General features: G+C 32.9%; 2 protein-coding genes across 2 annotated transcripts; one reads left to right on the top strand and one right to left on the bottom strand.

Moving 5' to 3' along the window:
• Nucleotides 1-27,783: 27,783 nt before the first annotated feature.
• On the top strand, nucleotides 27,784-28,719 carry LOC131857316 (MYB-like transcription factor EOBII). The gene is made up of 2 exons (XM_059209639.1): nucleotides 27,784-28,061; nucleotides 28,182-28,719. Exons 1-2 carry the CDS (start codon nucleotides 27,784-27,786, stop codon nucleotides 28,717-28,719), a joined length of 816 nt encoding a protein of 271 aa, XP_059065622.1.
• Nucleotides 28,720-52,201: 23,482 nt separating this feature from the next.
• On the bottom strand, nucleotides 52,202-53,135 carry LOC131050233 (MYB-like transcription factor EOBII). Its single transcript, XM_057984418.2, has 2 exons — nucleotides 52,858-53,135; nucleotides 52,202-52,742 (listed from the first exon to the last, which is right to left on the bottom strand). The coding sequence occupies exons 1-2, from the start codon at nucleotides 53,133-53,135 to the stop codon at nucleotides 52,202-52,204; spliced, it is 819 nt and encodes a 272-aa protein (XP_057840401.2).
• Between the last annotated feature and the right edge of the window lie 18,954 nt (nucleotides 53,136-72,089).

Below are 72,089 nucleotides of genomic sequence, written 5' to 3'. Positions count from 1 at the left end.
TCATATATGTGTGTGTGTGTGTGTGTGTACGGACGTACCTGTACCCATAGCCAAGGATTTTTTTTTTGTCAATTTCATGAATTCGTACTCGATTCTATATCTATATGCGTACTCGAATGAGTAACTTAGTTGTTAAATTATCGAAAATCCATCTTGTCTCATGTATGACCTCTGAGGGGCTTCTAACTGATGGAGAACTGATGAAAAAAATCCACCTTTTTAGGCCTCAAACTAATGATGAACTTATAAATCCACATTTTTGCTAAAAACTAATGATACTAAGAACTTGCATTCTAACTTGAATTTCACTTAACTGAAACTCCCACCCTTTAATCATTTCTATGTGCATGTTTATGGTAGTCCAATCTACTAAAAAATACAATCATGACTGCAGTTTCATTTCTCATAGAAGGTGATCTTATCTCCATGTTGCATTGTCTAAACTCAAACAACTGTCATGCACCTCTATATTTAGAACCTAATTTCTATCACAATCCTTATTCTTCACTCCTCATTACTGGTCTGCAACACTATATCACCATTGCATTGAGCCTTTGTGCGTGCCTTATGACTATTACATCTTTGAATGCCTTTGAGTTATTTTTTTTGTTTGATAGACTTGATCTTCTTATCTCTCTATGACTATACTTTGTCTTTGATTTTCTTTGCGACAAGGCTTTTATGGACTACAATTGGCATTGATGAAATCTCCTTGTATTGCCCTTGAGTTTGGGGCCTTAAAATGGAGTGTATACCTTATGATGGCACTATATAATTTGTTTTCATGTTGGTCTAGTGATGTTTTTGATTTCTCCATGATGATCATGATTATACTAATTTATTGGGATGCATGCTTACTGCTGTGTATGGTTGTGCAGAACATTGCTCTATTTATTTATTGCATATCTATTTCTATACTAGATTAATTGGAGGTTGTTATCATATTTATAATGTTTTAATATTAATATTGATTCAATTAATGATTGGAATGTGACGAGTGATATTAATCTGGTTGGTTGATTTAAAAGTAATAAAGAAGATTTTATGTTATTGTATTTCTTTTGAGAGATTAAATGCTTAATAGTGCATTCAGTTAATGGTGCTTTATTGATTTGATAAAATATTACGTTAGTGTGTGTGTGTGTGTGTGCGCGTGCACGCATACGTGTTTGTATATTTTGTTTGGTGAAAGTATAGAGCATTGACTCCACCTGGCTCCACAGGTCCGAGCATGCTCATATCTCTGATGGTGATTATAGGAGATAGCACACTAATCATTTATGTTATCCATCCATAAGCCATCGTTCCTAATTTTGTCAATTTTCCTTAATTTTATTTATTTATACCTCTGGTTACCACTTTGGTAATGTTTGGTTACCCCAATGCATTATTGTGAATGACTAATGAAGACTGTTTGGGCATAGTCGGTCATATGTGAACCATCGCTATTATAGTACATATATTAATAATATTTAAATAATATAGTGGTAATATAATATTTAATTGTGAAATGTGTTATATATGTATTCAATTTAATGTGGATTGTATGATTTTACCTTTGGGGGTATTTTGGGGAGAAATTGGATTTATTTATTCAATTTGATTTTTTATATTTTTATATTTGAACTCTAAAAGTGGGTTCATATTGTATTTTTTATGTTAACTTTTGAACAGTTAGTTTTATTTTTCAAATTTGGAGCTCTCAAACCCCTATAATGGGAAATTCGATTGGTTCATTTGGAGGGAATTTCTTGGATAAATTTTATGTGTAGAAACTCATTGGATTCATGTGGGCAAACACTTGATGCTACTCGATTTTTGTGAGCTCTTTCAAACTATTGGGCTCCATGTTTAATTTTTTATTTTTTCACCTTGAGGGTGAGTTTTTATTGATATATCTCTTGTTTCTAAATAAAATTGTGTGAATCTCATTTCAACTAGATAGAAAATGTATTTAGAACTTTTCTCAAATTTCAATTTTAATTTTTAGTAAAGAATTGAATTTGTTATGATTTAAAGTTTGAAAACATAGTTTTACAAAAGGAAATGCTACCCAATTTTTATTGGAAACCTGGATTACTGATTTTATTGCATAGATGAGTTTTTTTTCACCTACGGACCAATGGATATTTTTGAATTTTTAATTGGGCATGTTTGAAAATATAAGCCTTTTGGAGGTCCATCAATGGTGGATGGCCTCCATGAGTAGTTTTTAGTCAATTTGACCTTTTTATAAAAATGTGAATTTGGTGTTTTTAATGTGATATTATTATTTGGATTAATAGTACTATATATGTAATTTTAATTGTTGGATCAATTTGGATCTTGGCAATTAGGGCCAATCGAGTATGTTTAGATGCATGTGAAAATATCAATGCATATCATGTTTATTTGATGGATTTTGGAAATATTGAGCTCAATTTTGGTTATTTATGGTCTTGGATATTGTAATCTTGTTATAAGTATCATATTTAATTTATTTGAGCCTAAGGTAGGTAATACAACCAATGATGGGAGTGTTTCAAGGTGTGCACCCTTGGTCTCCTTGTGTTGTGCAGCACAACACTCATGTTTGTGACATGGCTTAACCACCTCCTGTGGATTATATAAGTTTAGTGGTTTTATCGGGCATTAACAAGTCTATATTTTGGTGCAACGACAACCACACTTGTAACAAGTGGTATTAGACCTTGGTCACAGGTTCAAACCACTCACTTAAACTAGGGAGATTGTTGCAAGATGTGCGCCCTTGGTCTCCTTTTGTTGTGTAGTGTAGTGCTCGAGTTTGTGACATGGCTTAACCACCTCCTGTGGATTCCATAATTCTAGTGGTTGTATCGGGCATTAACAGGTCAATCTTTTAGTACAACAACAACCACACTTGTAACAGGGAGTGGTGTCCAATCGGGGTTGAGTTACATGGATTGCTAGGATAACCCATTGAACATTTTATAATCAAGTGAAAACTAATGACACATTAATAAAATGAACCAAGATAAAGTGAATGTCTCTCTCATAGCCTTGAGTGCTCGTATAGACTAAGTATGAGTCGGGAAGGTTTGGTCATCTATGGGGAGTTGATCTTCCATGATTGAGTCTCCTCATCCATATGAGATGACTACTTGATTTTGCATGATCCATCCCTTTTAGCTACCTGATGACACTATTTTCTCTTGTATCATATGTATCTAGTCGTGTAGTTATGAGTAGCGCCTAAAAGAGGATTTTACCTCCATGTGATTGTGCTTCCTGATGTATTATAGAGGTATCCATATTTGATGGCATGTAAACCTTGTGATCTCTTTGGTGATTAGATTTCAAGATTGGTTTATACTTTATGGTCTTGTTGTTGATGCTCCTTATGGAGTGCTTTCATAGTTGTGTTGCATATGATTTTCATTGAGGTTATGCCTCTCTTTCTATTACATATTCTAGACACCTAAAATTATCCTGGCCTAATTAAATAAATATTTTATTATGTAACTATTTTATCCTGAGCCTTCTATTAGTTAAATAGATTTTTATTTATTTAATTAATTCATTTATCCTCTTCTAGCATTTCCTCATTTAAATTAATATTTTTATTTATTTAAATTATCCTTTCCCTAAATTTAATAAATATTTTATTTATTTAATTGGTCCCACTTATTCTATTAATTAAATAGATCTTTATTTATTTAATTAATTTATTAACATTTTCCCTGTATGACACTAATTATTCATCTCTTAATTTATCTTTAACCACATTTCTAATATTTTATTATGTTCTCCACCTACCCTTTAATCCTATCCAACCATTTCCTTTCACCTCTTAATCTCATCCCTCTATTTCTAAGGTATTTTCTATATAAGAGGTTTCCTTTGTTCTTTCATAACACTACCTAGATAACTAATACAATCAATCGACATTCAAGCAATCAAGCAATCAAGCATCTAGACAACCAAAATCCATTCTTTGTTGAGCTCTTGTGCACAATACATAATTTGAGAGCAACTATATCAATCAAGATCAATGGAGATAGGAAATTATAGAGATCGAACCCTACTAAGCATGTGAATGGTATGATCTTTCATGTTTTTGATATTTTGCATGATTTAGGTTCTTGATTCATGTATGGTGGATTTTTTAATTATGGAACCCAGGTTTTATGTGGTTGGGTCTTTGATAGTTTTACAATAGTTTAATCATTCCATTTTCACTGTATACACATATTGATGTGGCATTAGGTTATGTGCAGGATCATGAGGGGCCAAAAAGTGGCGATATCTTGACTAAACTCCTGATTGATAGGTTGATTCAAAAATATCTATAACTTTCAAATAATATCACATTTTTTGAATCTGAAACACACGTCACATTCTATTCTTCGTATACTATAGGATTTAAAAAATAAAAATAATATTTCATAAAGTTTTGACCAAGATATGGTAGTCAGACATATGATTTTTTAATATTTTTAAAAAGTTGTTATAAAAAAATCATAATTAATTAATATTTTAAAAAAATACAAAAAAATATGTCTCACATTTGTACATCAGTCCTCTACTTATATCTAAAATCTTATAAAAAAATATTATGATTTAACTATGGTTAGGGTGGTCAGATAAACACTTGCTTCTTATCATTTTCCTGAAATTTATGTACTACTGCATTGAATGTTTTTAAGAAAGCAATTAGTATCTTAGAAACAACATTAAATTTTCTACATATTCTATTCTTACATATTTTTAAAATAATGTTGGTAACTTATTCGAATTTTTATGTCAAGTTGTCTAACTCTACTTTTCTAATTTTCATTGCCACTTAAGGACCTGCTTGGCCCAGCATGATCCTGCACATACCCATTATATATATATATATTTTGATGTCATAGTCGAAGCAGTATTTTTAGATTTTTTCTAGAGCTAAGAATGATTCAAGTAGACTCAAACCCAAGACCTCCCATGTAGGAGGTTCACAGCTAACCGCTGCATTGTGGGGTCATCCCCATTGATGTGGAATTATATGGTTAGATGATTACTATGTTCATGTTGAATGTTACTCCATGTTTCTCTTGTGTGAGCCTAATTCTCTCCCTTGTTTGAGTGTATAAATGTTTGGCCCATGTGACTATCTCCACAAGCATGATGGGGTTGGAAATTTTAGACTCCATCTGTTTAGGTGAAACTGCCAACCACTATTGGGGATCAAAAGACATAGATCATGTTTGGTTGAAGAGTTCCTTCTTGCTCAAGACTAGTTCTTCTCTTTCTCTCATTTCTTGCAATTTTAAGATATTTATTTGGATGTAAGAATTGTAACCAGGTATGATTTGTATATTGGGCTCTCCTTGTGGAGAAGGATGTAATTGTAATATATATTGTAAGGATGAATGTATCAATAATTCAATCTATGTTGGAAAAAGCCACCAAACATGATCTTGTATGATTTTCATGTGATGAGTTATTATGATGATATCATAGGAACACTTGGTTTGGTCCTTAAAATGAATGTAAATGTGTTTCTTATTATATAGGAGATTGAATTAATTATTTCCCATAGTGGCCATGAGATGTTGGCTAAGCCCTTGTTGGATTGATCTCTCGGAAGCCAAACCAAGCTTAGTTGGAACCACCTAGTGTATGTTTCTTATTGTCAATTGTAGACTTTAGTTATGTTGGACACTTATATGTCACTTTGAGCCAATTGAGGGTAAATTGGATTGATTGGTAGTAAACTAAGCCTCAATGATATGTGTTTTGTACCCTCTAGTGGTGAGTAGAGACTTGTAATTTGATCTTACGACCCAATTGGTGAAGTCATAACCAATCCACCTAGCCTTGTGAATAAAGATTCTAGATCAGCATCTATGGCTACCCTTTGGCATCTTCACCTGTAAATTGGCATATTTTTTTGTAAATTGAGGTCTCTGCCTCTTTGGTTGGAGATAGTTTAGCCATCAATTTGGGCCTAACTACAATCCAAAATCTCCATCAATAGTTTGGTGTATCCACCTCTATATTGGAAACTGAACTTGTAGAATGTAATTTGTATTCTTCTATGTCTTTGGCTACCCATCAGCATCTCAACCTAACTTGGTCATGTGTTTGGTTGGTTGACCCATTTGGATGTTGAATGGCATGCCATTGATCTTAGGATTTTATTTAGCTACATGACCATGATCTGTGTATGGTTTAGCATCAAAGGTTTATTTAGACATCTCCTAGTTGGTCTTGAGTAGGCAATCCAATTTTGGTTGTGTTGCTAAGGTAATGATATAAGGGAACCCTTAGAGATGTCATGGGATATCTCGTTGGAGTTTTCAAGAGTGTAGTCATTTGCATGTGCCTACTTTGTTATCAATAAATTGGCATTATCTTAAGGATGAGAGCATGGCACTTGAATATGTTATGCATGACAACACTTTGTTACTTTAAAAAATATATTTTTGTGCATTCCTTGTGTATTTTTCTCTTTTCCTATAGGGTTCTTTAGTAGGGCATTACAGTTCACATGTTATTGTCAATGAAAAAATAATTAAGGGCGAAAGAAATTATAGATGATTCTCATATTTTATCTTTGAGGTGAATTTGGAAATTAAATATATTAAAAGACACGTGGTAGCAAGTGCCTAGGTTTTATTATTGTAGATAGGAATTTGGAATGCATCAAAAGCAACTTTAAACTAGCTCAACCACAAAAACTAGATTGCAATGACAAATCCTAATTACACTCAATAGAGATATGAAGACAAGATAATCAAACCAAATGCAAACCATTACAAATGCGAATATCTCCTCCATAATTCTCCATTGTCCTTCTTTCTCCTTCAAATTACTTTGTTTGTGGATCTCACCTACAAGTACAAAAGCATAGTATGAAAGCAAGATTGACAAGATGAAATGACAGCGTAAGGATACTAGAAGCGTGATTGATTTTTTTTTAATTGAAGAAACTCATCCATCTTATAGACAAATTGGAGAGAGGACAAGATTAGCATGAAATTTATTTGAATGGAAATTCAAATCATGAATGGCAAAATTATGACAAATTATGACAAAATTGACATGCAAGATTGATTGATTGACAAATTATGACAAAATTGACATGCAAAATTGATTGATTGACAAATTATGATAAATTATGACAAAATTGAAATGCCACTCCCATGAAATTAGGGGAAATATTAGAAAAATTGAAGAAAATAGGAGAAATAGAAAATTAGGAATTAGGAGAAATTAGTAAATTGGAAAATTAAGGAAAAAGATGAAATAGAAATTAGGTGAATTAATAAATAGGTTTTCATCCATTAATTAATTCATGAAAGAGACCTAGGACTAAATAAATAGATTTATTTAACCCACCAAGAAGAAGAAAAGGATTTAATGATCAAATCATAAAACCCTAGAAATAAGAGGACAAGGAATTAGGTCAAGACACCAAGAAATTAATGTTGATTCGATCATGATTTTGATTGACAAAGGACCAATGCTGATAAATGATTGAGACTAGTTGACAAAAATCAATGACAAGCTGACCAAGATTGATAAGGAGATCAAATTGATAGGCACCAATTGATGAGGAACAATAACTACTTGATCCAAATTGACACGATTTGAAAAGGACAAGGATCGATGACAAATCGATCGCAAAAATGACAAGATTGACTAGGACAAGAATCGATGACGAATCGATCGTAAAATGACAAGATTGACAAGAGGACAAGGATTGATGACGAATCAATCGCAAAATGACAAGATTGACAAGAGGACAAGGATTAATGATGAATCGATCGCAAAATGACAAGACTGACAAGAGGACAAGGATCAATGACAAATCTATCGCAAAATGACAAGATTGACAAGAGGACAAGGATCAATGACCAATCGATCACAAAATGACAAGATTGACAAGAGGACAAAACCCTAATTCTATCATCGATTAGGATTGATGATGTCCAAAATGATGATAAATGAGCACGCATCATGATGCGATAGGATAAGATCGACCAAAATCATGACTAAAAATTGCTATTGAGAAGACCAAATTCAAAAGCGATAAACATGAGGAATGCAGAAGAAGGACCTGATGCTCACAAATGATAAAGACCAAGTGCGCAACATAGAAGAAATGTTAATGTGACGCAAGAACCCTAAAAAAAGGCAATGCGCAAATGTTAAAGTATGACTCCACAAGCATTGACCATTTTTAGACATCTACAATTATTAAAAGATACAACCAATACATATTTTCATATTTTTACAAATACAACATCAAATAAATAAATGTGGTGTGGTTTCTAGTGTTGGACCTAGTGAGGCTTCTTTGGATAATTGAAGAAAGAGTCAAAGCCTTTTAGAGATTCTTACAATAGTGAAAATTGATCAACATACTTGTATCATATTTAAAATAGATTAGAAATAAGAAAGCTTATGCACACCTTTATCAAACACATTAAATCCTCCATTGTGTATATTTTAATGATTAATAGGAAATAATAATACCGTGGAAAAAATTATAATTATAATTAAATATATAGTAACCAAAAAATATAATTGAAGTATTACATGAATTATTTGGATACCATATTTGGAAAATTTAATTTGAGTATAGGACTCAACCCTTCTTTGGCCCTAGATTCTCTTTCCCTTGACTAACAGGTTCCCATCTGAGGCTTCATGGCTCCTCTCTTAGACATTACAGTAGCTTCACTTATCTTAGAGAGTATTGTACTTTTTCTTCTCCTATCACATATTATTCATGTACTATTAATTGTAGAAAGTAAATAGGCCACTCTCTTCCTTTGGAAACATCCTAGAATTTTTCTCCAAGATCATTTCATGGTCCCATGTCTACTTTGTATAGTTTTGTTATAATTTAGTTGTGATGTTTTGTTGTTCACATTTCCTTGCTCTAACCTTGTTGTTTTCTCTTATTTTTTGTTGTATAATATTTGACTTGTTATGGGTTGGGTCCCATCCTCACTTACCTAAATAAAAAATAATAAAGCTTCTTGAATTAAGTACTCTAGCAGTGGATTTCTATATAGTGGCAATATATACAATATGTTATTGTCATTGATGTGAATTTGAGGTCAACTTGATGACCTATCACACTTGTATATAGATGGATTATTATAGTTGAAGAGGTTGAGAAATGATGTGAGATTAGCATGTTTGAAAGATATATTTGAATTAGGTGGTTTAACATAGTTATAGACATGGGACCAACATGATTGAAAACAACCAAGTTGGTCCAAAAGACCAATATATGTGTGCATGGCAGTCCAAAAGATGATAAGTACTTTGTTAAGATAGTTATACATTGTTTATTCTTTGGATGAGGAATGAAAACACTTTGATTGGTCTCTTCACATTTCAAGGAGTTAGATGAAGGTTAGTTATGTTTCTTCTTTTACCTGTATTTTTTATGAAAGTTATCTAAGGGATGACCAATGTATCTTTCTATGACTATGTCTCTATATTTTGATCTGTGTTCCTCTATATTGTATGTTCTAGTTATGAATTTTTTTAGTTAAGTCTGGTAGTCTAAAAGGAGTTTATTTCCAATATTTCATATCTTAACATTATCTACAATAATTGTTTAAAGTGGATTGTTCTCTAGAGTCCACTACAACAGAGTTTTGTGCCTCAGATGCTCACTAATATACTCTACACTTCTTTAGATGGATATATATGCTTATGTGAACATGGGGATACAATAATAGAGATAGAATTGTCCATCTATATAAATTTTATATGCTTTTGTGTATTGTTGTGCAATATCAAAAGTGTTAATGTGTCATAGTCAATTCAAGATTCTTTGTTCTCATAAGCTCAGTGGGTTTTGTACTTCCACCAACACTTAGTGATCAATTACTTTAGGAGATGGTGTTAGAGATGTTGTGGATAGTCCATATTTAGCATATCTTGACATAAATGATTATTTTGGTCTCGCCTTGGTGACATAAAGGTGTACATGTAGTAGTTTTTTTAGCATTGATGTTAACTGGGTTGATAATCTTGGATCCTTCAATTGAGGTTTAACCCTAGCCTATTATAATTAGATTTGAGGATGTGTTGTAATGTTTTCAATCCCAAATATGCCTTGGGTTTATCTACAACTTATTTTACTTCATGATTCATATGTTTGAAGCCAACCTATGTTGTATCAAATGTTTTAATTAAAATACCATTTTGGATTCAACCTAATTGGTATTTTGGGATGTTGCAGAGGATATATATAATGAAAGCCAAATAATTTGAAATGAGCATCAAGTCACTCCAATGGAGTAAGTGTATGAAAATCAGACTACCACATGGTCCAGATGTGTTAGATGCATCTTTTAAGAAGTTCATGCTCATTTTTTCATTGTAATATTCACATGTCCTACTATCAAATAGTGAATCTACTCCTACTCAACAACTCTATGTATAATTTGTATGTTTCTCGTCAATTCTATTAGGGAGAAAAGAGATTCCTTAGGCAATAAGCCTTAAAACAAACATTGTAATACTTTCATTTATATTATTAGATAGCTCTTACTGTGGTTTTTTCCTCATTGGGTTTTCCATGTAAGAATATTATTTTCCTCATGTTGATTATTGTGATGCATGCTTTACTTTATGTACTTCATTTTACAAATCTAATTTAATGTTAAATCTAAAAATTAAATGGTTTAAGATTTTATAAATATTAATTCACCACCCCCCCTCTTAGCATTCCAATGTATTCCAACACTATACTCTTTGATTGAACTCTTGCATATTTTATATGCTTCCTTAAAATTGATATATTCCTAATATAAATATTTTATGCCATTAAATCCAACTATATCAACCTTATACTTCCCTATTGAATTCTCCACTTTTATATTTTAAAATAAATTAACAACTCTATATAAATGGAATTGACTTCATATTTTTATAATTCAACATACCTTGGCTATATATGTGTTCTAGTGCCCAATTATCTGTATATAATAAAAACTCTTTTGTCAACTAGAAGTATCTTCACTTTGTTTGTACTTGCACTATAGCATAAAACTCTTGATTGTAAAATACAAAGTTTCTTTTATCTCCATTCAAATATCAACAAATTAATCGATGAGTTTCCCTTCTTAACTTAAAAACCATCCAATTTACATCCACTTGCATCATAATCAACCTAAAACACTTTACAGAAATCTATCACATATAGTACTATTTATCCTATCACCTTTATTTTAACCAATTATAAGCTTTTCTCATTGCATAATTTATCCCCTAAAATTATCTTCTACAGACTCTCATTATCTTTATTTTTATAGAAGAAATCCTATTTAAATTGTTTATGAACTTCCTACAAAACCTCACCAAGTCATGAAAACTTCTAGCTTCAAACATAATGTCATCCAAGTATACAATTATGATTTTTTTTAGGAAATGTTTCAATACCTCATTCATTAATTTCGTGAAATTACTTAATTCATTTTTCAACTAAAATAGAATGACCAATTACTCATGCAAATAAACCTTTATTTTGAATCTAGTGTTTTATTTATCTCCTTTAGGAATTCTTATCTGGCGGTACCCACTTTTCAAGTGTAACTTTGGAAGTTACATGTATCCACTAAAGCTATCATATCATCCATTTGGGGCAATAAAAAATTATACTTAACAATTCTTTTATTTATTGCACTACAACTTGTACATAACTATCATTCTACATTATTCTTCGGTGTGAGTCCTATTGGTATAGGACATGGAATAATTTTTATTTATTTTAGACCCTTGTCCAACAAATATTTCAATTGTCTATTTATCTCCTCATTCTCCATTGTAGTCATTTTGTAGGGTGATTTTTTTTTGTAAAATATCCCCTTATATAATATCCATAGAATGACTGATACTTCTCGTTGACTGAAATTCATTATGATATTTCATCAAAATTATTCTTAAATTTCTTGTACCTCCATGTGAACTTATTTTTATTATTTGTTGTCCTAAACTTTTACAAGATTGGGAATGAAATCATAACACAGTTTCTTGTTCTTTTAGCTAATTCAAAAATTATTTCCTAGTCTCCAAAAAAACATTGGGATTCTTCTCTTCCTCTTCATTTATACTTTTCAGATGATTAAAAGTGTACTCCTCTCTATTCTTCTTTATCATAAAACTTTTTTATCCATCTCAACTTTATTTTTTATCATATTTATAAGGTATTTTTAATAAAGTATATCATGCATCCATTCTCATATCATCACATTATATCTCATTCCTATAACTACCAATATAAAAATTTGCTCAATATTGCGCGCACACCAATAGTTTGTGTTCCATTTATAACTAAGAAAGTTTTTAGGGACTATGATGTAGGAAATATGATGATTCATCCTTTTAAATCACAACTATTCAACCATCTCTTTGAACACTAGATTGCTAGTGATACTACTATCTGTGATGACTTTTAAACACCTTTCTTTGGACTTATATTTGGTTCTAAAAAAAAGTATCCTTTATATTGGTTTTTTCTTCTACTTTCATTATTTAATAATTCTTCATTTTTTCAACCTTAATGACTATCCATCTTTGGGGTCTTCTCCAAACTTACAAAAAGATAAATTTTCCTCCCCATCTTGAGCTACATGAAATTTGACATATTTTCTTTTATCATGATTTTGTTGTATTTGAAGAAATTCAAATTTCATGGCCTTATTTTTCTAGATTCGTAACACATATCAATTACTCCTCTTCCTCCTAAATAATCACCTATGCCTCTAGAATAAATTTCTACTCCTCTAATTTATTAAGTATACAAACTCATATAAGAGGCGATAACTTATTTTCATTGTACAAGATAACCTCTCTCACACCTAGACTATCCTTTATCAAGAAAGATTCTTCCACTTCCTCTTAAATTAATTTAGTTTTTCTATTCAAGTTCTCTTCTATGTTTAAGGAATACTAGTACACTTTTTTTATAATTATTTTTTAAAAAACTTGTTTAATCTTAAATGCACAAGCATAAGCTATGTACATACAATGATACTTTCTGAATATAATATCCTACATGTCCCACTCTAATACTTTATCAATATAATTTTTAATAAAATATTTTACACTAGATTTTCTTTACTTGACAATCTGTAAATGTCTTAATGGACTCAAGTGATAATGTACTAGCGAGAATTTAGCCTCCATTCTTTTTATCATTCAATCCCAAGATTTTATCTTTTCCTTTTGTCTTCTTTTTGAATCTTTCAAGAATTTTTTCTACAATAGGGACACATGTCAATTTACTTTGGTATGGAAATACTTCACCTTTTTGTTTCATTTCATTATTTCAAAATCAAAAGACTTCTCCATTTCCAATATTTAGTCAACTAGTTCTTTTGATATTTAAAGTTTTAGTATAACTATGAAGATCAATCCTCGGTTTGGAATTAATTTTTCACGTCCTTGAGAAATATTTCTTTTTCTTGGTTTACTTCACTCTTGCTCCATTTTCTCTCTCTACAACTTCTTCTTTATCCTCACTATCATCTAAAATATGTAACTTCTACTTTCTACTACTTCTATTACTTCTTTTTGTTTGTTAGGGTTGTGAGATTCCCCAAGAATCCAATCAACTTAAGCCTCACTTATTGACAATTATATCTAGAATTCAAATTATTAATAAATTCAATAGTTCCAAGAACTCTATCATGCTTTAACTTTCAAAATATATATGAGTTTTTTTTTAAATTTTCACTTCAAATAGAAACTATAGGTATGTTTTGATAGTTTGAGGAACTACCCTAGGCTCCAATTAATTATAGATGAGGTTTAAACTTTCAATCAACCATACCCTAGTATGTTTTTCTCAAAAACTTACCAAATTTAAATAGTTGGTAGCTATTAAGAACCTTAATAGGATGGACTCTAGCTTGCTCAAATTTCAATAAAAATATTCCTACAAAACTCACAAAATTTAGTAACAAATAAAAGTAAATTGAACTAAAAAATAGGAAATACTTTTAGGTGATATAGGATTATTTGTACACCTAGATTGTTCTACACTGGGATCATATTTAATTAGTTTTTTATGAGAAGGAAATGATTGAGGTTAATAACTTTTTTGGGTAAGTTATCTCTCCACTAACATAATTCTATATAAACATTTGGTAACATATTTACTTCAATATTTATTATCCTACTATTATTGGATTTGAAAGTTATGTGATCCTTCTTAAAACCCATTGTTAAGATTAAGGGAGCCTAGTAAAAACCGTTTGTTCTTGATTCTCTATAGATAGGTGTGATGGCTTCGACCTTTATTTTTTTTACATCATATTCTTTAATGTTTCTATCTGGTGAGGTTAGTGGTGGGTTGGCTACTAGTTTCCTTTTCTTCATCTTGTAGTAGTGTTCTATTAGTCAATTCACATTCCCTATGAAAAGTAAGAGTTTGAAGTGCCTTTAAATGCTATTGTTTGGAGTTTTGGGACCCCTCAAAACATGTTTTTCACTTAGTAAAAAAAATATTAACTTTAGGAATACATTCTCTCACAAACAAGGGAGTGATAATCAAGAAAGATGAAATATCATTCTACAAGGGTTCTATTGGAAATTTATTTTATTTTATTTGTAATTCAATATATTAAATTTTAATGGATACCTATAGTGTTACAATACATATTAGTTAAATAACTAATAGAATGTACAAATGCTATACTCGCTTATAGTAAAATTAGAGCACACCCAATTATAGCTATTTATTAATGAAGATACAAAATAAAAGGGTTGGGTTGGAGAAGCATATTTTAGTGATCCAAAAACAGTTGGTAGTGTTCCAAAATAATAAGGAATTGATTAAGCGAGGTTCTTACTAATATAAAACCTAAATAAAATAACAAGTGGTGATATTTTTAAATGGGCTTATGATCTCATGATGTCAACAACATCACACACAATTAACATGTGCACTATGAATGCCCAAACCTTATTAACTAATAAGATTTATATTTGTTGTATTGATGAAAAATATATATTTTTATAGTTTTCCATAGATGGTTTCAATGAAATATCAAGGATTTAATAATTATGTATTCTAAAATTGAATAAATTAGATATTTAAAACTATATCTATCTCTTACATTATATCCTCTCCTCTAGTCCCTATTCCAATACTAATGAGCAACTATTCATTTTACCTTCTAGGAACAATTGGTTGTTATTAAATATATCATATTGTAAGAATACCTATAGAAATAAAAGGGAACTGATGGGCTATCCTAAGTTTTATAAACCAATAATTAGGTCGATATGTTTATTTCAATATTATAAGCCACTAAGTTTGTTTGAGTAAACCTTCGATAGTTCAAGCATGTTGCTAAAATCTTGAGACTCAAAATTTGAACATACCTTTCTTACCATATTTTCTATTTGTTATAAGACAACCTAGCACATTTTATGACACAAAATGTTTTGGCCATACAATTAAAACCTTCATTGTGAATTTATTTGTATAAGGTTGGACTATTATAGAGCACAATAATAATACAATTTGTAAAGGAATTATATATCCAATATACTCATAACGAGCACATATATGTCTATGAATGTCATATTTAGTCCCTCACATATTTATTTAGTCTACAAATTCATTTGACCTAGGAGATATATTCAATGATCAAGTTAGCAAACTCCTCAATGATGTCTCTAAATATTCCCTTGGCTTTCTAGATAGTATGTATTTTCTATTAGATTATTTTCCTTTATGCTAGGCTCATTAGAGTCAAGTTTGTGACGGCAACAATTGATCACATAAGTAGAATGCTGATTTGTTTTGTTTTTCTTATTACATTTGAAACTTTGAAATATTCATCATTGATCTATTGTTTTTTAAAGTGCTAGTTTCAATTATATGATATTCATCAAATTAAAATAAACTACTTAATAACAATAACTAATCGTCCCATAATAACATCAATATCATTTATCTAAACATTATTCTATAATGAAACTCACTTTGTTTATCTAAATCTACTATCTAGAAATTAATTATATTTATGAAATTGATGTTATCGGGACCATTACAATATGAACATATAGTAATTTATGACTTGTAAGTTTACAAATTTTTATGAGCAATTATAAAGAGCATTATTTCTGAATCAAAGTTATGTCAAGGAAACCTAAGCCGATAATTTATTTGTTTTATATAATCTAATCGGATAAACGGCAATTACTTATATTCACAATAAATCCTTGAAGCGTTCCAGTAGGGAAATCTGTCATTCTATAATCAATCGATTGTCTTCGTTTGGTTTATATATTTCAATGCTCTTTTTTAATAATTTTAGTGTATCCCTGCTATGTTATGGCAGCTACAGATTGGTAAATTCGTAGTTCAATTGTGGATAAAGCAAACATCGAATTCAACATGTCCATGAAAGCAAAATGAGAATAATTACGGCGTTGAAGGACATAGATTCTCGAGAATAGTAGAAAAGAAATGTCGCTACTATCTTTCAATCGATCTGTGTCGAAGGAAAATGAGATTGAATGAGGCGTTAAGGACATATATTTCACAAGTGGTATTATCACGTTGCTAAATTATGTGATTTTTTTCGTGCAATATTTTAAACATAGGAATAATCTACAATCTCCTCTCTTCTAGTCTCAAAGCTTTTTAGGTATATGATGCAACATGTTGCTCACTCATGGTTGAAGAGGGTCGGCTGGATTTGGTGGCACAGGAGGAGATTCTAAAAAAAATCCCGTCAGGTTTATCCGAGGCGATAAATAAGGAGCTGACCAAAATTCCATTTATGGAAGAAGTCAAGGAGGCTATTTTCTTGTCTGAAGGAAATAAAGTTACCGAGCCAAATAGGTTTCCTATTTTCTTGTTGCAGTTGCTTTGGAACATTGTTGGAGGAGATATTGTGGATGTGGTTAAGGAATTCTTTGGCTTCTGCTCTCTTCTTTAAGAGCTCAATGCCACCTTCATTGTGTTGACTCCCAAGAAACCTGATGCTAGTTGTTTTCATGAATTCAGACCTATCAGTTTATGTAACTGTATTTAGAAGGTGCTCAGCAAAATTTTTTATTTTCAGATTGAAAAAGGTCCTTCCGCTTTTGATTTCGAAGCAGCATAATGGCTTTGTCCTCTGACCCCAAATAATAAACTCCATAATTTTTGTTCGTGAGAATATTCACTCCCTTTGAGTAAAAAGAAGCCTGGCTTTCTGTTGAAGTTGGATTTGGTAAAGGCTTATGACAGGGTGAATTGGCGATTCCTCTTCAAAATGCTTCAAGCTTTTGGATTCTGTGACTATTTTATCCAATTGGTGAACCAATGCATTTCTAAACCCAAATTTTTTGTGTTGATCACTGGTTCTTTGTCAGTTTTTTTCTCTATTTCCAGAGGTCTCAGGCAGGGGGACCCTCTATCTCGGTTTCTTTTCATTCTAATGGGAGAAGCTCTCAATAAAATCATTTAAAGGGAGATCGCGATTGGAAGGCTTAAAGGGCTCCACCCTTCCTCTCATAGCCAAGTTTGTTCTCATCAACAATTTTGTTGGGATAGGTTTGGTGGCAAAAGCTAATTCCTTGAAGCTAATTCTTAATCTTTATGAAAAAGGATCTGGACAGAGGATTAGTCTACCAAAAAGTTCTATTCTCTTCCTTAATACCCCTAATCATCGGCAGATCAAGATTGCTAAAATTTTCGGGTGCAAACTGGCTTCCTTACCAGATACCTACTTGGGGCTTTCGTTGTGTTCTGGGCTTGCTCCTTATTTTTTCTAGTCCAGTTTGTATTCTGGGCTTGCTACTGCATAACTTATCAATTTATGCCATGAGCTTATTTAAGGTTACTTTAAAATTTACAGATCAAATGGAGAAAATTCAAAAGAATATTTGTGGACAGGAACAAAATCTAAAAATTGTCTCCATTTGGTGGCCTAGGATAAAGTGTGTCTCCCAAAGAAACTTGGGAGCCTTACCATTAGACACATTTGTGACTTCAACAAAGCCCTCATGGCTAAATAATTGTGGAGATGTTTGACGGACTCTAATTAATGGATCTCTATCATTTGTAATGAGTAGCTTGGCCATGGCCACTCTATCCAAAATGTGTTAGAAGACCACAATGTTCCTATCACTACTTCGGCCCAATGGATGAATATCCTAAACACGAAAGTTGCCATTTCAAAGGATATGAAATGGATTCTTGGTAATGGAAGGAAAATTCATTTCTAGGAAGATTGGTGGGCTGGTGATGGACCTCCAATTGACTATCACTAGGCTACTCAGTTAGAGATTTGTGTGTGGAATGGTTTGGTTGCTGGATGGCTGAATATATCAAAGAGGGAAAGTGGATTAATCTAATCAGTGTGGATCCTCTTTGGAAACCTCTCCAAATGCGGCTTGCTAACATTCATATTCCCTCCTTTCATGTTGAGGACTCTTTGGTGTGGTGTGGCTCCTCCTCTAGAAGTTTCTATGTATCTCACACCTTTAATTTGCTGAACAGATCTTTTGCCCTTGTACCTTTCTAGTCTTGTATCTGGAATAATTTGTTGGTGCCCAAAATTAATATCTTCTTCTATCTCTTCATGCAGAATAATATTCTATCCATCGATAAATTGTGCAAAAGAGGAATGTCAATTCCTAATAGATTCCTTTTGTGTAAGGAGACTGTTGTAGATGTCACACATTTGTTGCATCATTGTTCCTTCACTCGGGATATTTGGGATTTTTTTACCTTTGGGTAATTATGTGGTGTTTTCCCTTGAGTTTGTTAGATTGTTGGTTTTAGTGGAGATGTCCCTCAGATAATCCCTCTCTTAAAGTGTTATGGAGCTTTGTGTTACCCCATGTGGCATGGGGTATCTAGAAAGAAACAAATAATTGGATTTTTAGGGACAAAGAGTTTTCTTATTTTTCTATGGCTCGCTAGATCCAAAATTTGATTAAGGAGAATTTGTGTCTTGTTGTCCTTCCTACTGGCTTGATCCTGTTATCCCTACCCTTGATCAAGATTGGGACATTATTAACTGATGGCATGTCATTTGGGATATCTCTAAACCTATTGTCCAGTTAAAGCAAAAAAAACCTAATGTTACTTGGGTTGCACCCCCCAAAGGGTGGATCAAAATCAATGTTGATGGGGTGGCTAAAGGTAATCCTAGGCTGGTTGGTTGTGGGGGAGTTGCCCGTGATCAAAATGGTAGGCTTGTTTTGGTAGTGACACTCTCGTTGGGCACCTAAACAAACCATTTGGCCAAGGCAAATGCAACCTACATTGGGTTACAACTTGCTATCCGAGGTGGGCATAAAAAGGTCTGGTTAGAGAGTGATTCTCAAAACATTATTAGATATTTCAATAAATTGTCTGCCACCAACTGGATGATCAAGCAATTAATACATGTAAGGACCTGCTAGTCCTAACCTTAGAAAAACTAACATAATTGATTCCTAATTAAATCTAAGTAAATTTCTAGTTACATAAATGTAAGTCTTAACTTAACTATTATGCAATTAAACAAACAAATACAAATTATCATTTAATATGAGTTCAAAATACTACATTTAATATAAAGTAAGATCCATAAGTTTAAAAAAAGATTAACAAAATGGATAAATGTTCTATCCAATTAGTTAGAGAATATATGAATGAGTTAAATTATAGATATCATAGTTAGTGTGTATGAAAAACTATGAACACTGTGTCAATTTCACAACTTTTACTAAGGATAACTTAGCATCAATGTAACCATCCAATCTGAGCGTGAAGCATTTAAAGAAATTGCATACATAATGGTTCATGTGTATGGTTAGGGTAAACTTAGAAAAACTTAACCTAGCATCAACTTAAGCCAAACATTCATGAAAAGAAGGAAAACTAAGCATGAAGGCACACATTCCACAATCATGCACAAGTAGGACACATGTTAATAGGTTAGTGGTTAGTAGTTTTCCTTCCTTTTCGGTTAGTTACATATTTCATGGTGACCCCCTGTCGCATTCACATCATTAGACCTCATAGGTCATTTACATGGCTTACACAACTTATATCATGAGACCATATTTGGTATTATTTCAATGATTTAATAATACAACATGCTTTTAATACACAAGATATTACAATGAAATACATGAATCTCTGTCTTTGGATGTAGCCCCTGCCTTGCCATCGGACTCGCCTCCATCTGCAATCTGGAAGTCGATGGACATATGACCCAGACATTTGATCCACCCAATCAATCGAAGCTTTCGCTTCATGGTGCTCATGACAAGCTCTCGTCCCTCACGATGGAGTATCCTAGCAAATCGACATCAACCTCCGGGAATGGACCTGTGCATGTATGTAGTATCTAACAACCAACCTTTTGAACTTAGCTACATGTGTTATGGCAAAGAGAAAACTTATTAATGTATTCGCCAATTTAACCCTTTTGGGGTAGGTGGAAACACCCTTCCTTGTTTAACGCATAATCAAGCATCTTTCCATTATACATTCATCATAGACCAACGATAAAATTACCCCTCCCGGATAATTTTTATTATTATATTTAACATTTAATATATTGTTTAGACAGTGTATTGTGTTTCATATTTCTCTTTTAGTTATACCCATTTATAGAATTTAAGAAATAAACACATTCTTTATGAGTATAATTGACTAGAAGATGTAAAAATTGATAATTGGTGATTATTGGTTATTGAACACGAATTCAGAAGGATTGGAAATCAAATCAACTATAAAATATGCAATTATCAAGAACAAAAAGCTCTCAATAGAGGGTAGTTTAAGAAACTTTTAGCAATAATCTTAAATGTCTTTGGAATTCTTTTCATCTTGATGATGAATCATGGAGTGTGATTCGAAACATTGATGGAAAAAAATTACACACAATCGAATCCGGAAAAATAAACTAGTATACAAAATGGATTGTGGAAATCTCATAGCTTTAATATTCAAGAACTCAAAAATCTCAGCAAAAAACAAGTACGCTATGGTTTCAAACACATACTTTGAGGAGGAAGTGGTATTATAACCCACAATCTCACTTGGAAATTCAACTGGCAACCCGGACCAAACAAATCGATTTTTACCAGCCAAGAAGAATGAGGAAACAATTTATGGGCAACCCAAATCGACATTATCATAGTCCCAAAAGAATTCAACTGGCTCAAAAAGATCTATTAATCCCTACATAAACAAGTCAATCCGGCCAATCGATTATGGAAGAAATCAAACTAGTTAAATTGAGTAAAGTAATCTACAGGAAACTAAGGTATTTGACAAACATATTTAGCAGGAAATCGACTTAATCTAAGAAAGAAATATTAGATGAGTGTGCGGCAATAAGCATGCAATATACAAAATTTTACCTTGTAGGGCAGAATGGTGGCAATTCACTCCATACAATAGATGATTTACGACAGACAAAGCCAACCATATCGACTTGACTTGGTATGCATAGTAATGTCGCTTTGTAAGGGGGGAATAATCCAAATATTGTAAAACCATTAAAGGAAAGAAGAACCTGGTGGCATGTTATCTCTTTTGCTAGCAAGGTGATCAAAATGTTGCCCAAACATATACCACGATATTCTAGAAAGAAATAAAAAAGAAACTGCAGGGAGAACAAATGAATAAGAACAACACTTACCAATTAACTCTCAGCAAAAACGTGATGATGGGAGGAATAAATCATGGTCAAGTTTTCGTAGGAACTTGATCTTCCCAAGTCGCCTTTGGCTAGATGATGGAACTACAGAAAAAGAGTGATGAGGGAGGTACGATATGGAAGAAACTTCCTGGATTTTTTCTTTCCAAAAAATCATGCCCTCAATTCAACATCTCCCTCTGATTTATAATTCTCTTGACTAGGTGCTATATTCCCAAGAGTATGGATCTAAATTGGTGAAATTTGGAGTGATTGGAAGTTGAAGTGAGCTAAACTCAAGCAAATTTGTTAGTTAGAGAGAGAAAAAATAAGAACTCAGGCTTTTCTCGAGAAGACTGAGTTATCTCTCTAATTGGAGAGTCTGGACTTGCAATTACTTTATCTCTTGTTTTAAATTTGGTTATATGTTAAATTTTAAAAACATATTTAATTTTTAATTTTAAAATTCGAAATTCATTATATTCGAATTTATTATTATAATTTATTTAATTATTAATTAAAAACTTATTCAATTTTAAAATTTTAATTTTGTTTTAATATTTATTTTATTTTATTTTATTACATTCTCTCGGTTACTGCTGACGAGCTAGGAGACCCCTACTCGGTCATATGTCCGCTTTTGACGGTCGACCCTACATCCATCTCACACTCAGTGAAAAAGAATCAAATTATCATAATAAAATTAACATTAAATAAAAATTTCTATCAATAATTTCAAATTACATTAATCTCATGTCATCAAGCATTAAATATCAATTAATGTCTTTCAACATCATAATATCATTAATTAAATAGCATCATAATGTCTTCAAACACTTCAATATCATCAAAACATCAAATGTCAAATATAACTAATTTTATCAAGCATCAATGTTATCAACATCAAACTTATCAACTTAGCCTAAAACTTGTTTGTCTAAATCAGGTCATGAGAATACAAGAATGCCATATCATGATGACCAAATTGGATGAATTTCAAATCTCCCATGTGTATCGGGAAGGTAATATGCCTCCAGACTATGTGGCTAATCTTACTGTGGCATATGAGGATATAAGGCGGTGGACGGCGAGGGAAACATTCCCTATACATCTATGTGAACTAATAAGAAAGGACGCCGAAAATATTCTCCAATTTTTTCCTATTAATGATGATATCCTACCAAATGTGTAAAGGTTTTAATTGTAATGTGCAGTTTAGATTCAAAACCAGGGTTTCTAGATTGTTTTTAACCGTCTTTTTTTTCATCTTCTGATTCGAGCTTGGTTTCAATACTAGTTTTTTCCAAGTTTGTTGAGGAGGTGTTAACATGGGAGGAGATAAAAATATAATGGAACCAACTCATTGTGAAAAGTGGGAAAAAAATAGGGAGATGTGGATGGAGATTACTGACGGTGACCTTGCACCATATTTCAAGAAATTACATGGCCATGATCCAAATATGACAGAGGAATTTGTGAATGGTTGGCATGATGACACCCTTACTGCTCTGGGTGTTGAATATTGAATTGATGAGTCCTTTATTGCTGAGATCACTTGTTTGTAAATGGAGGGAAATAAGTTCTATATAGACAAGAAAGCTATGGGGGAAGCCTTTTTGGTCTTCTTAGATAAATAAAGTGAAAGAGATAGAGTGTGGAAGATGGCAGATGAAGGATATAACAGGAAAGACCTTTTGTCGCTCTGGGGGGACATGGCCAAAGTCATTATGAGGTACATAACACTAGATGACTATTTCGCTAGCATCTTCTCTTATCACTTCATGATTTTGAATCACTTTAGGCATGATAGAAGAATTTCATTGCCCTTTTATTTGTTGTCCTCTCTTGAGCATAGTTTGGTAAATCATGCCAAGAATGGTGATAACCTTGTTCTACACGAGGGTTTAATTATGCTTATTATGGAATATGCTAAAGAACATGGGGTCAAACCCTCCCCTATTGTGAAAAACTCAAAATCTTTGATTGGCCCTGATGTACAGGTGGTTTCCAACACTGAGATTGAGGAAGAAGGGGATGGTATGGCAATGGATTGGCATGATCTCAATGTGTCAGAGGACCCTTATTATTGTCCCTCTAAGGAACAGGGGCCCCACGCAAAGTTACCCCTGGTACCAGTAGTAGTAGAAGAAATAAACACCCTAGACTAGATGCTTGTAAGTTTAAAACCCCTACATCTAATCCTCAAGGGTTGGGTCTACCTTATTCAAAAAAGATAAAATTGGGGAAAACATGGGGAATCAAAGGTTAAAGTCGAAGAATAAATTAAACTTTACGTCCCTTTCAATGTGGACCAAGTGGACCCAGGAGAGAATAAAATTGACAAGGACTTTGAGGTGCTCCTGGCAAACTTCATTAATGGCCAAGAAAAATTCTTTCACTTGGTTAGCAATGAAATTCCTCTTTTGAAGGAAGGCATTAAAGAGAAGGAAGGCATTAAAGATATAATTAATACTTTTACTTAGAATCCCATGCCAAAAAGACCAATAAGATTCTAAGAATGACCCAAAAAATCACTAAGGATGTCAAATTTATGAAAACAAAACATGAGTCTAGGATTGTTCAGCTGGAAAAGAGTATGGAGGAGATTAAAGGCAACCTAAGGAAAATAGTTGAGATCAGCAAAGAAGCTATGAGTAGTAGCACAAAAGGTTTAAGAAAGGTTAAGGAGATGATGGTTGCCCAAAGAACTCAACCAAATACTAATGTCCCGCCTTCAATAGCTAAACTGAAAAATAAGAATATGGATTCAAGCTTGCAAGGGGTGGATTCACAGGTTACAACTGGACCCTCTACTAGAACGAGGATAAGAAACTAAGAGAGGAGTGCAATGAGATTTATAATGGAAGAGATTGAGGAGATTAATAAGAATATGATACAGAAGAACTCTGAGCTCATGTATTCACTTGTTTAGTTTTTTCCTATTTGTGTTGCTAGTGCTTAGTCTTGGTATCGTTGTTGGTTGTGGTGTTGTCTAATTTTTACCCTTGTTTCTATGGTTGTTTAGCTGTTCTTTTTGGGTTGATTCGCTACTATTTTAATCTTTTAATTTTATGTTTGGATTTGAGTTTTGGGTCCCTGTTAAACCCATTTATCTCAATCAAAAACATGTTGCTCACTCTTATTTTGATCATGTAGTAGTTTCTATTCAGTGTACACTTTCTATTAATTTCTTTTCAATGGATTGTCCATCCAAGAATATATGAAAAGATGAAGAATCATTATATCCTTTTTAAAAGAATACATATTCTTTCACAACAATTCAAGAATATTCACCTACTTTTCAATCTATTTTTCTTTTAATTTATTACATAAATCAAATTTAAAAAAAACACAATATTAGATTGACATATCTATACATTTATTTTTGTTATTATCTTGTTTTTTAAATCTCTTAATCTAATATCATATAAAAATATGTCATATTCTTGTTTTACATTTGACTCATAATCTATTGACCTCAAGTTTTGACTAATTGCCATATATCATCTCCCTTACACAAAATCACAATTCTATTACTTTAGATTAATGTTATGAGCCATCAAATTCACCCAAACAAACTATTCAAACATGTTGCTTGAATCTTAAGATTCAAAAATTGAACTTAGTTTAGTTTTGTCGCCATCTCTCCAAATTGTTATGAGACAATCTAGCACACGTTTTATGCATTTTTTTTTCAATGTAATTAAGACATTCACTATGCACATAAATTTATAAAATTGGCTTAGTAAAGAACATGTTAATTATAATTATAAATATGATAAAGGAATTATATATGCAATATAATCATATAAACCATCTATATGTGTATGAGTGTCGCATTTAGTCTCTCTCATGTTTATTTATTTGCTTATGTTACGAATGGATTTGATTGAGAAGAATATATTCAGCTATCAAGCTAGCAAATTTTTAAATGGTGTCTCTAAACACTAATTGGACCTTTAGATATTATGAGTCTTAAAGTGAATATATTCAAAAAATGTATTTTGTATTGGATTTTTTTAGTTTATCTTAGATCAACTATGCATGTTAGCATTAGGTTCATGACTAGATCAACTATACATGTTAGCATTAGGTTCATGATGACAATAGTCAATTAGAAAAATGAGATGTTGATTTGTTTATTTTTCTATACTTTTTTGAACTTTGAAATCTGAATCATTGATCTATAGATTTTTTTGTGCTAGTTTTGAATCTATGACATTTATCAAATTAAGATAAACTATTTTATGTAAATGATGAATCATCCCATAATAACATTAATATCATTTATGTAAACTACTATTGTACTTTATTACTTAATTTTATCATGAATCTCATTTGGCTTACCTAAATTTATTATATGCAGATTAATTATATTTATGAAAATATTGTTAACGGAACCTTTGCAATATGAACATGTAGAATGTAATAAGCTGTAAGTTCATAAATTTTTATGAATAATTGTAAGGAGGATTTATTTCAGGACAAATTAAAGTCAAGAAAACAATAGCTGATAGGGGAAGAGCACCAATAGTTGAGCACCTTAACTTTGCGCTTCTCAAAATCTTACGTGGAAATTCCAAATCACTCCCAATTTTTTACAGTAGCTTACTTGGCAAGTCCCCTACTTATAACTAAGCTTTGAGCACCACATCATCAAGTATGGTGCCACATCAGCATGCGTTTTGCCAAGGTGTCCAAAACAGCCCCCGAAAAAAGTGAGACCAATAGGCATGCAAAAGAGGCCCCAATAGTTGTGCAATTGATATGGCATCCCCTGATTGGTTACTTTTTACAATATTAGTACATTTCCTAACAATTATTGGTACATTTCCTAACAACTATTGGTACATTTCCTAACAAAAAATGATATTTTATGTTTCAAACAATAGATTTTATTTGTTCAATTTTTAGAACAAAGGATATCAACAACCCTCACAACAATTGGTACATGCTCAACTAGTGGTGCTCTTCCCCTATTTTTTTTTTTTTTATATAATCTAATAGGACAAACAAGGCTGATTTTAAGTACTTATATTCAGTGACTGGTTCTAGGAGTAAAAATTGCCATTCTCGAATCTATCGCTTGTCTTCATTTGGTTTATATATTTTAATGCTTTTCTATAATAATTTTAGGGTATCCCTGCTAGGGTATGGTAGGTACAAACAGGTAAATACGTGGTACGATTGTGGATACAGCAAAGGACCCAAATAGATTGTAATATATTGAATTGCACTTGTCCATGAAAGGAAAGTGCGATTAATTAGGGCGTTGAAGGACAGACAACGAGAATAGTAGAAAATAAATGTCGCTAGGAATTTTTCAATCCAAATCCGTCGAACGAAACTGAGACTAAATGAGACGTTAGGGACATACATTCCCGTGAAAGGTAAATGAGAATCGTACTCAAGAGGCATCCATGAAAGGAAAACGAGAATAGCTGCCACTCATAAGGTCAAGGTGTACAAGAAATGAAAGGTCGCCAAAGCAAGCCAAAAATGTACGACGCGACACAAACAATTAAAAAAGCCTAGATTTTCTAGATTATTCCAGATTTAGATTTGCCATCACTTTCTTCCCATTAAACAAGGGTTTCTGGATTGCAATGTCAGAAACGTGTATGTTTCTTATTTGTCCTGCGAATGTGGTGTTATTACCGGCACTGGATTGTACTTAGAAATAGGAAATCAACAATGTACAAGAAGATTTCTTATCTCGCTGTTTGGCGGGATTCCCGAGCTTGAATGTATCTACGTGCCCTTCACTCAAAGGGCATGCCCACTCAAAGAGGGGAAGAATATTTTAAGCGGTGATTGTGGCCCAGACAGTCGGCCTTTCAAGATTGTGTTTGATTGCAGTACGCTCCGGATTTACTCATCCATAGGGAAATGTTATATCATTAAACTATCTTTTCAGTTTAAAAGTAAATAGTTTGTAAATTGTTTGTTAATTGAACACATAAAATGAATTTAATCCACTAAGGCTGTCCAGCTACAAATAGGAGATGATCGGCGTTCATAGAACAAGTAAAAGCATTGCATTTAGAAGAGATTATCAATGGTTTATCCGCTCTATACTATCTGTCCACATTAACAAAAAACAAGCATAGAGAAATAGAATTTCTCTCTCAGATTTTGCATATAATCTGCTCTGTTGTCAGCGATGGGCAGCGATGCATGGAGGATGGGTATTGTGGAGGAAGAAGAGGAGATTAGAAAAGGCCCCTGGACATTAGAAGAAGATACCAAGTTAATTTCCTGTGTAAGAAAGTATGGTGCGGCTCGTTGGAGTTCACTTGCCAAGATGGCAGGTTTGAAGAGAGACGGAAAGAGTTGCAGGATGAGATGGCTCAACTATCTGCGCCCAGATCTTAAGCATGGCACCATTACTCCCGAAGAAGATCGCTTAATCATTGAATTGCATAATAAATGGGGAAACAAGTAATGCCATTTTCAGTTGCTATCTCACTTATTGTATGTCTTATTCTATTTCTGGCTGTCAAATAATTTTAGAAAGTTTGGCATTACTCGTGCTGTTTTGTGTTTACATTATTTTTGCAGGTGGTCTCGCATTGCGGAGAATATACCAGGAAGAACAGATAACGAGATTAAAAATCATTGGAGAAGCCATATCAAGAAAATGTCTCCAGAGCTAATTCGGAGTTGTACCTGGCCACCAAATTCCGAAACTCCACCACAAATAATGGAAGAAAGAGAGACTAATGAGGCTTCTAGCAGCAAAAGCTTCGAGGATCAGCAAATGGCCGCAATGAAGGAATGCTATTCAGAATCTAATGCCCGCACGTCATTTGACCAGTTGAGATGTGATACTTGTGAGATTCATGATGCTCATCGAGAGTTATTCACTTCTGAAGAAATACAGCAAGAGTTCATCAAGAAATCGTCTGATATGGACCCTTTCAGCGGCATGGTAGCTGACGAATATTCAGCAACTATGGTCCAGCATAGCCCAATCTGCCGCTGTTCTTCTGTTACAGAGTCTCCAGTGAATGTCATGTCAGACGGTGAAGAGTTCTCGTGGGATTATAACTACATCGCCTTGTGGAATTTAGATGATGTCCCAAGTATGCATAAGTAAAGTTTGAGAAACAGTGTACATCAATTTATATATATTCGGTGAATGCAAGCTCTAAGAGTTTCGATTGTATGGAAGTTACGATTGTATTGAATGCTTTTGTTGTAGATTGGATGATACTATCACATGCTAAAAAAGTGTTATCCAGTTACATAGAGGATAGCTTTGTTTCAGAAATCATATTTAATCAATTAGAAGCTTCTAACGGTGAAAAATGGTTCATTTTGTGTTCATTATTATTTAGAGGTTTGATATGTTATGATTATAATTATTGTATTGGAAAATGATGGTAGTAAAATATCTTAAATTTCATGTAATCTTTAATTTTTAATTTATCTATTTTTATCTTGTTTTTTACAATATGTTTAAAATTTGAAATAATTTCATTTTGTAAGTGGAGATATGCTAATAAAATTTCTAAATTTAAATTTGGATTAAGTTGACTCCTTTCAGCTAGTCATTAGAAGCTCATTTGAGCACAACAATGTAATCTTGTGTGCTACCATATTGTATTCAAGGGAAAACCTTGACTTGCTTTAATCCATCTATATGCACTCATTTTACTTTATCACTGAAGGAGCACACTAGAGGATAAATGTTCTATCATAAAATTACATCAACATTATACCATCATCACATGTTATATATTTGTCTTTTATCATATATATCAAACCATTGAATCCGCAACAAGGGTTTACTAAATGAACATCCATCATCTACAAAATCTCAAAATAATGATTAGTTTTATGTGAAAGGTTGAAATCCATTAGCAAAGTTTATATTTATAAGCATGATAATTGTTTTCTTATATGTTGAAATAAAATAAAATAATAGGTAAGGAGTTTATTGGTGAATTATAGTTAGTTTTGTGGAGATAATAAAAAAAAGAACAAATACAAAATTTGTTGGTACATGATTCATCTATATTACTCCAGTATATAGATACATTGGCAAATAAATGACTAACATCTATTATAATGAATATTCCTTGAGCTTAGACCTAAGTATTATAGTTATTTATTTGTTTAAATTTAAGCATTCTTACAATCAATATCAACCCCATCTCATAAAATTTATAGTTTATTGATCACATGTATGATAATTTATTTACCCTAGATCAATGCCACCCTTAATTCTAGGTCTTTATAATGATCTCATAAGTTTTAAGGTTGTGAAGTTTTGACCATTAATAGTGTCTTTTAATCAAAGTGTAGATTGTGTAATTATTTACATATATTCCTCTAAGAGGAAGAATTGGATTGGTTTCCTTTGTCACCAACCCACATTTTAAGTACTAAAAATTAAAGTATTTGCTTGATATTTTTCATTGATAGCTTTTAAAAAATCATGGCAAAAAAACCTCTATATTGTGCCTTAGGATCCAATAAAGATGGTAAAAATATACTTAGGATCATGGGGCTTCAAGTTCGTTGGAATGTTGATATGAATATAAGAGATAAAGTTAATTATTTGTTGATGGGCTATGTTGTAGGTACGTTATTTTCAAGATAGTAATGTAATGTCTAAGATAGTTCAAGTGATCTCTTAGAGACATGAAGAAATGTTGTAGTCCTCAATATAAATTTTAAAAAATATATATTTTGTACTTTATAATTCTTATAAGTGGAATAGTTAAAGTTCACTATAGAAAACACTTGTTTGGCTTGGAAACCATTTCTTTAGTAGAAGGTCCATCAAATACCATGGTGAGAAAAAGTATTTTGAAACTATGTGTTCACTCTTTTGAGAGATGCACATTGAATAAACTCTTACAAAATATGGAATACATTAGTTTTTGTAAAAAAAATTTATAAATGAAACATCCTTTGTTCTTCCATTTTTCATGGACAGAAATGGAGAAGTAAAATTTAGTACATCCAAACAACTTTTATGGTGTTGATTTGAAATTTAATTATTCTTTCAATGCATCAAAAGATTAGTTCTAGTATTTTTGTGAGGCTATTCATGTTGAGAGTATAGTTGCCATAATTATTTTTTCTTCAAACTTTTAGTTATATCTTATTGAAACTAGTTTGGTATACAAACCCTTAACATTGAGGGATGGTTACTAATATTAATTAATATATTAATTATCAAGTTCTTCTATGTTGTAAAAGTTACTCTTACAAATTAATTTCTCATGATTATGCTATCTTCAACCCCCAAAGGACTCCCCTATCTCAATTTCAAAAGCTTACTCTTATTCCCTTAGTTCTTTCAGGATCAATTAACAAAGAACCCCTAGTTTGGCTAGCTCCCTACACCCTTCTTCATTATGGTGTTTCCCTCCCACTCCTAAATGAATATTCTAATATAAAGAAACCTCAAATTGGTCCATATTTCCCAACAAAGTTATCCTTGGTCTATCCCATGTATTTATTTGTAGGAGAAAAGTGGATAATGTTTTTGAATCCTATAACCTTCTAAATAACCTTTTAAGTAGAATATGGCTTGATTACACATGGCTAAGTAAAATATTCACCTCCTTAAAGACCTAGGTAAAAAACCCATAGGAGTTGCTAGATGAGTTCATCAATGAGGATATTGGGCTGGGAAAAAGAATGTGACATCCGATTTTGATAAATGGGAGAGGATAGATAAGCAAGTAAAGAACATAAAATATTTAGGTAGGCTCTATAGAATAATGGAAGCTTCTAGAAGATGAATTCTGCAACTTTAAGGATAATCAATCAATGTTACTAAAGAATATTAAATATATATTTATGTATTTTGAGGCCTCTATCAAGAACACTACCACTGTGACTCAAGCATTTTAATGTGAATTATTAAAGAGAATAGAAAAATTAAAGCTACAAGAATGTATTCTTTGGCCTTATTATATATTTCAACACTTTGAACTAAAAACAAAGAGCCACTCAGAGGATACCTCCCAATATTTTCCTCCTATGCTTACTATTGATGGGTCAAGCATCTCTTCAAGGAAGGTAGCATTTGAATAAACAATAAAAAATTCTCAAAAAGGAGTGGAAAGCCATAAAAGGCCTCAAATTATTATATAAATTGTACTTTCTCTATTGTTCCTTGTTAGGTCTTTTATATATTTTATTCGTTTTAGTTAGTTGTTTCCTCTATTTTCTAGTTTTCTTTTATTTTCTTATCTCACAACTTCTCAGACTCATTTCTCTTTCCTTGATGGGTGTTTTGTAATGGGATTGGGCCCTACCATGTGCTAATCTAATCTAAACAAGAATATATAAATTTAAATATGGTAAAGGAATTAATATTTAAATTTAGATGGATTTCAAGAGTAAAGTAAGAGATATTATTTATAACTAGATTATTCACTTTGAACATTTCAATGTTAGTAATAATCAAACTTTATAAAATAATAATATAAATACACAATATTCAATTTCCTTAATCATGGTACTTTAGATTATTATTATGTTAATTCACAAGGGCATACATGTTCTAAGATGGATGTAGAGATGACACATATTAATGACATATTTCCCTAGATATACACCATTGAATCTATTTGAAATAAAATAATCCTCTACAATAGTTATTATATTTTAGTTTATGTTATTAGTTGCTATTTATAATTTATAAAAAGTGAGGTTCTTATAAGAATCACGTTGTAACATAATGTATGTAGTAGAAAATTATTCTATTTTAATATTGTGTAAAAGTAACTACATGTGTATTAGGATTTCTTTATGTTTTTTAAAATGATGTATTGGTAGAAACTATAGAATGTATCATATTAAGCTTAAAAGTTGAGCCCAAATAATTAATATAACTTTTACATAAATTTCTTGTATTGTTCCTTACCCAAAAAATTAATAAACTATCACAAATATATTATCACATTGATTGAATAATGCAATTATTATAACATATATTCAAAATAAAAAATCAAAGTTTCTTTTGTTTGGTTTATTATAAAACATATAGAAAAATTAATAGATTGGAAGTCCTTGCCAAGCTGGATTCTAGAGCTTTTAGCTGGGTGATGGAAGATAAAGATCAGAGGTTTTGGGTTGTGACCAATAATTTAGCCAAAACGATTGATAAGTTTTAAGGAATGGAGGACTAACTAAAGGGACTTTATGATAAGATTAATGAAAAGGAGGATAGGAAAGAGACACGAAGAAGGCTATTCAGGTGCTAAAAAATAGCTAGGTATCCCTTAAAAGGAAAATGGAGAAAGTGATGTCTTATAATAATGAAATGTTCAAATAAAATTTTATAGATATTTAAGCCATTTAGGAAGAAATCAATAAGAGGTAGGAAAGAAAGAAGCAACATTTGGACTCTACCCCTACTAGAAATTGAATTCCAGTAAGAAAAATAAATCAAAATGATTATCCAATGTGAGGATACTATCTAACGCAATAAGATAATTATATAGTTTGTATTCTTGCATCATACTTGGAATTGTTAAAAACTAAAGAAATGCACTCAATTACCATATATACTATTACTCTTTGATTTATAAGTATTTTTATTTATAGAAAAATCAAATGCCAACATAAACCACTTGTAAGGTCTAATTTCTAGTAGACTAACACTAAAATAGAAATCCATGAAATTCATAGAAAAATTGACGACATATAATCATATTGAAAGCATCCAATTCATATCATAGGCTCACTAAAATTAACTTTTGTAGATAAAATAATTTCTAGATAGATACTTCTCTTCAAATGTAATGATAAAATGGTTTATCCATAAATACATGGAATTTTGAATGTATATCATATAGTATGTTGCCACCACATGTCAATACATGTACACATGACCAACATATTCAAGAAACCATAGCCCAATGTATGTTAATTTTTTTTACTATTGAGTAGGATAGTTCACATAAATGTATAATAGTTTTACTATTGTGCATCTCATGTATAAGTATAGAACTAATAAGGCTAGCTAGAGCTAGTAACTTTAAACAATTACCGATTTTCAATGAATTGTAACAATCCAATATGATATCTTAAGTATGCATAAGGTATAAAAATTTCAGCTAGAACACATTAAATAATATATAACTAATTACACTTAGATAAGTGAGCAACTAATTTATATATTATTTTGGCTAGAACCTTTATAATCATGAATGGAAATTTGAAACTTATGAAAAGAAAAAAAAAACCCTTGGAAAGGTTACAAGATGCACCTATTTTATAAAATTCTTCAACTCCACCTATGAAATAAAGGCTACAATATGATTTGATTCAATTAAATTGGGAGGGGCCTAAAACATTACATAATTGTTAAATAAACGAATAAGCGAGAAAAAATATGGGAGTCACAAGGAGTGAGAATTCAAAACCCAAGTGCCAACTACCAAAAAGGAACAAAACCTAGTGGACACCCAAAACTAGACATAACCAACCTCAAATAGTAGACTTGACTATGGATAAATAGAGCAAAAATACAAAACACCCACCCCCATTGAAGGCATGAAATGATGGCCTACTTGGTGGTGAACTTCTCAATCTTCTTGTCTTGGATCATAGCCTTCACATTATCATAGAAGGAGAGGCTTACGTTTGATCCTTTACCATATGAAATAGTGAGGGACTTTGGATATTGAGGTGCTAAAAAATAGCTAGGTATCCCTTAAAAGGAAATTCGAGGATGTGATGGCTTAGAATAATAAAATGTTCAAATAGAATTTGATAATATTTAAGCCATTTAGGAAGAAATCAATAAGAGGTAGGAAAGAAACAACCAACATTTGGATTCTCCCACTACTAGTGGTTTAGAGGCATTGATATCTAGGGTGAAAGAGACTCCAAAATCCCTCACTATTTCATATGGTAAAGGATAAAACACAAGCCTCTCCTTCTCTGATAATGTGAAGGCTATGATCCAAGACAAGAAGATTGAAAAGTTCACCACCAAGTAGGCCATCAGTTCATGCCTTCAATGGGGGTGGGCGTTTTGGATTTTGACTCTATTTATCCATAGTCAAGTCTAGTATTTTATGTTTGTTGTGTCTAGTTTTGGGTTTCCATTCCTTTTTCGTAGTTGTTACTTGGGTTTTTAATTCTCACTCCTTGTGAGTCCCATATTTTTTCCGGCTTATTTGTTTATGTAACAATTATGTAATGTTTTAGGCCCCTCCCGATTTAATTGAATCAAATCATATTGTAGCCTTTCTTTCATAGGTGGAGTTGAAATATTTTATATAATAGGTGCATCTTGTAATCTTTCCAAGGGTTTTTTTTTCTTTTCATAAGTTTAAACTTCCATTCATGATTATAAAGGTTCTATCCAAAATCATCTATAAATTAGGTGCTCACTTATCTAAGTGTAATTAGTTATATAATATTTAATGTGTTCTAGTTGAAAGTTTTATACCTTGTGACTACTTACTCAAGTTATAATATTGTATTGTTACAATTCATTTAAAATCAGTAATTGTTTAAAGTTACTAGCTCTAGTTTTGCCTTATTAGTTCTATCCTTATACAAGCGATGCAAAATAGTAAAAATATTATATATTTATGTGAACTATCCTACTCAATAGTATAAAAATTTAACATACATTGTGCTATGGTTTCTTGAATATGTTGTCCATGTGCACATGTATTGACATGTGGTGGCAACATACTATATGATATACTGATTCACAATTCTATGTATTTATGGATAAACCATTTTATCATAATATTTGAAGAGAAGTATCTATCTAGGAATTATTTTATCTACATAAGTTAATTTTAGTGAGTCAATGATATCAATTGGATGCTTTCCATATGATTATGTGTCATCAAATTTTTTATGAATTTCATGGATTTTCATTTTAGTGCTAGTCCACTAGAAATTAGACCTTACAAGTGGTTTATGGTGGCATTTAATTTTTCCACAAATAAAAATACTTATAAATCAAAGAGGAACAATATATATGGTAATTTAGTGCATTTATTGAGTTTTTAACAATTCCAAGTATGATGCAAGAATAAAGCTATGTAATTCTCTTATTTTGTTAGATAGTATCCTCATAGTGGATAATCATTTTGATTTATTTTTCTTATTGGAATTCAATATATAGTGATATTTTTAGTCAGTCCCAAATATTTATTTGTATTTTAGGATTATTTATATGACTCAACAATAGATTGTACAAATAGAGTTTTTTGAAATCATTATAAATTATATATTGTATTCTTAAACAAGAAAAGGTGATTGATAAAAAAAATGGTATACAATTATTGGTAGATAACTAATGAGTGACAAAATATCTTAAATCATGATACACCATTAAACATCATCACTAGTATTGTAGAGGACTACTAATAAAAATTAAATCTAGCATACAAATAATTTGATAAAAATAACTAATAAGAGGAAAAACATATATGTAGGTCATTATAGGTACTTATAGAAATGAAAGGCTTGATATTAAAAAATAGTAATCAATATTATTTATATTGGGAAAGCTCTCAGAAATACATGATAGGGAAATCAACTATATACATCCATGCACAAAGATTTATTTGAAGAATCATTTAATAGCAGTATAGGTATGTAGTGTTTCAAATTGCATCTTGTGGATTTCTGATACTTATGCATTGTATTCAATGCATTTATGAAAAAAATCATGGTCAGGATTTCGTAATCTTGACTTCATTAATTGAAAATAGGAAGTGTTAGTAGCCTATGGTTTAAAATTGGGATGCATTTATGTAGAAAGGAGTGTGTCATGCAAACATCTTGAAAAAATCTAAGATTAAAATGAGCATACTCCATATAAAATATTTTTTTATGCATGTCACCTCACATAAGTGCATCTAAAATGACTAATCCATCCCATTCCAACTGAAAAAACTTATGTTTCTCGTTTATTTTTTTATGTCTAGTCATTCTTAATTGTTGATCTCTATCTCTTTGATAGGAAAAATTTGTCAGTTTTTATCCACACTCTTGTAACAACCAAGAATTCTCTCAATCTACAATCACATTTATTGTATCAAGAGAGAAGCCATAGCTATGTAACACTCTTTTGATTTTCTTTCATCTCATGCATTGATCTTATATTTATCTAGTTGTCTTCATATTTTATCTATTATCCTTTGATCTCTTGTAATAGGCCTTTTCCTCCATTGCAGAGCTTGATTCTATTTTGCATATATTCAATATTTTATTTGGAAGTCCATAGTGGTAGAGATATCAAAATGGAGGTTTGACTAAGGAAAACCCCTACACAACCCTAATAATTTTCTCATCTAAGTGTGTGTAGTTGGAAAATTTATTTGAGGAGTGGAAGGACACATTCTACCATCTTTATGGAACCTTTTTGGGATTTTGACTGTACATATGATAGCGTAGTTCATAGACATCCACATGACATGTTGGCAACCAAGGCTGAGACCTTGTTCATTTGTAGCTAATTCTTCATGTTGTAAGATTTCCCTTTCTATACTTGAAATATTTTTATCTCATTGTACATTCTAGTTATTAAATATTTTTAGTTAATGTTAGTAATTTAGTATATTTTAATGTTCTTTCTAACATCATCTTTGTTATCTCATTTGAGTTCTAGTTTAGATATAGTTGAGGGCATTTCATTACTCAATTCCTTATCATCTTGAGCATAGAAAATCCCCTTCTCTACATTTTGCTGGACTTGATGTGAATATCTTATGTTGGATCTCTTCATTTAAAGTCTTAATTCATTCAATAAGGCATTCTTGGAGGATTAATTTGATATTTTGGAAGATATCCTAGAAGATTTCCTATAGGAAGCTCCTTCTACTCATAATTTTGTTAAACAAAACCTACATTCAAATTTTTATTCCTTGAAGATAAAAAGTGAAGGTATCATTTACACTACAATAATAATTTTTTCTCATTTCTAATGTTAAATGAGGATAGTTCCTATAGATAATCATCCTCTTATCTATTGATGAACCTTTTCTAGTAAAACCTAGGAATGTAGCCTATGTAACAAGCAAGTAAACAAAAATATGATGTCATATAGAAATTTGGATTAGCATTTACTAATATTAGTTGCACATGAAGAGAACCATTAAAAATAGATTGCTAATTTTTGTATTCCTTTCCTATGAGAATTGTGTCGATAAATGAAAGAATTCATTGGTAAACATATATAGTATTGAGAAGACCTACAATCCTACTTAAAAGAGTTACTTGATCCTTTGCATCTTCTTGCAATATGCTCCTATGGATCACTTTAGCTAACTTCTTCAATAGCTTTCCTTTTTATATAACATGTTATTATTTATGTATTCTGTTGGATCAATGCATTTATCATAGTATTGGTTTCCCATGATGATGTTGTAATGTAATATTCATTGTACATATTGGAATCCTAAAAAGTCTTTCTATAGTGTAAGGTGAATTGTCTCGCACAATCTCTACTAAGGGACACAATATCCTCTTATAGTTTACATTACAACTATTTTAATAAGCCATCACCAATTTTTGGGATTGAAGAGCTATTAAGAATGCAACTACTTGAAGTAATCATAGTCTTGCTAATGATGTAGCCGAAGGAGTCTGGTTCTTCTCATCTTTCATGTCCAAATGTCTTATGTTTATGTTCAAAATATCAATATCCATAGGCACAGTCTTTGTTTGGCCACTACTTCTGAGACTAATACTTCTTTTGATAAATCTTCAAGTTCTTTTTTTCTATATCATAATATCTTCTACAAAGAAACAAATTTAGTGAAAGGAAACAACCATGAATTCAATCATTAGTTAGTTGAAATTAATATTTGTCTATCATGATATTAAAAAAGTATATTAATTCACAATCATAATGATTAACCACATAATCTTAAAAAAATAACCTCAGTCTGGACTAGGGATCAAGGCTAGCATGTTAAACTTTATGTTTAAGCTTTGAAAAATGGACCTCTAACCCTAATCCTTGAGGCTTGAAAATACCATATAAGCTACTGAGATTGAGGATTGGGAATCCGTTGGGTATTTTCAATTTGTATTCAAACACAAAACAATCTACTCCGAGCTCACAAAGTTTGAAAGAATTATTGATTTATTAAAGGTGTTGCATGATTGATGATAGGGATAGCTAAGTTAAACTTCTTCAAACTTTAAAGAACTCTAGAAAGTGAACGCTTGATGCTTGGTCCTATTAATGAGAATTTTCTTTGGTTTTTATTTTGGGATCAAGAATCAAGGGTTCAAGTTTCAAGTTACGCGAACTTTTGGGTACAACAAAATGGATATCACCAACACCTAATGCACACAAGGTTAAAGTATAATCCCCTTTTAGGGATCAAGGAATGAGGATTTTGATTAACTTGTTCTAATCTAACAATGAAAATCTTGAAGTTTTATTTTTTTGAAGGGATATTGTTTTTGATGTCTCTAAGTCCTAATTATGTTATTGCAACCCTAGGTATATGATTTGAAGATCATATTCCTTAACATTTATATTAAACTAAAAGGAATTTTAAAGAAAGCCCTAAGTTTATCCTACAAAGTGGGCCAAGGAATGCAAAGTTTCAAAGGTCTTAATTAGCTAAAAAAAGAAGATCAAATAACTATTACTTCATCCTGAGGGATTACTAACGTGATACCATAAACAGGTTTGGTGAAAACAAGGAAAAAAGAAAAGAAAAAGGAAAGAACACAGAGTCACCAAAACCCTCAACGAAATACTAAAGCATCACACAAAATAAAGAACATGAAATTACGAACCTAAAAAACCTAACAACTAACATTTATCATCGATAGAGGGTAGTCTCTAGCTAGGGCATAGGAATCCAATGGCGGGGAATCAAGGACACGAGATTTACTACTAAAAATTGCTTGTGACACTCTAGATGGCGAGGAATAAGTTTGTCCTCATGCCTTTATACAAGAAAACTGCCTATGTAAGAATCCTAACAACCATATTCAATGCACCCAAGATTGAAGATTTGGAGTTCAAAAGGTAGGTAAAAACAACAAACAACAAAGGTAGAAAATATTAGATATTGAAGTTCTAATGTTCACTCATTACCAAGTGGACATCAAACACCCAATCCTCGATGTTGCAAAGTAATGAACTAGGGTCATTGATCAAGCTTGTGATGTTCACTTCACATGTGAACATTGAAGGTCAATGCTCAAAAAGAAAAAAAATTCAAAAAAAAGGAAACAAGGCAAATATTGAGGATCAGAGATCCACTATTCCAAAGATGGAAAGGGAACAATGAAGGCTGAAGCTTGAATGTTGAAATACTAAAAGGAAGAAAATAAGGGAAAAAAGAAAGAAAACACCAAGGTACAAAATTCTTTGGGGAACTAAATACAAGAAGGGGTCCCTACTTTTCTATGTGGTAAAGAGGAGCATGAGTGTGAGACATAATAAACAACAATAATAATGCCATTATAATAATTGTCTATAATTCTAGTAATGGTATTATTGAGTACCATACTAATCATTAATTAAGATGAGTTACAAAGATGCCAAAATGCTATTGACTAATGCTCATGAATATTATTAATCTATGAAAAATAATTATTTTTGTGAATGATAATGATGAAGATAGTATCAAATAATGCACGTTTATTAGTAGCTAACATATAACAATGAAAATTCTTAAATTCTCTACAACATTATTGTCGTGTATCTATGAAGTGTGTACCTGTTATACCTGCAGCTGCAACACAAAACACTCAATAAATCATTATAAGCAGTGGTTAGAAAATTAGTCAACGAAAGATAAAACCATAGCTAATCGATCTATTGCCTCCTAGTAAATGCGAGTATGAATTTTTCTCTCAGATCTGGTTATGCAAATTCTAGTGACTTGACTACACTTAAATGGAGGATTTAAATAGTGAAGATGCATGATCTAGATGAGACAATGATTTAAGCTATATGATTCTATGATATTGTTATGAAATAAACTAAGATTTAAGCTAAAATTGAACATGATAACATTGCTAAAATGATAAACTAGAAGCTAGATACCTATAGTAACAATGCATAAGATGAATAATGAGATGAATCAATCGAGGGTCCTTTGAAATCCAAAATGGGGTCTATTTATAGGACTGCAAAAGGCTAGGGATGAGGTGGTAGGAATCAATGGTCAAGATTGATTTGAAGATATCAATGGTTAAATTGGAGGAGGTTGGCAAAGAAGTTGGATTAAAGGGGACAATGTCATCTCCATGGTGACAAGTGTCAAGAAGCTTCTAGAAGAGGTTGGATGAAAGAGAACACTTAGTGACAAGTGTCACAAAGCTTTTCTCATGAGAGGGCAAAGTGTTCAAGGAAAGGGGACATGGTAGTTAGGCAAACCCGGGGTTAGATGGAATGGGTTAGGTTAGGTGGTTAGAAGTTAGGAGAATTTGAATTTAGAAATTCAAATAATAGGAAAAGGTTAATTAATTTCGTTAGAAGTTAAGGAGAATTTGAATTTAGAATTTCAAATAATAGGAAAAGGCTAATTAATTTGGTTAGAAGTTAAGGAGAGTTTGAATTTAGAACTATTGAAATGAACCTATTAAATAAATCCTTAGATTTATTAATAAGTAGATGAAAGGGAGGAATTTAATCAAATTGCTGATGAATTCAATTAAATTAGGAAGGGGGATTAATTATATAAATGCTTATTTAATTAATTATCTTCAGACCATTTTTAGGTGTATACAATTATTAATACTTGATATGTAATAACAAAACTTCCCAACACATGTCTCGACAATATAATTATATTTACAAGAAAAATAATGATAAATATATATATAAAGAAATAACAAAACTAATATGAATAGTTATAACAAGAAAAATAAAAAACATATTCATTTGATGTTTTTTAGTCAAGTACCAATTATGTTCATAGATCACAAATAATGACAATAGTGCTTAGTGTTATGAAATCAAATATCTTTAATCATCAACCATAATATAACAATCATATTCCTTTAACAACAAGGTTTTTTCTTTTCTACAATTATAAAAAATGTCTTCAAATTGAATTATGAATATATTTACATTTGAAGCAAAAACAACAATAATAATCTATGTTATGTGACAAACTTCACTACTATTCACTAATGACAATTGGAAATCATGTTTTGATTTAATATGACAATATTGTTTGCATAAAATTTGAGTCATTCTTTAAGACCATTCCATCTCCAAATTGCTAAGGATAGTAATCCAATTGCTAAAAAAATTCACAAACTAGAAGAATAAAGGTAGAAAAGACTATGAATGATTTGGAGAATGAGAAAATTTTTGATGTGTGAATCACTATAATTCAATGAACTAATTGCATAGCATAGTATGTTAGTATAATGTATTACATTGTTAGTAAATGCATTACATTAATTAGGGTAGACAGTTAGAGAGGTAGTTTATGACGGTTAAACTATTTAACTGCTTCCTGTCGTCTCCAGCAGTTTATAAAATGAATATCAAATGTAATATTTTTACATGGGAATAAAGGAATATTTTATGTATTAAATAAAAACTGGTATCAGAGCGGTCTCCCTTAGTGCCTATGAATATGAAATGAGCATTTGAAGTTGTGCATATGTTTATGTGCCTGTGAAAATGGTGTGAGAGAATATCGAACAATCTTTGTGCCTATGCTGTGACAAACCAAGCAATCTTTGTGTATGTAAATTGATTGTAGTTATTTCTTTCTTTAATCTGCAAGGGTAAGTTAGGTCTTAGAAACATATATTACAATTTTAGTGAAGTAATTATAGAAAAATAAAAGGGATATTTCGTTATGGAGATTGTGGTTGATACGCTAGATAAATATTCTGGTTTTAACTTTCATACTTAGAAAATAAAAATTCAGATGCAATTAATGAATAAAAATTTATGGGGAATAGTGAATGGAAAAGAAGAGAAACCTACAGATGCATCTAAATTATTAGAGTGGGATAACAAAGATGATAAGCCAAAGCTATTATTGATCTTGTTCTTTCTGATTCAGAATTACATCATATAGATTTGGATAGATCATCAACAAATATTTGGAATAATCTCAATAAATTATTTGGAGCAAAGGCATTAAAAGAAAAATTCTCTTTTAAAACTTCAATTGTTTATGTTCAAAATGGAATATGGAGTCAAAATGTCAAGTCATATAAGTAGTTTGAGATCTCTTATCCGACAATTAGAAAAAGTTAAGGCTCCAGTAAGTGATGAAGATGGTAAGGCTATCTTGTTAAACAACTTGCCTACAAAATACAATAATATTATTTTTACACTCGGCCAAATAACCTCCCAAAGTTTAGAAGATATGATTTCAGCTCTTTTAGTAGAAGAAAAGAGAATAGATGCAAAATATTTAGAAGGTGTTTCTCTACTAGAAAATGCATCATATGTTCTAAATATTTAGAAGGTTCTAGAGATGTTCTTAAAGGAAAGTTCAAAGATAAAATCAATGAAGAAAACATTTCTTATGTTGAGGATGGGGATTCATCAAATGTTCAAGTTATTATTAATGATTCTCTTAGTGATTTTGGAGACATGCTATAAGTCTTCACTTTATTGGAGGCTAGTGGCATAGGAGGATGGAGGATTTCCATCATCTCAAGCTAGCTTGTCATTTTGAGATGGTGTTTTGCTTGACAAGCATTTTTGGTTTTTTGGTTTCTTGTTTATTCCTTGTTGTTGCTGGCATATTTGAAGATACATGTATTCCGAAGTTTTATTTTGGAGACAGGTAGGGGGTTTGGTGTAAAGCTCAATATGGATGGTTGTCCTATAGTACTTGAGGTTGTGTTCAAGAATTATATCTTTCTGAGGGTTATCAGGCAACTTGATGAAGCCATGTGGCTGGAGGGCTCCAGTTTGGATTGTTGTTGAATAATTTGGGATATCAGATAGAGGCTACACCTTTCTGAGGGTTACAAGACATCTTGATGGAGCTAAACTTGATTCATAATTTCTTTCTTCAAAGAAATTTTTTACAAAATGTGATTTTATATATTCAGTAATCAGCAAGTTTTATTATGTAAGGCTTAACGGGGGGTTTATGGGTAAATGTTTATAAGAACAATGTAATAGTGGGGATTGTTAGTATATTGTATGACATTGTTAGTAAATATATTACATTGATTAGGGTAGATAGTTAGAGAGGTAGTTTTTGCACGGTTAAACTATTTAACTGCTTTTTGTCATCTCCACCACTTTATAAAATGCATACAAATGTAATATTTTTACATGGGAATAAAGAATTTTTTTTATATTTAATAACATAATAATGTATCTAGTATAATAAATGGGCCAGTGGTTCCCAACAATTGAGCTCTACATATATCTTTTTGCCTCAAATCTATTGAGGACAGGCTTGTGCAATGAGTTCTTCCAAAAATTGAAGTATAAATTGTGAATAATCCAATTCTAAGTTATAATGGTGAGTGTATCTATCTTAATGTTAAATTTTATTGCAGCATTATCTTTGTAATATATTTTTCATTCAATGAGTGTATTTATTGCATTGAAATATTATTCTAATTATGTTCAACAACAAGAAAAAACGAAGACTAAAAAGTAAAGCAAGTTAGCCCTAGCTAGTTTACCATAGGCAACACATATTGGACATTATCTTTACTCAATTGAATCTATATGTTATTCCATTGCTGACGCAGTTTAATTCTTGGAGTTACTAAAACAAAACTATAAAAAGTGGAAAAAGATTAAAATCTTAATATCCATTATCAATATGAATTATCTTTGAGAAAAAGTAAGCATATTACACAATTAAACACCATATATATTCTCTATCAATATGCAAGATACTAGTTGATTGGATGCAAAAACAGAACATTGCATTAGATAGGAAATCATTATCAAAGATAGGATACTTAATTAACTATAAACTATTGAGCTACATTAATTTAAAATTGATGAAGACTTGTTTAATCATTTGCATGGTGTGAGAAGCACAAGGATTTGTGTAAAATCCAACGTTAGATGGGGGAAAATGATCTAATTTTTTTTTTAAGAGTAAGTAAATGCAATTTGCAAGTGTAAAGTGAAATTTTACAACCCTTCTCAACATCCCCACCACGTGTACCCAAAACATGGGTGTCTCCCTATAAATAGGTAGAGCTCTACGGGGCATTGTTCAAAATGTCTAAAAAAGGAAGTAGAAAATAACTTAAGTCGTGTGTGTGACGGATGACAAAGGATAGAAGAACTGAAAGAGATGTCTAGTAGCCAACAGCTCAAGAAGAAGCCAACATCCACATGTTTCCTCTTATTTGCCAACATCCTCCACATCCCCAACATCCTTCTACTTTAGATTACAAATCTATGCATGTCTGTCTTATCTAATATCGCAACTCCAAAGTACTTTTCTAAGAAAACCCTTTGATTGATTTTCAATTGCATCTTCTTATAATGCCCATGAGAACTAAACCAATTACAACTTCTATGTAATCATTTATCAAGATTATTTTACTTAACGACTACTTAGTTCATTTCAAACAACATATGTTATAGAACAATATTCTATTTTAAATTGCTTGATATGTAATTAATTTTATTATAATACATTAAAAGTTATTTCAAATAATACAATTATAATGCAAAACAAGTTCATTGATGAAAAAAGTTTCATTAGACTGCCTTTTTGTCAAATGTTTTTTATGAAGTGGGAAAGGACTCCAATCTGTTACAATCATAATAAAAAACTCTCTAAAATAAAAAAAAATTCAAGGCATCGAGAGAAAGCCTAAAAAACATAGTCTAACTGAGTTTATATAACAACAAATTAAGCATTACAGTTTTAGAAAAGAGTAGGCAAAATTAGGAAATATCGACAACCAAAGGAAAATAATAGAAAGAATCAGGAAATATAGTCCCAACTATCCAGCAGATCGTTCAGCAAGCGATTCTCATCTCATAAATAAAAAATAATAGTAAATTTTAATGTTAAAGAAAATAATGGAAAAGCCATCCTGCCGATACAGATGCCAATACGCTGTACAATTGATTTAGTTGAAGAGATAGCAACGGACGAAACAGATGAAATATATTGATTTGGACCTCTCAATAAAAGAGGAATAATTGCACCATCAAGGACAGGCACATAAAGGAAGAAATGTCGCAGAAGTTAGCCAAATATCTATGCGACCACACACCATAAGAAAAATTATATCTTCCTTCAGAAAATTACATGTGTCATTATTTTCTTTGCGTCAGGACTCGATAAGATATAAAAAGAGTATGATTCTACTTTGCCAGCGAATGTTATGTTGGTACTTTTGAAAATACAAAAATAAAAAAATCAGAATGTGCAACCAGAATTTTTATTGTGGCTAGCTGTTGCCCAACAATCCTATTCTACCGTATATATTACGTGCCTTAAGATAAATCGAGGGAGGATTTTTAATAGTTTTGTTGTCGCTCATAGAGTCAAGAGTTCCCGATTGTGATCGAGTGCACTGCTATCTAGATTTGCCCACCTTCACAGAGATCTTATACCGCTTGGGCTATTCGTCCAGCCTAAAAGTAAATGTTAACAGTCGATGTATTTTTTTTGGGCTATTCGTCCAGCCTAAAAGTAAATGTTAGCAGTCGATGTATTTTTTTTTGTTAATTTAGTAGGATAAAATTGACCCTGTCTCATATCTTCAAAGCGCTTCTAGATACATTAAAATCATTTGATGAGGACTACCAATAATGCTTCTCTACTATGTATTTAACTGTCCACTTGGCAAAAACAAACTCTGATAAATAGAACTTATCTATCAGGACCCTGTGTTGTTAGCAATGGGCAGCACCACTTGGTGAATGACTGTAGTTGAGGAGGAGGACGAAAGCTTAGGAAAGGTCGCTGGACATTGGAGGAAGATGCCAGGTTAATTTGCTATGTAAAAATGCATGCTGCAGCTCGTTGGATTCACTTGCAAAGATAGCAGGTTTGAATAGAAATGGCAATAGTTTCAGGATGAGTTGGGTTAATTATCTCCACCCTGATGTTAAGCATGGCATCTTCACTTCCGAGGAACATCGCTTAGTCATCGAATCGCACAAGAAATGGGGGAACAATAAATGCTACTTTCAGTTACCATTTAGTTTATGTATGTGTCATACCATTTCTCAATTTCTCAATGTAAAATAGTATTAAAAAGTTTGGCATCATAAATGTTGTGTGTTGTTTTCTCTTTATGCAGGTGGTCTTTGCTTGCGAAGAAAATACCAGGAAGATCAAATAACGAGATATAAAATCATTGGAGAACCCATATCAAGAAAATTTCTGCAGAGCTAATCGGTGTTTGTCGTTGGCCTCCATCTTTCAAAAGGAAAGCACAGATAAAGGCAGTACGAGAAAACATTGAGCCTTCTAGAAGGAGAAAAACCAGGAATCAGCAAATGGCTGCAATTAAGGAACGTTACAAAGAATTTAGCGCACCCAATAATATAAACAAGGTGAGCTGTCATGTTCATGAGTTTCATGAGGGTTACCAAGCGTCCCTAACTTGGCAAGAAATACACTAAAATCTCATAAAGGAACCATCAAATATGAGTACACTTTGTGGCATGATAGCAGATCCATTTTCAGCAAGTATGATCCAACATAGCCCAACCTCTTCAATACATGTCTTATCTGACAGTGAAGAGTTGTTATGAGATTTTAATTCCATCGACTTATGAAATCTAGATGATGATTTCAAAAAAATGCTTTGGTCACGTTCATGAAATTGTATGCATTCATTTGTATATTTTCGACGAATCCAACCTGAGATCTTTTCTCTTGTATTCAATTTACCATTTTTGTTAGCTGAAGTGGATTAGATAATTAGTTCACATGCTTATGCTTAAAGTGTAATTTACTTTGTATAGGGGAAAAGTTATTGATAAATCATAATTGTTCAATTGTAAGCTTGTAATGGTGTAAAGTGCTTATTTTTGGCCTCATTTTAATTTTGATTGTTCGATCTATAAATTGTTTAGCAGGTCTAATGTTAAACTTTAATGAGAATAATAGTACTGTTCTATCAGTGAACGTTTAATTATAAGTTCATGTTGTTTTATTTCACATGTTTCTTTCTATTTAAATAATATACTCTTCAGCACTATTTAAATAATATACTCTTCAGCAATCAAATATTCAATAGTAATTAATTTATTCTTATCAAAGAATGATAAATATGTTGAGTTTTTTGTAGTTCTGAAGGTGTGGATTGTGGAAGTTGCTAAAGTGCAGCTCAAGTTGAATGTTCAGCAAGATAATTTTTTCTATTTTGTAAATAGAATGTTTCCTAGAGTTGTGAGGTTAACACCAAGAGTGGTTTTATGTGTGAGATAGTCTAAGTTATGTGAGACAAGTTTCCTTTGTCTTGCACCATGTAAGGAAAGTTCTAGTTTGCATCTTGTAAGGAATGTTTATCTTAGGCCATGTCATGTGAGGAAAGCTTCTCTTGTCTTGCATGTTGATGTTTGATCAAGAGGGCTATATATGTAAGATCGTTGTAGCAACTAGGATGAGATCCTTAAAGGAAAGTTTTCTCTTGAAGCTGAATAGAAGATTCAACATTTGTAGGTTTTTCCCCACATTGGGGTTTCCTAGGTATATCGGTGTTATCTATGTTAATGTGATTGGATTGTTATTTTTGCTTTTGTTATTCTTATTCTTAATTAACCCAATGTATTAATTGTTACAAATTAGATAGGTAACATTGTTCTTCTTTCTTTTTTGTGATATTTGTTGAGCAATTAATCTGTTGTTGGGTTATATAAATTAACATGGTATCAGAGTTATAAACTTTGAATATGAAGCCATGTATTTGTATCACAGATTTATTTAGTATTTAGTTTTCAATTCCTTCACTGTATCTCCGAGGCACATTTGATTTAGTAAAACAGAGTGAATCTCGAGTGGTTCACTGATGCAGATTGGGAAAATAGTACAGTTGATAGGAAGAGCACTTCAAGGTGTTATTTCAGTTTGGGACTGGGACCTATCTCTTGGTACAAAAAGAAATAGCTGTCAGTTGCACTGAGTTCTACAGAGGCCAAGAATATGGCAGCTAGTATGGCTACATGTGATGATATATGGATTCAAAAACTTCTAGTAGGGCTCTTTAATCAAGAGCTAGATCCATCAGTCAAGTTACAATACATTCCTATGAATGTACAGACAACAGACATCCTGACAAAGGCCTTGATGAAGAGCAAGTTTCTATTCTTCAGGGATAAGCTAGGTGTTGTGCAGAACACCTTCCTCACTAAGAAGGAGTTTTGAGTCTTTTTTAGTTCGGAAGGTATGGATTGTGAAATTTGCTTAAATGTAGCTTGAGTTGAATGTTCAACTAGAGAAAGTTTTATATTCTCTAAATAGAATGTTTCCTAGAGTTGTGAGGTTAACACCAAGAGTAGTTTTATGTTTGAGATAGTCTAAATTATGTGAGACAATTTTCCTTTTTCTTGCACCATGTAAGGAAAGTTCTAGTTTGTATCTTGTAAGGAATGTTTCTCTTAGGTTGTGTCATGTGAGGAAAGGTTTTGCTGTCTTGAATGTTGATGTCTCATCAAGAGGGCTATATATGTAAGATCATTGTAGCAACTAGGATGTGATCCTTGAAGGAAAGTTTTCTCTTGAAGCTGAATAGAAGATTCAACATTTGCAAGTTTTTTCCCACATTGGGGTTTCTTAGGTATATTGGTGTTATCTATGTTATTGTGATTGGCTTGTTATGTTTTCTTTTGCTATTGTTATTGTTAATTAACCTAGTGTATTAATTGTTACAAAACAGATAGGAAAACATTATTCTTGTTTCTTTTTTGTGATGTTTGTTGAGCAATTAATCTATTGTTGGGTTATAGAAATTAGCAAAATAGTTGTTTTCTTTCTATTGACCAACATATTTTACCATTGAAATAACATTTAATAATTGTCAGCATTTTTACAAAGTACAAGTTGCTAATCTAGATATATCTATAATTTGAAAATAAATTGAATGTGACTATATGTTAGTCAAGTAATAAAGGTGGTGGGTCCATTTCATGTACTTAGTACAAGAATGTTTATATTTATATGTTTATAGTAGTATTTCAATGTAGGCTACGTGTTCACTTGTGATTGCCAATGGAAAAAAAAAAATTGAAGCTGAATGCCATTATAGATGCTTCTCATTTTTTCCCTTTGAGATCAGTGTGGTAATTAAATATATTAAAAGACATGTGGTAGCATGTGGGTATTTCTAATTATTAATAAGATTTGAGTCAGACATATTTTTATATTTCTACCAATACAACCTCAAATAAAGAGATGTAGTGTGGTTTGTAGTGGTGGATGTGATGTGGTTTTTGGTGGTGGATTTGGTGAACCTTAGTTGAATACTTGAAGGAAGTGTCAATTTTTTATAGAGATTCTTAGAAAAGTGAAATCAATCAACATACTCATTTCCTATTTGAAGTGAAAGAGAAATAAACAAGATTGTGCATAGCTTTATCTAATAAATTAAATCCATTGTCATTTATATTTTAATTATCAATGAGAAATATTAATATTGAGACAAAATTTATAAGTTTTAGTTGAATATACTCCCAAAAAATTATAGTTGAAGCATTAGATAAATGAGGGTTTTGTGTCGCTAGAGGAATAACGTGACATGAAAGTTGCATGGGTAAGTGGAGTATTTAATGCAGAGACAAAAGTGTGAGATAGTAATCAGATATGATTGAAGAAGATAATTGAAGAGAAGATGAAGTGTAAGAAGTTTGTCTACTAAGCTTAATTTGAACTGTATATAAATTTCATGCATGTGTAAGATGTAACTTTGGCAATTCATTTTTGTTTCTTCTCTTGTGCAATGAACCTCCTTTTTTATTTTGGTAGTGAGCCTTGTAGTGAGAACAAGTTGTAATATTATGTAACTAGTTATATTATATTGAGAGTTAACCTTCTATGTAGTTTTTACATAATGGGTTTTCACAAAAAAGAATACGACATTCTCTTGTGTGTGTTGATGTGAATGATATCTTTGTTATGTTGTTCATTAAATCACTCATTTTATCTGATTGAAGTAAATATGCAAAGTTGTAATAATCATTTTAAGATATTAAGGGAAAATTGATTCACCCCCCCTCTCCCTTCCCTCCCACGACCCCTCTTAGTATTCCATCTATTCAATAGGAAGTGTTGTCAAGACACCACTAGCACTCTCCCCATTTGCACATGCTTTCAACATTGAACCAATGGTGGCATTTGTATCCACCAATTTTATGCTAATGTAGATTTCACACCATCTACTTGATATCTTTGGAACCAAAATTGGCCCACTTCACCTTATGTTTTCTTTTCTAAGGCCTCTCATTTTCTCAATTCTATCACAGTTTGGATGCTATAGCTTCCATTTTTCTTGGGTGGGCAATAGGATTCTTTCAAACAACTTTCTTAGTTCTTCTCTACAACTTAAAATGTATAAAATTAAATACATTAATTTTTAAATCCATCAATTCGACATGAATTTTTTATGGCATATCATTCTTTTAGGAGATTAGTATAATATATCTAGCAAATTATGATATTTAGCATGGATTCATTGTGGAAATTTTGTATTGCATATGTACAAATAAAAATTATGCTATCTTCTTCAAATTATTTTGTGGATCATTATTTTTTTCTTTAAACTAAAGCTATGATTTGTTATAACTATTAATTGTACATTCAAGTGCATGCTAATAATTTTTTACTTCAAGTGTCTCACTTATAGGTACTAATTGAATATTGGGTTAATGCCCATTGTGTTGTTGGTAGAGTTTGTCCAAGTCTCCATGTTCTTCTTAAGTCTACGTCCCTCTTAATGGGTGCTAATTGATGTAGTATATCTGGCAAAAGCCTATTCTTTGATGCTCGAACTCTCTATGATGTGTAGGAGTAAATATTGAGTGGCTATTGAGATGTGCTACTAGTTGGTTTGATTCTAGGAAACTCACTTGATTAGCTCTTATGATCTTGCCTAGTTGTGCAAATGAAGAAGAAAATAATAAGATGAAAAATGATATGGATGGGTATGACCCTGTGATGGACACTTCAAACATTGCTACTGTATGGATTAAACTAGATGACCAAGTTCCCTATCCTTGTCCCTTTACTACTACTCTCACCACTTAGGAACATTGTTTAATGATTCTATACTTGAAACTCTTGTTTCATCTAGACTCTAAGAGTGTGATTGTTTCCATCCACCCTTTTTTTAATATGTATAACACTATTTAATAAATAATAATTTAGACACTCATTCATTAAAAAATAATTATACAATTTAACCAAAATAATCACAAAATGAATATAAAAATGAAAATCTATATGAATAATAAGATTAAATTTAAATGTTTCTCTTTCATGTATGTACGAATCATTACATTAGAAACCACTTAATAAAAATCAGAGCTATCCTCTATCTAAAAAGTAAACCATATTTTTAGGATGCAAGAGCATTGTCCAGTATACTTAAAATATAACTTGTATAACTTCAATTGAACTGAAACCCTTGGTGCTTGCATTGACATTTTATTTAGAACATGTTGTACACAATTTCATTGAACTTTACTTATGCATACTCGGGACATCATGATCTAAATTCCATAAGGCGATGTAGTTATAATCCCACGAGAACTCTTCACTGTCTGACAAGACAGTCATTGGAGAATCTGTCACAGAAGAAGAAGAGCGGATTGCATTATGTTGGACAATACTTGCTGCATAAGTTTCAGCTACCGTTCCGCTTACCGTACCCATATCAGATGATTTGTCGATGAACTCTTTGTTTATTTCTTCACAAGTGAAGAAGTCTCGATAACCATCATGTAACTCAGAAGCATCACAGCTCAACTGGTTTAGAGTCTTGGCTGCATCAGATTCCGCATAATATTCCTTCATTGTGGCCATTTGGGGATCCTCGAAGCCTTTGCTGCTAGAAGGCTCATTATCTTCTCTTACTGCTTCCATTTGCGCTTTATTTTCTGAAGTTGGCGGCCAGTTACAACTCCGAATTAGCTCTGGAGACATTTTCTTGATATGGCTTCTCCAATGGTTTTTTATCTCGTTATCTGTTCTTCCAGGTATATTCTCGGCAATCCGAGACCACCTGAAAACATAAGTAAACAACACACAACACAAGTAATGAAACCTTTTAAAATTAGTTTAGTCAGAAATCGAATAATACATAAAATAATAGAGATAGTAACTGAAAATGGCATTACTTGTTTCCCCATTTATTATGCAATTCAATGATTAAGCTCTCTTCCTGGGGGGTAATGGTGCCATGCTTAAGATCTGGGCGCAGATAATTGAGCCATCTCATCCTGCAACTCTTCCCATCTCTCTTCAAACCTGCAAGTTTGGCAAGTGAACTCCAACGAGCTGCACCATTCTGTCTTACACAGGAAATTAACTTGCTATCTTCCTCTAATGTCCAGGGGCCTTTCCTTATCTCTTCTCCCTTCTCCACAACACTCATCTTCCAAGCAGCGCTGCCCATTGCTAACAGCAGAGGACTCTGGTAATATGAAAAATGTAAAGGACAAACTATATTTTTCTATGCCTGGTTTTGTCAAGACGGACACATAGTATAGAGCATACAAGCATTGATGACCTGTTCTAAATCATATGCTTTCACTTGTTCACGTGAAAATAGGCAATCTTGCCCTATTTATATGAACTTGACAAAATTAGTGCACTAAATTCAGCTTAGATTTTAAATTAAAAGAATAACTATTAACAATTAAGCTTCAAACTGAAAAGATAGTCTAAGAATATAAATTTTCTGCAAGGACAGTCTAATAATATATAATTTCTGTAAGAACAAGTATATCGCTACCGTACTGCAATCAAATACAATCTGGAAATACTCACTTTCTGGGCCGAAATCCACACCTTGTGGGTCACAATTGACGTATAAAATAAATCTTCCCCTCATTGAGTGAAGGGCACGTATACATATATATTCTAGCACGGGAATCCAGGGCAACAGCGAGAGAACGTAAAAATCTTCTTGCACACTGTGAATTTTCCATTTTTAAAGTACAACTAAATGGCCGTAACAACACCACATTTGATTGACAAATAAGAAACATACTCTTGTTAACACTCATGGGAATCCAGAGACCCTTCTTTAATGGGATGAAAACGATGGCAAATCTAATTTTGGCATAATCTGAAAAATCTAGGTTTTTTTAATTGTATGTATCCCCTCGTACATATTTGTCTAACTGAAATATTGTTCTTATGAGGGGCATCTGTTCTCCTTTTCCTTTTATGGATGTCTCTTGAGGACAAGCCGTCTTTCTTTGCTAATATACTCGTTTCTCTTTCACGGGTATCGATTAAAAAATCAAAGCGGCGTTTATTTCCCTATATTCTCGAAAATTGCAAGTCTGCAAGCAATATATTACAATCCATTTTGGTATTTGCTGTATCAAGAATTGTACTGCGTATCTACCTATTTGTAGCTGCCATAGCCTAGCCGGAATGTATTCATATCCATATATAATTTTCTTAAAACATGAGAATTGATAGATTATAGAATGAAATTTTTAGTTCCTACCGAACGATTATCACTATTCATTTCTTGTATATACAATCAAATGTTTGACCAAAAATCTTGTAGTTTATAATTAGCTTATATAGGGGAAGCTAGTGGTTATAGTTAACTTCGTACGGTATATCGGCTTTCTTTTGACAATTCTTTTGGTGTTGTCTCTATATTCAACTTAACTGCTTATAGCTAAGGATTTGGCTTATGTGTAGTAACAATGCACATTGTGGGATCAATTATGCCCACAAGGATAAAAAAGTACACATTTCAAAGGGTCACCTAGTACCTACTTAGAGATGTTCCAATAACCGTCCACTCAAAATTGCTAGTACTTATGGACAAATGCCATAATAGTTGTGCACAAATGTCTCAATAATAGCCAACAATTTGAAACCTAAAAAACCTAAAAAGTGATTGGCTATTTGAAACTAATTAATGAGCTTTTCATTATCATTTTTTTGGTTCCTTTAAAATAGTAATTGCAAGGTTGGGTGCAAAAGGAGTGATTGGCTATTGGAACGTGATCCAATACTAGTGCTTTTTCCCTATGTTTTTTATTAGACATAAAAAAAAATTTCATGGGTCGAAAAACCCATAACAAAAGACAACTAAGAGTTAAAAATCAAGAAGGACAACTACTAAAAACATCACAACATGAACAACTAGCAGCACAAGGTAGACATTTGCTACAAAAAATGCAACAACATCTATGCTCCTAATGGGAGATCTGCTAGGAAATCTCTCTTGTCTTCCATTTGCCATGCTAGATCGCTCTTCCCTAATGAGAAATGGGTTCCTCTGGGCGATTTCAACACCCCACTCTCAAATTTGGAGAAATATGGGGGTATGCCTATTTCTATTGATAGTAGACAAGACTTGGCTGACATAATCAACTCTTTGAGCCTTTTGGACTTGGATCTTATTGGTGCTAAGTTCACCTGGTCCAACAGACGCAGTGGGGAGGATCTCATTCAGGTTAAGATGGATAGGGGCCTTGTCTCTCCTAATTGGATTGAAAATGCTTCATGTAGACTCAATGCCTTTCCCTGTGTTGTATCAAATTACTTCTCTATTTGCCTTTCGGTGACTTCATTGTCTGGAAGAAAGGTGCACCTATTTAGATTTGAGAAAATGTGGCTGATGGCCCCTAACATCCAAGATAAAATTATGGAGTGGTGGAATATTGATATCCAGGGTACATCCATGTTTCATATAGCCAAGAAGCTATCCAATGTCAAGTCCAATATCCAACGTTGGAACAAGTCCTCTTTTGGCAATATCTTCAAAATTAAAGATAAGCTCAAATTGGATCTTGAGGAGGTTCAAAAGCATACCCAAGTTTTCAGGTTTGATAAGATGTCTCGAACAAAGAAATTGAGATTTTGACTTAATTGCATGATATTATTTCCAAAGAGGAGGAATTATGGAAGCAGAGATCTAGAGCTTTATGGCTTAAAAGTGGTGACAAAAACACTAAGTTCTTTCATATGACGACCCTTAAGCACAGGGCTGCTAATAGAATAAATAAAATTTAGATTGGCTAGAGATGGGTTGATAAGCATGAAGAGATTTGCCAGGAAGCCATCAATTTTTTCACTAATCTCCTTTCGGTGGATGATCCTCTTGACCCTCTAGCTCAAAATGAGATCTTGCAAGAGGTTCCCATCATTGTCTCTCAGGATATGAACTTGACGCTTACCAAAATCCCTTCTCCTGATGAAGTTCACAATGCGGTCTTCTCTTTTGAAGGTAAAAAAGTTCCTAGCCTTGATGGCTTCCCTCTATTTTTCTTTCAAAAATTTTGGCAGATTATTTGCTCTGATGTGGTTGCTGCGGCTCAAGAATTTTTTGGATCCCATTCTCTCTTGAAGGAGCTGAATGCCACCTTCCTTGTCCTCATCCCCAAGAAACCTGATGCCTTCTCTTTTTAGGATTTTAGACCTATTAGTCTTTGCAATTCTTTATATATAATTTCATCCCTTCTTTAATTTCAAAGCATCAAAATGGGTTTGTTCCTGGGAGGTAGATTTTGGATTCCGTTATGGTGGTGGCTGAGAACATCCAATCCTTATCTATCAATAAAAAACTTGGCTTGTTTATAAAATTTGACCTTTTGTAAGCTTTTGATAGAGTCAACTAAAGTTTTCTTCTCTGAATCCTTAGGGCATTTGGATTTGGAGATAACTTCATCCAGATTATTGAACAATGTGTGTCCACCCCCAAATTTTCAGTATTGATTAATGGATCTACCTCTAGTTTCTTCTCCACATCAAGAGGCATTAGACAGGGAGATCCTCTATCTCCTTTCCTGTTCATTCTGATGAGTGAAGCTCTCAATAAAATTATCCAGAGGGAAGTCAAAAAAGGCAATATTATGGGATTATGGCCCTCCTCTCAGGGCTCCTCATGCTCTCACCAACAATTTGTAGATGATACTTTGCTGATGGGGAAAGGCTCAGTTAAAAAAGATAAGAACTTAAAAAAGAGTCTGGATATTGGTGAACAAGGCACTGGGCAAAAAATTAGCCTAGTTAAAAGCTCAATTTTTTTCTTTAACACCCCTGAGCATAGGAAAAAGAAGATTGCCTTAATTCTAGGGTGTAAAGTTGGAATTTTGCCCAACTCTTATTTAGCTCTTCCCCTCTGCCATGGTCTAGCCCCAGACTCCTTCTGGGTGAACCTTATTGATAGATTCCAGAATAAGTTGGCTGGGTGGAAAGGTGCTTTCTTAAGCCAAGCTGGTAAGCTCCAACTACTTAATGCTTCACTTCAAACCCTCCTAGTTTATGCTATGAGCTTATTCAAAATCCCCACCAAAATTTCTAATAAACTAGAAAGAATACAAAAAAAATAATTTGTGGATAGGGACTGAATCTAAGAATAGATTACATCTTGTGGCTTGGAATCAAGTTTGCCTTCCCAAGTCCATGGGGGGACTGGACATTAGAAATCTGAGAGATTTTGATAAAGCCCTGATGGCCAAGCAATTGTGGAGATGTCTTAAAGAGAATAATGAATGGATTAACATTTTCAAACATAAATACTACATTATGGATATCCAAAACACTCTGGAGTCTTATGACCATCCCAATGTTGTTTCTGGTTTATGGAGCAACTTCTTTGTCTCCTTCAAAGTTATTTTGCATGGTTGTAGATGGGTGCTAGGGAATGGTTCCAAAATCATGTTTTGGGATGACTGGTGGACTCATGATGGCCACCTATCTGATTCTGTTTGGGCTTCTCCTTTCAAAGAATTATGTCATAGTAAAATTGGCTCTTGGGTGGCTGATTATATTAGAGATAGAGCTTGGTTAGATCTCAATTCTATGAATAATGCTTTGATACCTATGAAACCTTGGTTAAATTGTATACACATCCCCCACTCTCATGTGAAGGATGAAGTGCTTCGGAATTTCTCCTCTTTTGGGAAATTCAAGGTTGCCAATGTTGATAAGTTCATCTCCAAAAACTTTTCCCCTGCCCCTTCTGGGTGGGTTGCTGGAATAAGCTCTTAATTCCAAAAATTAACATTTTTTTATGGCTGTTTATGTAGGGTAAGATCTCTACCATTGACAATATTTGCACAAGAGGTCTTCCTCTTACTAATAGACATTTCCTTTGAAAAGAAGTGGAGGAAAATGCTGGTCATCTGCTGCTTCACTACTCTTTTGTCAAGGATATTTGGAATTTATTCCTTGATATCTTGAACACTAATTATGTATTTCCTGATAATTTTTAAAGGATGTGGTTTGAATGGAAGTTCCCCTTTGACAATCAGGCTTTGGGACTTCTCTAGAATTTTTCTCTTCCTCATATTGCTTGGGATATTTGGAAAGAAAGAAACAATAGATTCTTTAGAGATTTAAAATCTTTTGTGCTTGTTGTGGCTACTAGAATTTGCAACTCTACCAAGGAGATTTTTCTGCACTCCTGCCCTAACAAAAAAGAATGACCATCCCCTCCCTAATCTCCAGGAGAAATGGGATACTATCAAATGGTGGCAAATTGATTGGGATATTTCCTTTCTAGTGCATAAAACAAATCAGTGTAGACAAAATGTTCTTTGGCATCCCCCCCTATGGGATGGATCAAAATTAATGTGGATGGGGCAACTAAAGAGAATCCTAGGTCGGTTGAGTGTGGCGAGTGGCTAGGAATCTGTTGGTGTAAATAATTATTCATCTTGGATATTATTACACCTTACTTAAGTTTACTTAGGAAATGAATTTCATAGTAGTTTGGGTATGAGACACTTGGGTGTTTGTGCCACATTGGGATAGTGTGTGTAGGAGAATTTCCACCTTTTATGGTGTGATCTTGTTGTTACACTCCACATTCAGTGGGTGATCCACCTCATGTGGACTATTATATTATTTCTCCTACCTACCCACACCTATTTCCTACCTACCCTTGTTTCTTATTGAGCCACATGTCATGTTTGTGTGCTCACATATCCATATAGCCTTGCTTATATAAGCAGGCTCATATTTATTGTATGCAACAATGATTGATGATCCAGTTGATCATTATTTTCATCTTGATAGAATACAGTTTATTTCTATCATCTATTTTGTTCTCTCTTATTTGTGCTTTACATTGCCTCTTGATCTTGGAAAAATCTCACATGGTATCAGAGCAGGTCCATGTCCCACATGGTATCAGAGCCATTAGAGTGTCATTGGTTTGCTAATTGAGAGAAATTTGATGCTATTTGGGGTTGTGTATTTTGGAGTTTTCTATTGTAGGGGATTATTTAAGCTTGATGTGTCAAATATGAGGTCACCATTGGATTTAAGAGGTCCAAGAAAGTTAGTTTTGCCTTTTGTTTCATCCAAATCGGACTTTGGAGGCCAAATCTAGAGGCATTTGAAGTTTGACGCTGTGGCGGAAATTTTCCAGAAATTATAATTTTGCAAGCAATTTTCAAATAGTGATATCTCACTCATCCAGACTCCTTTTTACGAGAATTTTTTTTTGTTTTGGGGTAGAATTTCATGATCTGTACACTGGTGTAGGAGTTTTCTGATTTTCGGATACAGGTTCTTCAGAAATTATGAAATCCCAATTTTTACAACTTTGGAGGCTTCGTTTGGGCTCATATGGACTCCTTTTCAGGTGCCGTTTTGTTTGAAAGTGCATATTTTTTCATTTACCTTCATAATATGCCATTTGTTTGTAGTGATTTTAAGTAGAAATTGTACTTTCAGTATTTGGTACTTGCATTTTGCTTGGATCTTAGTTTAGATCACTAGCAGTATTTGTTGAAGTCTCTTAGATCTCATTTTGAGAAGTTGTAAATTGAAATAAGAAGTCCACTTTGCCTTGTTTTGCAAGTGGACCATTGTATATGCACTAAGTATAAAGTGCCAAAATCACTATTTTGGGGGGATTTCTTGATTGAGTATTTTGGGGGGGTGTCTTGTGTGATTGTGCCTCTCTCTATCTTGTGTTTTTCCATTTTGGTGGTATGGGTTCTCCTAAATTTCCACTTTTAACTCCTCATAATTATGCATCATGGAAAATCAAGGCATTGAGTAAACTATTGGAAAAAGGACTCATTCATTATGTAAATGAAACTATTATAGCACCACTTGATCCTAAGGCTGATCCTAATGCTCAAATTGAATGGCTTACTAAGAATGCTATGGCACTTGGTACTCTTAGAAAGTATGTATCAGATGACCTCATTTTTCACATTGATAAGTGTACAACAATTAAACAGGCTTGGGATATTTTTAAGAAATTGTATGGTCAAGTTGATGAGATTAAGGGCTACAAGCTTGATCGTGAACTCACAACTTTGGATCCCAAGGATCTTGATACAATCCAAGATTATGTCACAAAAGAAACTGAGCTAAGAGCAAAGCTAAAGGATTGTGGAATTGACAAAAAGGATGCTCAATTGGTTTATGACTTATTGGACAAGCTTCCTTCAGAGTATGCAGCCTTTGTATCTAGCTTTCACACCCATAGGTTAGCTCAAGGTTCTTCATACACTTCTCCCTCATTTGATTCATTCACGGAGATGTTGATACTTGAGCAATCTAAGTTGACCATGATGGGGATTCTCAAATCTACAAATTCACAAGATTTGGTGGCTAATAAAGGGAATCAAAGCAATCAAGGAAAATGCAAGAATCAAAAGCAACTTAAGTCAAAACCACAACAAGATGGAGCACAATCTTCCTCTCCACAACAAAGTGATTCACCATTCTCACCTAAGAGGAAATCTTATAAGGACAATCTTTTTTTTGGATATTGCAAGAAGTCAGGACATGATGAACATCATTGTTATAAGAAGGATATTGATGAGTTGAAGAATCTTCTTGAGAAGAACAAAATCAACCTACCTTCTAGAATGTCTACATCGACTTCTTCTTCCAAAGATAAAGGAAAGGATCACTCTTTTGGGACAGATAAAGGAAAGGGACAAGCTCTTTGTGCTACTACAAGTCATGTTTCAGGGAGATGGCTTCTAGATTCAGGGGCTTCTCATCATATGGCATCTTCGCAGTCTATGTTTTCTACATTTGAGCCTTGCCACATGTTGCAGATTTTGATGGGCAATCATACATACATGGATGTGATTGGGAAAGGATCTATTGCCATTGGGGATAACTCCTTCAATTATGTGTTGTGTGTACCCCACTTGACAAATAATCTTCTTTCCATCTATCAAATCACACATGGGGCAACTAGGAAAACTGTGGAGTTCACACCAGATTCAGTTATCATTAGAGAATTGGAGAGTGGAGCTATCATTGTGATTGGGGTGGTTGATCATGCATCTCGGTTGTACTCTTTTTCACATTTTGGTCCTATTGATAAGGTTGGTTCTTCCTATGTTGATGATTCAGATTTTGAGGAGAAATTTGGGCATTTGAACTTGGGGATTCTCACATGTGACCCCATTCTTGAGCCTTACATTTCATCTCCTTCTATTGATATCACACCACCTATTGCACCTGATGATGCATCTAGTGCGACAGTTTTGCCTTCTTATGATTCAGTGCAGTAGGATATTTCATGTCTTCCAGCTTTAGTTGATTGGGATGCCTACTTGACAGACATTGTAGGTTCGTTTGTGGACTCCTACATTGCAGATTTGGGAGACACCATTCATGACATTCATCTTCTCTTTGATGAAGATGACCCTTCTTTGATTGTTGTGAGGGATCACTCTGACCCTCTTGTGCATTCTCTACATGATCAATCTTTAGAGGTTGACATGATTGTGGATACATTTGTACAACACTTAGAGGAGGTCTCTTTATCTTTTGAGGAGACATATGAGTCTTTGGATATTGTTCTACATTCATCTCCACTAGATCTTAGAGTGCCTTTTTCAGCAGTGTGGCACAGTTTACCACCTTTGGAGGGGGTACCTTTCAGCATTGACATGGGGATACTTGAGCAATTTTCAGAGATTCCTTTCATCATGAGTATTTTTGCTTCATCTTCCCTTCATGGTTGGGGAGACTTCATGGATACACCTTTGGTTTTGTTTCTTCCAAAGGGGAGGAATGTTGTTCAATGTTCATGGAGCTATTTCTTCATTCATCTTCGAGCTTCTATCATTGGTGCAAATTCTAGATTGAGGGGGATATGGGGGGGACTTTTTCCTCACATGGGGTTTTGTCCTTCACATACTTCTATGAGAGTTCTTTGTATCTAGTTTTCATCTCTCTTTTGGGGGAGGGTTTTTTCCCATTGGGTTTTTCTCTCTTTCCCCACTTTGTGAGAGTTTTCATTGCATTGGTTTTGCATGCATTTGCATTTGTACATGGGTACCTAACATGGCCTCATAGCCGGGACCCATCTTGCATTTCTTAGTTGCTTTGTAGACTTTAGTGCATTCCCCTAAATTGCACTTAAGGGGGGGTGTTGGTGTAAATAATTATACATATTGGATATTATTACACCTTACTTAAGTTTACTTAGGAAATGCATTTCATAGTAGTTTGGGTATGAGACACTTGGGTGTTTGTGCCACATTGGGATAGTGTGTGTAGGAGAATTTCCACCTTCTATGGTGTGATCTTGTTGTTACACTCCACATTCAGTGGGTGATCCACCTCATATGGACTATTATATTATTTCTCCTACCTACCCACACCTATTTCCTACCTACCCTTGTTTCTTATTGAGCCACATGTCATGTTTGTGTGCTCATATATCCATATAGCCTTGCCTATATAAGTAGGCTCATATTTATTGTATGCAACAATGATTGATGATCCAGTTGATCATTATTTTCATCTTGATAGAATACAATTCATTTATATCATCTATTTTGTTCTCTCTTATTTGTGCTTTCCATTGCCTCTTGATCTTGGCAAAATCTCACATGGTATCAGAGCAGGTCCATGTCTCACAGAATCATATGGGTCTGCTGGTTTCTGTGGTGGCACTCCCTCTAGGCACCCATTCCAACCACTTTGTAGAGGCCAGTGCTGCCCATAATGGGTTACACATGGCTAAAAGAGAAGGCTTTAGAAAGGTCTGGCTGGACTCTGACTCACCAAAAACTGTCAATTGTCTGAATGGGCACACTGATCTTAGCTGGATGATTTCTAATTTGATCAAGGATTGTCGGGATATAATAAATGAGTTGGAAGAATTCAAAACTTTGCACGTATTTTGGGAGCTAAATGGTGGAGTAGTGGGGAGTCATTCCCAAAAAACCTGTGCGATCTAGCTTGGGATGATTCAACCCACTCGCGATAATCAATAAGCTTTAATCATGATTTGATTGAGTTTTTAGGGAAACGGCTCCTTTGTTTTTTTCACTAACCAAAGATCTAGAAAACTTCCCTTGTGCCTAGATTTTCTGTCTAATTGTGTAGCCCATTTTCTGCTACTGTTCAAAGACTTTTCTTGTGTGGCCCATTTCCTGATACTGTTCAGATACTTCTTTGTTGTGGCCCATTTCCTGCTATTTGGCAACCGAGATCATTATGGGTGGGGAAAAAAATAGGCAAGAACTGTCTACTTTGGAGAAATGGAAGAAAAACAAGGAGGTGTGGTAGGAAATTGTTGATGGGGAAATTGTCCCCTTGGAAAAACTTCATGGCCCTTCTCCTCTACTCATAGAAACCTTTGTCAATGGGTGGAAGAAAGGGGTTCTGAGGGCTTATGGTTTTGATTACCAGCTAGATGAAACCCTAGTGGCAATGGTCACTGGTCTGGCGATGAATGGCAGAAGGTTCTATAGAGATAGGAAAACAAGAGAGGACTTGGCGATTTTTTTCAACAAAGACAAGGAGCACTCAAGAGTTTAAAAAATGACGGATGGTGGCTACAAAAGGAAATATCTTATGGCTCCCTAGGCAGACATGATCGAGTTCATCATGAGGTATATTATGTTTGATGATAGATATACGAATATATTTTCCTACCATTTTAAACCATTTTAGGCATGGTACAATCATTTCTATTCCTTTCTATCTGGCCTCCTCTTTAGAGAATAGTCTTGAGAAATATATGGAGAATCCAAATAATCCTATTCTTCATGAAGGTCTTATTGTTCTCATCATGGAGTACGCTAAGACCCTTGAAGTTGTGCCCTCTATATCTGAGAAAGTCCAACATACTAATATTCAGGAAGTCTCTAACTCGAAAATGGATTTGGAGGATAGTGGGGTTGTCATTCCTTTTGATGACCCTGATTGTAAGCCAGTGGAATAAGGTGAGATGATGGTCACCCCTAGGACGTTTATCAATAAGAATCCACCTAGATGGGTGACCCACAAATATAAATCTACTAGCAAACTAATTTTTAGGCCCGAGCCCCTTTCTAAAAAGAACAAGATTGCGGCTAAGGACTATGGTCCGAAGACTTCAGACTAGGAAATTAAAATTGACATTCCAATTAACGTTACAGAGGAATGGTACCCTGATGAACCTGGTGATGGAAGTGACCAGAAGCCAGGAGAGTTGCTGGAAGTTCGTGGAGAAAGAAATTGATACCCTCAAAATGTGCGTAAAGGAAATAATTGATATCTTCACAGGTTTGCTAGAGCGTAGCAAATCTGAGAAGCTCATGATTATGACCCAAAATATCTCACAAGATGTCAAGGTTATGAAATGCAACCATGAACAAAGAATTGAAAAGGTGGAATAGTCTATGGTGGAGATAAAGAAAAACCCCAAGAACCTGGTCGACAAAAGCAAGGAGGCCATGAATAATAGTATAGAGGGGCTCAAAAAGATCAATGTGATGGTTGCGGAATACAGATCCATTCACAATGAACCGGAGAAAGATCTTGGAGGTGAAGACATCGTTGCTGGAGACAACAAAACCATGGGCCCTAGTTCTAGGACTAGAAGAAGGAGCAACAATAAGGTCACCTCCAGATTCATTATGGAGGACCTGGAGGAAATCAATAATATTTCCTTCCAGAAGAACAAGGAGTTGGTGCACTCTCTTAATTAAGTGCTTTTCTTTTGTTTTATTTTGCTGTCTGTGTCGCTTTTTCTTTCGTGTTTGTTCTAGGGTGCTCCTTTATTTTTCTATTGGTTTATGTCTGTTTGTCTGATGGCTGAATTTTGTAAAACTTTTGGTTACGGGTCCATGTAAAACCCTTTTATCTTTATAAAAAACAATCAACCCTAAAATAGGGGACAAACTTCAAATAACTAAAAGATACTAAATAGATTGGTAAATAAAGAAATGGGTTTTGAAATACTCCCATAACCTTCATACATAATGTAATAAAATCTAAAAAATTTCATAGCTTGGAAACCCAAGCCAACTACAAACGAATCAATCATATCTCTATCATAAAAAATGAAAGTACCCAAATTGAGCATGTACCATGGTTGCCAAAAAAAGAAGAGGGAAGCTCTCCACAAACCTTAATAGCAATAATCATGCAAAAAAGGAGCTAGGCCAAGAGAACATACTGATGAAAGGAAAACAAGAAAAAGAAGGACCACTTTGAAGTCATAGCTTCCTCTATGTCAACCACCTAGGGAACCACATCACTCTCCTCAATGTCAACATTCAAAAGTCCTTGCAATCACGAACACTCCTTCTAAAGTTAAAATCATAGCTCCTTGTTTGCAACATTTCCTTCTCAATAAAGAAAAAATGAAGGGGAGGACAAGAAACAATATGGGCATACACTTGAAAAGGGAAAAGGAAAAGGTATTAGGAAGGCCAGACCTAAGAAACGACCTCCTTTATGTTTTTTTCAATAGGAACAATAGAGGTAACCACCTCAATGTTATCCTCAGAAACTTCACTTATGCATGTAAACCTCCAAGCACCATAATGACTATAGCTAACAATCCAAAGGAACAAAAACCAAACAATATAGCCAACTAGGAAATGCTTAAATATTTTACCACCATTGAAACACCCTTAAAGAGGACCACCACATAGACAAACTCCACATATTATCCTTGTCTTTAAACCATGAGGCTAAAAGTACCAAAAACCTAACTCCAAGTAGAGCCCCAAACCAAGCAAAAAAGATATAAAAGTTCATGAATGGAAAAGCCTCAATCACAGAAAAACCCAACAAAATATCCCATAGAGACTCCACTTCAATATGAGTAAAAAAGGCATGGGCTAAAAAAATATAGAGATATCCACCACTCGGCACTCAAAGGCTTACAAGACACCAACTAAAGACCAAAACCAACCATAGCCTCCTCTGGTAATAGAGAAAAAAATAAAATTCCAAAATGTAGTGGGCCTATGAGACAAGAAAATCAACAAAGGAAATTGGCCCCAAGTCATGCAAAGCACCATCGATAACCTCAACATTGGGCAAAGGAAAAGGCATAACTAGCTACACAAAGGATGGCCAAATAAACCACCATTAGCTCAAAAAATCCAACCTAGAACTCCATCCAAAGTTGACACGTGAGTTAATACAACAATGATATCCACATATTTTATGGTAAAACCAATACTAGCCAAGTCCCTAGAACAAATGCTCTCCATCACACTCCAAGAACCTCAACTACCTATACTCTATGAATTTTTCTAGGATCTAGAAAAATACCTAAAGCTCCCAACCAACAAAATCATACACTTAGGAAACACATCTTTAACAAAAAAATTTACGATTTAGCATCATCCCGATCCTCAACCATGATGCCACCCTCTTCCACAACATCATCTAGGGTCAAAACACTAGCACACATAGAATTTCTAATATCTATATGACGTACCAATCTACTGATATGAGGGACATTCACAGTGAAACCCCATAAAAATAAGACCATATGAAGTATGACCTAAATCAATCCATCCACATCGGGGTCCCCCTCATCCTTGATAGCCTACTTTGCACCCCCTTCGACTCTTGAAATCCCATCTCCCACTCACCTTCCCCAATCAATTCTATGGTTTAATTATAATTAGCTTATATATGTTCAAAATAATCTATATAGAAGAGGTCATGAGGTATATTTGTGGAGATATCATTTTTCTCAATTTAGTTATATTATTGAATTTAAGTGGAACAATTTGGAAAATGTTAGATACTTCAACAAGGATATCTCTTGATGTATTTTATATAGATTGTTCTTAAGATATATAATTTAGTAGCAATATGAGAAAGAACATGTAAAATTAAATTTATATATCCTTTTTATATCATTATTAAAATAATGAATGTATTAAATCATTATTAATTTATAACATAACTGTTAATAAATATTATTATGATTAGTAATAGTATTATCTTCTTATTTTCAAGGATAAAGTCAATGACACTTGGTGTTTTTATTTATAAAAGAATGAAGTATACACTAAGTAGAAAATTACAATAACAACTCATTCTCTTCATATATTTAAGCTCATACAAAAATTTTAGAGAAAATTTTATCCATAGACAAAACCACCTCGATCACAAAAATAAGTAATTGTTCATTTTTAGGACTTTCCCAATACAAAAGTTTGTATAATGTATGTATAGGGCTCAAAATTCCCTTTTAATAGAAACAAGGGAGAGAACAAGCTAAAAAAATCATACAAATTTCTCATTTTAATTTTTATAACATTACATATATAATATGCTAGAAGGGCATAACTATCTTACAAAAGAGAAACAAATGCTTTATGCTCATTGTAGATATTGTTGAGGCCATTGAAGTTGTTGAATATATATGCACTTTCCTAAAGAAAGACATTCCCACATAAAGCTAATTGTGCATTGAGTCCCAAATTTGATGGAAGTGTCTTTGGCACACCTATGACCTTTTGATTCATGAGTTGGCATTATATCTAGTGACTTGGACCAACTAAATTTCAAATCAAGACTTTACACATTTTATTTTATTTTATTTCACATTTCTCTTTCACTTTTGTGGGAGCAATTGTCTTATACATGACATATGAACAATATAATCTTCCCCAACAATTTTCTCTATCATTGTCAAAATATTAAGCATCGAGTACTCAACCTTTAAAAGCTTGTCCAATCTATAGTTCAATTTACCCATATTTAATTCTCCTTATTCACTAATTTCTCTAAAAGTGGGAGGGAGGATCTACTAAAACTAAATCTCCAAAATGCACAATCCTTCAACATTCCCTCTTCTATCCAAATAGGAGGAATCTAGTACACCACCAACTCCTCACATTCACTTATCTCTTGAGTTATCAACCATTGATATTTCTTATCATGTATGAGTATATTTTCTAGTGAATCATATAGGGTAGTGATGGATGAAATACAACTTACATTGTGAGCCTAAAAAAATACATGATTTAGTAAGACTATTTGCAAATCAATTCTTGGAGACAACATGATTTTAAATTATTTAAATCTTCTCCTCACATGTAAATATTTGGTGACTGTGTCCCTTAAACTTTTTTAATGATCTGGAACCTTTTCAATATGGCTAAGGATACAAGACAACCTATGACAACTTAGAACTTACATGAATTAAATTATTTACGAGCTTTTATTTCCTTCATCTTTTGTTCTTTTTCTCAATCTCCTTGGTCTTTGCAATTTTTCTCTCCTAATACTTCACCATATATTTTAATTATTTTACCCCTTGGACCCTTGGTATAAAGATCTATGATAGTTTATGGAGGTGGGAATAGTTATGTGACCATGTTGCAATGGTCCAATTCAAAATTTCCTGTTTCATTTTGGCAATATATTCTTCCATCTTTCTAACCACTATCTCTATGAACATATATGCATTTTTAATGAGTGGTGCAGCTTAAGAAGCATTGGTATCACTTAATTATATGAAAATTAAATTTCCAGTCAATTCACTTGCATCCTTGACCTCGTCATCTAATGCAAGAATTGGAGCATCACGATCTTGTACCTTGACTGCATCAAATACTATTACTGAAGATATATCCTAGCATTTGAAAGCAATAGAAAACATCCCTTCCTAATAATCTCCTTACATTTATTAGTATTCATTTTTTATTTAATCTTTGTTGTTACCTTTGTGCATGTTTGGGATTTAAATCTTTTCCTTATCAAACATAGGTATATTTTGTTGTCTTAGATTGCTTTAAAATTCCTCACACTTATTTTTCAATACAAACTCAATTTATTTTATGGTGATGAATTCATCATCAAACATAAACTTAGTGTAGGTTAGTGCCATCACATCATCTCAATTGGTCCTGTGTCTCAAATTTTATTATTATTCTCTCATCCAAGGGTGGCTTAATTTTGATCTTGGGTGGTGGATTTATTGCAACCTTATTTCTTGAATGTTTTGCAATATAACGTCTATTGGTTGTTGTTGTCATTGATGTTAACCCTTAGTGTTGTGGAGGATATTGGAAATTGTATTATTGTTAGTGTAGTTTATGGTGTTGTCCATTGGTGTCAACCCTTTGTTTGTGGGTTGTCGTTGATGATATACTAATGTAATTTTATGCTGATTAGAGATAGTTGAAGTTTATTGTCATTGACGTATAGTGTAGATGGTTGGTGACTAAATATTGTTTTGTTGTGGATGTTGACCTTCTTGGTAATAATGTCTAAACTCAGTATATCGTGCTGATTTTTTGATGTCATTATGGTTACACATATTTAATCTTAATGATATCAAATTTAGATGAGGCTTAGAAGCATTGAGGTGGTGATTAGAAGTATTAAAATGAGGATTAGAAGAATGATGATTAAGTGGGTATTTTTCTGATGGTTTTGATGGAATTTTACTTGCTACAAGATATTTTAATGGTTTTCTTATTGCTCCTATGTGATAAAATGGTTCTTTAAAGTGTTGTAGCCTCCAAAAATTGATGATTTGTCTTGATGTAGGAATGTATGTTAAGGATAATATACGAGAATGATTTGAATTCCTCTAAATTTGGTGCTATGGTCTTGAGGTTTTGGATATCATATATTTTCTTTGTCAACATTGCACTCTTATCTTTTTTGGCCCCTATTGTTCTAGTGGATGTGTTCGGAAATGGCAATTTGTTGGCAGTTGATGTCTAGTAAGAATTGGTCCAAAGAATACTCCACATTGCTCCTCAGTAATAGTTATGTTGTTATAGCTTGGAGGACATTCTTATAATATTTGTGCAACATCTGAGTTCAGATTCCATGTGATGAATTGTTTCACAAGTATGTTTATGATATTATATTTCATGAATGTGTTTCCTTTCCTTCCAAGTATGAGGAATTTTGTATTTATCTTGGTTGTGCTAGAATGTTTTGGTTTGCCATTATAAGTGAATTTTTTAAAAGTTTTGTTGGATGTTGTAGTACTATCTCTATGTGATATACATGATGTTGTTTGATTTGTTTGGTGCCTCATTATGTATGGAGTTGTTTTTTAGGGTAATTTGCAGTTATCTAGGCTCGGGGCTTGTTCTCTTTCTTGCACTTTTCTTCCAAGGGTTTATACCAATAATTGGAGAGTGTGATGGGTTGTGTTTGGGTCCTACTTATGCACATCTACATTGTGTTAATTCATTTGCACGATGTTTTGTGCTAAATTTCTTTTCTACATGTTATGCTATTACTGACATTGGATGATGTGTGGAAGCATGTGCAATATTTGGCACTATATTCAAAGATGTAATAATTTTTTAGGTCATATCTATCTCCTTGATATGACTTCTTTCACCATAATTATGTTTTGTTTTGAACCTTGTGGGTTCACTTCTTGTCCCATATTTTTGGCTAACCTAATTGATGTTCTTAGGTATTGTAGATGGTATACATAGAAAATCATTTAATTTTAAAGTGGGGGGAGTTGTGTAGATTGAAGAAGATGTGAATTTGAGGTAGAGGAAGTATGTCATGAAAGTATTTGAGCTTGATTTCCAAGGGTTGCATGTGGTCATGAGTCAAGAGTAGCTATATTTTCAGGGAGATTACTAAATGTAGTGACGCTAAAGGCCTCTTCATTGTAACTCATAGTTTCATTTATCTTTCTTAGAGATAGGATTATCCTAATAAAGTCATTTGTATTTTTGCCTAAGGTAGTGAATGTCAGTCTGCAAGTATTTTTAGGAGTAGTGAGCTTCCCTAGGTAATGAGCCCTAAAAAATATATATAATACTTGTCCATATAGTATAAGCTAACTCTCATTGTGGATTTTACCTTCTTGGGTTTTCCACATAAATCTGGTTTTCTCATTTGAATATATTTTTATAGTCTTATCTTTATTTACCACTGATCACATTAAGGGTTTGAAGTTGAAATTGAGTTGTGCTATAAAGTTTCAAGTTTTTGTTTCAAGACTAATTCAGCACCCCTCGCAATGTGTATTCAATAATTGGTGTTAGTGTCAAGTTCCTCTAAGAAAGCTTAACCACTTGAGGAAAGGTTTAGGATCATACAAGATGGATCACACAAGGACCTAAGTTTTATGGAAAAAATATCACCTTTTGGAAGGATATAATTGGAGGATACTTGACCTCCTTAGGGTTTGTGATAGGGATAAACTCAAAAATTGGCTCAAATTGTGTGTTTGTAATCAATTTGGCTTGCAAGTTCCTTCAAAGGTGATTGTTGAAGATTTTTCCACTTTTTTAGATACCATTTATTTGATTTCTTTCCTTCTCTATGCTTAATACCAACCTTGAGATCTTCCTACCATGTTATTTTTTATATTCATTCATACTTGCTCTCTAGACTCACAAAAGTGCAACTTTGCTTCCTAACTCCAAACACCAAAATCAGGCACCAAGACTTGTAGGAGGCCTAGGGAATTGTATAACATCATATTAGGATTATGTAAACTTTTTTTGGTGATCTATTCAATTGTCTTCTTATCCGATTTGAAGAAAAGCTCAAAATAGTGCTACAATGAAAGAGCCTCAATTAGCCCTCCAAAACTGCTAAAATGCTTATAACTCCACAAACTACCAAAACACTTCATGAAAACCTTACATATCTAGATAACCTTTATGGAGATCTTTCAATTTTGTGCTATGAGGAGGTATAAAAAGACCATACAATTTTTGCCCTATAAATGTGCCTAACAACAAGGGTTTTCAAGGGTTGTGAGTCTTCAAACACCTTATCACCATTCCAAAATATTCTTTAGACCACCAAATATTTTGAGAAGGTCTATACCATCATTATTAATCCTTAAAAATTCCTTCCCTTCAAGAATAAAGACAAACACTTGATGTGCAGCCAAGTTTCAAGAGGAAAAGTGCTCAAAAACCATTGTATTCAACACTTTGGCTACTCAAAATGCATTTCCAACAAACTATTCATTGAAATGTCCTGCCATCTGGTCTAAAATATCTTTTCAAACTTAATTCCACCTTAGGAAACTGAAAATGGGGTCCACTTGGTGTGGGTTTGCAAAGAAGCTTTGTTTTACACCATGAAAATTCACTAGTCCGGCTATAGGAGCTCGCCCAGTAAGCAACAAAAACCATTTTCTTTGTCATTGCCATAAAAAAAAAACTTGTATATACATTAAGGTTATGTAAAT

The sequence above is a fragment of the Cryptomeria japonica genome, chromosome 1 (assembly GCF_030272615.1).
Source record: "Cryptomeria japonica chromosome 1, Sugi_1.0, whole genome shotgun sequence".
NCBI classification, from domain to species: domain Eukaryota; kingdom Viridiplantae; phylum Streptophyta; class Pinopsida; order Cupressales; family Cupressaceae; genus Cryptomeria; species Cryptomeria japonica.
The sequence above is the reverse complement of the archived record's forward strand: the minus strand, read 5'-3'. Positions and strand labels throughout refer to the sequence as shown.

Coding starts and splice junctions, on each gene's coding strand:
- LOC131050233 (XM_057984418.2), bottom strand. CDS start 53,135: ATGGGCAGCGCTGCTTGGAAGATGAGTGTTGTGGAGAAGGGAGAAGAG. Junction 52,743..52,857: donor CATAATAAATGGGGAAACAA/GTAATGCCATTT, acceptor TTATGTTTTCAG/GTGGTCTCGGATTGCCGAGA.
- LOC131857316 (XM_059209639.1), top strand. CDS start 27,784: ATGGGCAGCGATGCATGGAGGATGGGTATTGTGGAGGAAGAAGAGGAG. Junction 28,062..28,181: donor CATAATAAATGGGGAAACAA/GTAATGCCATTT, acceptor TTATTTTTGCAG/GTGGTCTCGCATTGCGGAGA.